The 60,948-nt window shown below is 43.3% G+C and overlaps 2 protein-coding genes across 2 annotated transcripts; both read right to left on the bottom strand.

Moving 5' to 3' along the window:
- Positions 1–26,961: 26,961 nt before the first annotated feature.
- LOC306920342 (ZP domain-containing protein-like) lies at positions 26,962–47,032 on the bottom strand. The gene is made up of 14 exons (XM_079497060.1): positions 46,984–47,032; positions 46,146–46,208; positions 39,098–39,235; positions 37,826–37,943; positions 35,615–35,819; positions 35,200–35,341; positions 34,019–34,174; positions 33,757–33,812; positions 32,866–33,041; positions 31,125–31,385; positions 30,886–31,025; positions 30,436–30,535; positions 28,558–28,813; positions 26,962–27,637 (listed from the first exon to the last, which is right to left on the bottom strand). The coding sequence occupies exons 7-14, from the start codon at positions 34,138–34,140 to the stop codon at positions 27,387–27,389; spliced, it is 1,362 nt and encodes a 453-aa protein (XP_079353186.1). The 5' UTR covers positions 34,141–34,174; positions 35,200–35,341; positions 35,615–35,819; positions 37,826–37,943; positions 39,098–39,235; positions 46,146–46,208; positions 46,984–47,032; the 3' UTR covers positions 26,962–27,386.
- Positions 47,033–56,802: 9,770 nt separating this feature from the next.
- Positions 56,803–59,667, bottom strand: LOC306919843 (leucine--tRNA ligase, mitochondrial-like; the record flags this gene model as incomplete). Its single annotated transcript, XM_079496393.1, has 1 exon — positions 56,803–59,667. The coding sequence occupies one exon, from the start codon at positions 59,665–59,667 to the stop codon at positions 56,803–56,805; it is 2,865 nt and encodes a 954-aa protein (XP_079352519.1).
- Positions 59,668–60,948: the final 1,281 nt, after the last annotated feature.

Raw genomic sequence — 60,948 nt, forward strand, 5'->3', positions numbered from 1 at the left:
CACTCCTCACCTCCAACTTCCTCGAAATCCCGTCTTGAATTGTACCCCGTTATAGTCGCGGCCTCTTTTGGGGTCACGATTGGACCAGCCGCCCAGTCCTCATCCACTCAGACAACCAAGCCACTGTCCAAATAATCAATAAAGGTCACTCCACCTCACTACCCCCCCATGGCTCTCCTCAGACGCCTCACACGGATTTCGGTCACCCATAACTTCATAATTCAAGCAGCTAGCCACTGCCATTCATCACGGGTCATGCTTCCATCCACCATCCGAGTCTACATAGCAGGCGCTCTTCCCGCGCCTCTCCTCTCGATCCTCCGTTTACTACAGATACCGGAACCTCAGCCACCAGACGCAGGTTCCTCTACCATCTCCGCCAGATCCCGACCAAGGCCGGATACTCAGCATCCGACTTCCCCGGCCACTCATTCCGGATCGGCGCCGCCTCCACGGCCTCCAGACAAGGTATCACTGACCACACCGCCCGACTCCTAGGGCGCTGGTCATCTCAAGCGTACCACGCTTACTTCCGAACGAGCGTTCAGGACCTCAGAGCCGCTCACGGATCTCGGGTCCAGTAAATGCTCCACGATCGATTCTCGATCTCATCTATCCTTTTGGGGTCTCGGATTGGGGGCGTGTCCTCGTACGATCAGGACGCCCGCTACTCAGACCCCATGCCAAACACCCAGGGTATCCTACCCCCCCTGGAACCCGGCCTTCGTCCACCACCTCCCCCCCCCACAGAGCTTCGCAACGAGCTGGCTCTTCCTTCACCTCCCCCAGGGGCTTAGTCTTCACAGAGCTTCGCAACGAGCTGGCTCTTCCTTCATCCCTCCCCCTCACCCCCTCCCCCCTCCTGTAACGCCAAATCATCCATGTCTTCCTCACCCCTCGAACCTCCCCCCCCCCCCTTTCACCTGTCACCCAGCCCCTCGGAAACTACCCTTCGTCCTCACTCCCCCCTTCCTCCCCTATTCCCAACCCCTCGTCCTCCTCCCTTCCCCCCTCATCCCCACGGACAGTCCAAGGCCATCCTACGCATATCAATATGCACGCATGTCATCATGCACCTCATTTCTATCATTCCTTTTCATGTTCCTCCTCTCTTCTAAATAAACGCTAAACTATGTCAAACGATGTTCGATTGAATGTGTGGTCTGTACTAGTGAAATGGAGTTGGTACAACGTAGGTTCAGGAGGAAGGCCATGCCTACAAGCTAAGATCGGTGACCTCCCCTGCCACCATGCCATGCTAATTCTATTCCTAGCCTCAGGTATCTAGCTACCTCCTTCCCCACAGCTACAATCAACTCCACCACTTACCTGCCATGACTACCGATGCCAGCTCCACCCTCGCCACTCACCGAGGCCCTGCTGCCATGGCAACTGTCTGGCGCTCTGCCCTATCACCACCCTCGCTCCATTAAAGGGAAGAGTATATATGCCAGCCTGTTCCACTTGTCACTCGTGCACCGTATCTCGTACCCCTCCCTCCCTCCCTCTTCTTTACTAACTCTCGTTCTCCAGTTTCAGGTTCCAGACGGGGGTCTCGGATTGGGGGCGTGTCCTCGTACGATCAGGACGCCCGCTACTCAGACCCCATGCCAAACACCCAGGGTATCCTACCCCCCCTGGAACCCGGCCTTCGTCCACCACCTCCCCCCCCCACAGAGCTTCGCAACGAGCTGGCTCTTCCTTCACCTCCCCCAGGGGCTTAGTCTTCACAGAGCTTCGCAACGAGCTGGCTCTTCCTTCATCCCTCCCCCTCACCCCCTCCCCCCTCCTGTAACGCCAAATCATCCATGTCTTCCTCACCCCTCGAACCTCCCCCCCCCCCCTTTCACCTGTCACCCAGCCCCTCGGAAACTACCCTTCGTCCTCACTCCCCCCTTCCTCCCCTATTCCCAACCCCTCGTCCTCCTCCCTTCCCCCCTCATCCCCACGGACAGTCCAAGGCCATCCTACGCATATCAATATGCACGCATGTCATCATGCACCTCATTTCTATCATTCCTTTTCATGTTCCTCCTCTCTTCTAAATAAACGCTAAACTATGTCAAACGATGTTCGATTGAATGTGTGGTCTGTACTAGTGAACCACTGTAATATACTGGTGACTCTCAATAACCTCTGTAATATACTGGTGACTCTCAATCACCACTGTAATATACTGGTGACTCTCAATAACCACTGTAATATACTGGTGACTCTCAATAACCACTGTAATATACTGGTGACTCTCAATCACCACTGTAATATACTGGTGACTCTCAATAACCACTGTAATATACTGGTGACTCTCATTAACCACACTTGGGTGAGCTTTCAAAACATAGGTAATTACTGGTAGACTTTTTCACATGTAGAACTGACACAGACAGCACCCTGCAGAGGCTAACAAGCTTCAGGGGATATTGGTAGTCAGCACAGGTGCAAATAATGTTCCTAATCACTACTCAACTGTAGCTGTTCTTTCACATAAAATTACAAATCTATTACAGTTATTATTGTGGCCTCCTGGTGGTGCTAAAATAGGCCAATGTGAAAAGGTTGCCAAATGGGATGCTGCATTCATGACATGAGGCATTTTGTTCCAAAAATGTGTTAGGTGCAATTATAGGTAAACATGTAAATTGGCCTCCATGCATTAGGCAGATTATATTTTATTTTTCCCTCTGTCTATAATGTGAATGTGCGTGCAGTATTGTACGAAATTGTACGCTGCGTTCATGATTCGAGGCATTTTGTTCCAATCGTAGCCAATCAGGATGGAATATGGATAATTGGACACATCCGTGTTGATCACATGAATATAGTGCTGTGTACCGATTTACGTGATTTTTGGACAAATCTGTAGGAGTAATATATAGCAAGAAGGAGTAAATGCACTCGCTCCTTCTGGAATGTGGCCTAATACAGGCCTTCATCTGTATTGTCGAAATGTTGTTTGGTTAATAAATTAAGAAAAGACGGGAGAGCAACATATTGTGTACATTAGTCTTTCTTCATTTGATCACTTTTGGATCCAGCACCGTATCTAAAGAAAATGTGGGGATGTGCATATCCTACTGCCTTTGTCCTGCTGTGAGCTCATAAGCAGAGGAGACATTGACAACACAATAGCATATTATTGTTATTCTGTTCACACACCGAAGCTGTGTGAGGAATAATGATCTACCTGCTCGCTCTCTCTCTCTCTCTCTCTCTCTCTTCTCGCTCTCTCTCTCTCTCTCTCTCATGTCATTCTCCTTCCCACACATACGAGGAGAGGAGAAAGGGAGAGAGTAGAGAATGGAGCCAATGGGGGGGGTCATATGCCAGGCAGACCTCACTGTAGAATGATACATGTCAACTCATTAGACATTGAACTTCACCTGTCAGCTCAACTCCCGTGTGTGTGTGTGTGTGTGTGTGTGTGTGTGTGTGTGTGTGTGTGTGTGTGTGTGTGTGTGTGTGTGTGTGTGTGTGTGTGTGTGTGTGTGTGTGTGTGTGTGTGTGTGTGTGTGTGTGTGTGTTGATAAAGTCTGTATAGTAAAACAGAATAGAGTCCTCAACAGAACAACATTCATCTATAAAGACTACTATAAACTATCTCTCTCTCTTTCTACATTTCAGACGCACTGCATAAACGTGCTGTTCCTATCGACTGATTGTTTTGCAATGACGTGGTCGTCTCCTGGTGCTATACTGGTCTCCTGGAGCTATACTGGTCTCCTGGTGCTATACTGGTCTCATCTGGTGCTATACTGGTCTCCTGGTGCTATACTGGTCTCCTCTGGTGCTATAGGTCTCCTCTGGTGCTATACTGGTCTCCTGGTGCTATACTGGTCTCCTGGTGCTATACTGGTCTCCTGGTGCTATACTGGTCTCCTGGTGCTATACTGGTCTCCTGGTGCTATACTGGTCTCCTGGTGCTATACTGGTCTCCTGGTGCTATACTGGTCTCCGCTGGTGCTATACTGGTCTCCTGGTGCTATACTGGTCTCCTCTGGTGCTATACTGGTCTCCTCTGGTGCTATACTGGTCTCCTGGTGCTATACTGGTCTCCTCTGGTGCTATACTGGTCTCCTCTGGTGCTATACTGGTCTCCTGGTACTATACTGGTCTCCTGGTGCTATACTGGTCTCCTGGTGCTATACTGGTCTCCTGGTGCTATACTGGTCTCCTGGTGCTATACTGGTCTCCTGGTGCTATACTGGTCTCCTCTGGTGCTATACTGGTCTCCTCTGGTGCTATACTGGTCTCCTGGTGCTATACTGGTCTCCTGGTGCTATACTGGTCTCCTCTGGTGCTATACTGGTCTCCTGGTGCTATACTGGTCTCCTCTGGTGCTATACTGGTCTCCTGGTGCTATACTGGTCTCCTGGTGCTATACTGGTCTCCTCTGGTGCTATACTGGTCTCCTCTGGTGCTATACTGGTCTCCTCTGGTGCTATACTGGTCTCCTCTGGTGCTATACTGGTCTCCTGGTGCTATACTGGTCTCCTCTGGTGCTATACTGGTCTCCTCTGGTGCTATACTGGTCTCCTGGTGCTATACTGGTCTCCTCTGGTGCTATACTGGTCTCCTGGTGCTATACTGGTCTCATCTGGTGCTATACTGGTCTCCTGGTGCTATACTGGTCTCCTCTGGTGCTATAGGTCTCCTCTGGTGCTATACTGGTCTCCTGGTGCTATACTGGTCTCCTGGTGCTATACTGGTCTCCTGGTGCTATACTGGTCTCCTGGTGCTATACTGGTCTCCTGGTGCTATACTGGTCTCCTGGTGCTATACTGGTCTCCTGGTGCTATACTGGTCTCCTGGTGCTATACTGGTCTCCTGGTGCTATACTGGTCTCCTCTGGTGCTATAGGTCTCCTCTGGTGCTATACTGGTCTCCTGGTTCTATACTGGTCTCCTGGTGCTATACTGGTCTCCTGGTGCTATACTGGTCTCCTCTGGTGCTATACTGGTCTCCTGGTGCTATACTGGTCTCCTGGTGCTATACTGGTCTCCTGGTGCTATACTGGTCTCCTGGTGCTATACTGGTCTCCTGGTGCTATACTGGTCTCCGCTGGTGCTATACTGGTCTCCTGGTGCTATACTGGTCTCCTCTGGTGCTATACTGGTCTCCTCTGGTGCTATACTGGTCTCCTGGTGCTATACTGGTCTCCTCTGGTGCTATACTGGTCTCCTCTGGTGCTATACTGGTCTCCTGGTACTATACTGGTCTCCTGGTGCTATACTGGTCTCCTGGTGCTATACTGGTCTCCTGGTGCTATACTGGTCTCCTGGTGCTATACTGGTCTCCTGGTGCTATACTGGTCTCCTCTGGTGCTATACTGGTCTCCTCTGGTGCTATACTGGTCTCCTGGTGCTATACTGGTCTCCTGGTGCTATACTGGTCTCCTCTGGTGCTATACTGGTCTCCTGGTGCTATACTGGTCTCCTCTGGTGCTATACTGGTCTCCTGGTGCTATACTGGTCTCCTGGTGCTATACTGGTCTCCTCTGGTGCTATACTGGTCTCCTCTGGTGCTATACTGGTCTCCTCTGGTGCTATACTGGTCTCCTCTGGTGCTATACTGGTCTCCTGGTGCTATACTGGTCTCCTCTGGTGCTATACTGGTCTCCTCTGGTGCTATACTGGTCTCCTGGTGCTATACTGGTCTCCTGGTGCTATACTGGTCTCCTCTGGTGCTATACTGGTCTCCTCTGGTGCTATACTGGTCTCCTGGTGCTATACTGGTCTCCTGGTGCTATACTGGTCTCCTCTGGTGCTATACTGGTCTCCTCTGGTGCTATACTGGTCTCCTGGTGCTATACTGGTCTCCTGGTGCTATACTGGTCTCCTCTGGTGCTATACTGTTCTCCTGGTGCTATACTGGTCTCCTGGTGCTATACTGGTATCCTGGTGCTATACTGGTCTCCTGGTGCTATACTGGTCTCCTCTGGTGCTATACTGGTCTCCTCTGGTGCTATACTGGTCTCCTCTGGTGCTATACTGGTCTCCTCTGGTGCTATACTGGTCTCCTGGTGCTATACTGGTCTCCTGGTGCTATACTGGTCTCCTCTGGTGCTATACTGGTCTCCTCTGGAGCTATACTGGTCTCCTGGTGCTATACTGGTCTCCTCTGGTGCTATACTGGTCTCCTCTGGTGCTATACTGGTCTCCTGGTGCTATACTGGTCTCCTGGTGCTATACTGGTCTCCTGGTGCTATACTGGTCTCCTGGTGCTATACTGGTCTCCTCTGGTGCTATACTGGTCTCCTGGTGCTATACTGGTCTCCTGGTGCTATACTGGTCTCCTCTGGTGCTATACTGGTCTCCTGGCGCTATACTGGTCTCCTGGTGCTATACTGGTCTCGTGGTGCTATACTGGTCTCCTCTGGTGCTATACTGGTCTCCTCTGGTGCTATACTGGTCTCCTGGTGCTATACTGGTCTCCTCTGGTGCTATACTGGTCTCCTGGTGCTATACTGGTCTCCTCTGGTGCTATACTGGTCTCCTAGTGCTATACTGGTCTCCTGGTTCTATACTGGTCTCCTCTGGTGCTATACTGGTCTCCTGGTTCTATACTGGTCTCCTCTGGTGCTGTACTGGTCTCCTGGTGCTATACTGGTCTCCTCTGGTGCTATACTGGTCTCCTGGTGCTATACTGGTCTCCTCTGGTGCTATACTGGTCTCCTCTGGTGCTATACTGGTCTCCTCTGGTGCTATACTGGTCTCCTGGTGCTATACTGGTCTCCTCTGGTGCTATACTGGTCTCCTGGTGCTATACTGGTCTCCTCTGGTGCTATACTGGTCTCCTGGTTCTATACTGGTCTCCTCTGGTGCTGTACTGGTCTCCTGGTGCTATACTGGTCTCCTCTGGTGCTATACTGGTCTCCTGGTGCTATACTGGTCTCCTCTGGTGCTATACTGGTCTCCTGGTTCTATACTGGTCTCCTCTGGTGCTGTACTGGTCTCCTGGTTCTATACTGGTCTCCTCTGGTGCTGTACTGGTCTCCTGGTTCTATACTGGTCTCCTCTGGTGCTATACTGGTCTCCTGGTTCTATACTGGTCTCCTCTGGTGCTGTACTGGTCTCCTGGTGCTATACTGGTCTCCTCTGGTGCTATACTGGTCTCCTGGTGCTATACTGGTCTCCTGGTGCTATACTGGTCTCCTGGTGCTATACTGGTCTCCTCTGGAGCTATACTGGTCTCCTGGTGCTATACTGGTCTCCTCTGGAGCTATACTGGTCTCCTCTGGTGCTATACTGGTCTCCTCTGGTGCTATACTGGTCTCCTCTGGTGCTATACTGGTCTCCTGGTGCTATACTGGTCTCCTCTGGTGCTATACTGGTCTCCTCTGGTGCTATACTGGTCTCCTGGTGCTATACTGGTCTCCTGGTGCTACAGTATACACACATACAGTATAATGTCTTGCTGGTCCTCTCTGCTGCTAGTCATACATATCATGTCTTACTCCATACAGTTGTGGCATCATCAATGAAGGTGATTGCTTGGATGGTTCTCAATATCACTCGCATGCACACACATTCACCCACACACGCACGCACACACGCACGCACGCACGCACGCACGCACGCACGCACGCACGCACGCACGCACGCACGCACGCACGCACGCACGCACGCACGCACGCACGCACGCACGCACGCACGCACGCACACACACACACACACACACACACACACACACAGGTGCTTGCCAGAGGTGATTCAGCTTGCTGGCAGACAGTACTCCCAACGTGCATGTAGCCAACTGGCATTTACATCCTCCACCCATGACTAACCCCATACAGAATGTGAAGGTAAAGGTATCCATGACTAACCCCATACAGGATGTGAAGGTAAAGATGTCTTTGGCCTGTATGTAGAATCTGACATTTATCGCATAATTAATATATGTATATTACTAGAATTTCGCGGGCCTTCAGCCCGCTCATCCTAGCGCCATGCGATACGCAAATGGGAAGAAGGCAATGGCAACCCATGATGTTTTCATTTATGCATTTGCTTGGAAAGCGCAAAGTTGCCAAGCTGGCTGAGTGACCTTGTTTGGTTTTGTGTATTTGTGTATGAAAGCGAGCATGGCAAGGCGCAGGAACAGTATACTGTACTGTACTGTACTGTGCTGTACTGTAAGTCTTTGTACTGTACTGTACTCATGTGTACTGTACTGTTCTCTGTACTGTTGTTATTAGTGTTGTGTTCTTATTTTTTATTATTATGATTATTATTATTACATGGATTAATATTCTGATGTACTGTACTGTACTCTGTACTGTTGATATTATAGTTGTTATTAGTGTTGTGTTCTTATTTTTTTATATTATTATTATTATTACATGGATTAATATTCTGATGTGAGCTTTCTTTCTGTACTGTACTGTTCTCTGTACTGTTGATATTATTGTTGTTATTAGTGTAGTGTTCTTATTTTGTATTATTATTATTAGCGTGTTGTGCCATTTGCGCTGCATCGCGAGGCGATCCAAAATCCCCCCCCCGCGCACGCACGCACGCACGCACACACACACACACACACACACACACTGTACGTAGCTGTTTTGTGTTGCAGCGCGTTGTTGCAGCGCGCGCGTGTGCGTGTAGTGTTGGTGTTGTTGTTCTTATCCATATATGCGCCTCGGTTCGTCCCGCGTGTACCACGCCAGGTGTCGACACGGTCGTGTTTGCATTATTTTAACTGTGTATGTATGTAATCGCAGCGCTCTCCATCCAAGTTAGAATCAGTGTGTGCGGTGTGTTGTTGTTCTTCTTCTTCTACTTTTGGTATGTGTGTGTGGGTCACGTGGTGGGCTTTGAGCAAATGGGAGAGGGAATGTAGTGTTGCCAGGTCCGCGTATTGTAAGCGAGTGGTAGTGTGTGTAAGTAGCGTGTTGAATGGCATTTTTTCTGTGCTTGTTTTCATAGACGTGGCAACAAATTAGGCGGGGGTGTCGGTGCTTGTGGCGTGTTTGTGTTTATTATTGATATTGATATTGTTTGAGTCTGGACGGGAGCCGGCTGTAGTGGCAGTGCAATGACAATTTTTACGCGGGTGGTGTTGAGTGTGGGCGTGCTGCGCGACATGAGGAGATAGCCGTGGATCGACGCGGAGGGTAAGTCTGTGACGTGTTAGTGTGTTTAGTGGGTTGTTGCAGTGTGTGTTGCAGTGTGTCAGTGACGTAGTAGCTGGTGCCTTTTTTTCCTGGGTTGCGTACAGCTTTTTGGGTACACCTTTTCAATTGTATAATAGATGATTGAGAAATCATATTCATATATTCATTATTGATAGACTGTTGATATACCATGGATTTAAAGGTCTCATTATTTCACATAGATACACACACACAGGCGCACATGCACGCACATACACAAGCCAGGTGTGGTTCAAAGAGCTCCCTCAACCTTACCTAAAACCAAATCACTACATACCGGTAAAGTGATGGAGCATATACTCAATGTGCAGTAACTAAGAAGAAAAACATTTGTCCGATATTAGTGCATCAAAGACAGCATATCACTTTGATAGCTGTCAGAGAGGAGAGGAGGAGTGACACAGATCTGCAGAATCTACCTAGTATGCCTTTGAAGTTCTAAGGGATCAATTAAGAGCCCCGGGCGAGCTCCCACACCACCGGCAGATCACATCATTTTGCCGGGAAAAGTGACCCATGTACAGTTCAATTGAAAACATATTTTAACATATTTAGAAAATAATTTTGGGGGTGAAATTCATGGAGTGGGTGTTGTGAAAATTGTGTCAGTCAATAATTATATCAAATTGAACTTTTGTTTTATTGAAAAACTCTACACAGTATAGCTTTAAAAGTGTTTCAATTCTTCAATCAATCTCGGATACAGAGGAGAAAGGAAGGGAGCTACTACTGGCAGTAGAAAAGGAGTGCAGGAAGTTCGGCCTCAAGCTCAATGCCAATAAAACAAAGGTAATGACAGTCAACACCGAGGACAAAACCATTTCCACTGCAGACGGGACGGTGCTCGAACCAGTCGAGGACTTCAAGTACCTCAGGGTCTGGACTGCCTCAACCGAACAGGATCTGAAGGTTCGGAGAGCACTTGCCTGGAAAACCTTGCACGGGATGAGGAGAGTGTGGAAATCAGATATGGGAGAAGACCTTAAGACTTCATAGCTACTGTGGAGTCAGTACTGCTGTATGGGGCCGAGACATGGACCCTAACAGTGGAGTCAGTACTGCTGTATGGGGCCGAGACATGGACCCTCACAGTGGAGTAAGTACTGCTGTATGGGGCCGAGACATGGACCCTCACAGTGGAGTCAGTACTGCTGTATGGGGCCGAGACATGGACCCTCACAGTGGAGTCAGTACTGCTGTATGAGGCCGAGACATGGACCCTCACAGTGGAGTCAGTACTGCTGTATGGGGCCAAGACATGGACCCTCACAGTGGAGTCAGTACTGCTGTATGGGGCCGAGACATGGACCCTCACAGTGGAGTCAGTACTGCTGTATGGGGCCAAGACATGGACCCTCACAGTGGAGTCAGTACTGCTGTATGGGGCCGAGACATGGACAGTACAACAGGAAAAAGCCCTGGATGGAGTCTACACAAGAATGCTACGAATGGCACTAGGTGTCACATGGACCGACCGCATCAGAAATGTGGACCTCTATGGGGACCTACCACGGGTCACAGACAGTCAGAGAGAGAAGGATGAGACTGGCAGGGCACTGCGTCAGGCACCCAGGACTTGAGGCAAGTAAATTGACCCTATGGGAGCCAACCCAGGGCAAAGCCAGGAGGGGAAAGAAGCGTACCACTTATGTACACGTGCTGCGGCACGACAGCTTGGCTGACAACACTGCAGAGCTCAAGAACCTGATGTTGGATATGAAATTGTGGAGGGCAGCGATCCAGGAATCCCCAGTTGGTGTTGGCTAGACCTCACTCTCGCAAAACTGTTTCAACTGCATGGTCAGCCAAATGAGATGTTGGCAAGTATTGAGCTGGACAGAATATATTTGTCATGCTCAAGCCGAGTGGCATAGAAGTATAGAAAATCATTGGTTGTGTCTTTATTTTGCAAATAATGTAACAATTTATTTCATGTTTTGACCTCTTTTGTCTCCCATTAAAATAGTTAATTAAAAAAGGATTGAGCTGGATGAAGATGTGAGTTGTAACCTGCACTTTAGTTTATCTCTACATAGGTTATATTGTCAGCATTTAATTAGTAAGTCCAAGACGGTGAATGAGTTTTATGATTACAATAAAAGTTCTGAAATGTAATTAAAAAAGAATCACACTTGTGTGAAGTGAGGGGTACTCTTATCATCATACATCATCATACATCACATTCCGTGCTCAGCCAATCAAATAATCACAAATGTCATCACCAATCACTTTTGGCGTCTTCACTTTTCTGCCCTCACTTTTATCCTCAATATGTACTTTGCTCAGCCAATCAAATCATCGCTATGGGGTGATCAGCCAATCATCAGCCAATGTTTGTGTCCACACAAACACAAAAATCACACTCATGTGAAGTGAGAGGCACATCATCCATCCATCTTCATCCGCTTATCTGTAGTCGGGTCGCGGGGGCAACAGCTCCACCAGAGTGCTCCAGACTCCTCCTGGGGGATCCCGAGACGTTCCAAGGCCAGTGAGTCAATGTGTTTCCTCCAACTGCGCCTTGGTCTGCCCCGGGGTCTCCTCCCAGTGCGACGAACCTCGAGGACAAACATTCCATAGACTTGGCTGCCACTCTGTTTGTTTAAAGTGCTCTAAACAAACATTAAATAAGTCCATAGACTTGGATGTACTCTGTTTGTTTAAAATGCTCTTAACAAACATTAAAAAGTCCATAGATTGGCTGCCATATGACGTACAGTAATTCCGAAAGCCAGATGTTGGAGGGGCTAGCGCCCCTCAAAAACATCAAACAGCCAACTCGTATCGGACCGACAGTGTATATAGAGGCAGGTCGGGGCTAAAGTCACAGCAACAGAAATTCAATGAGATGCTACATCTGATCTGCTGAAAAGTCTCATGTCTGCCTCTCTGGTGGTGATTCATGATGTGATTCCTCTACTGAGAACACAGGTTGGCACGAACACTGCACTGACAGCCAGTGGTGTTGGGTGAAATCAGCCCTCAGTTATTCTGTAGGAAATAGTGGGAGCCATAGCCCATAGTCAATAGTGGGTCCCCAGCCCTCCCCTTACTGGGCAGGGCATTTCTTGCCCCTCCCCTACTGGCTTGCTGCATGGCCCAACCCCTTAGCCAACGTGCGTGCGAGAGAGAGAGAGAGAGAGAGAGAGAGAGAGAATCCTAATGTGTTTCTGCAGAGAGGTACTTATATTTCAATTTTATGTCTTTGACTTTGCATAGTAATGTGTGCATCATGCTGCAGTGCACATACCCTCATACAAGAGTTTTTCCACATGAGTTCACAATTTATTATCGGACAGAAAGTGAAAAGAAAAGACTCCTCACTTCTGCTCTGTAACCAATAAATTAACTTGGTATGTTTTGTGCATACTGTACAGTCTCTATTGGTTCTGGATACAAGTGATTTAGGACATTTGGAATCAGTGAAACAGTTCCTTTGACAGTGAATGAGATACTCCAGGACCTTGGCTAAGATTATGTATGCACTTAATTTAGCGGAGAATATATCAACTGTTCTTGGCTAATGTGGCCGCTGCGAACAATAGGAACTGTGAAAAAATCTCTATCCAGGGCGAAATACCCAAAAATGACCACGCTCTATTTTAAATAACTTAAAACTTAAAACATGCCTCTATCTTCTAAACCGTTGGAGATACAGATGTTCTGAGGTGCTCAAAATGTTCAGAATACTCATGTTTGAATACTCAATAGACCATATGCACACGGCGGTCATCATGAAAAGGTGGCTAAAAACGATTCAAATCTGTAATCATGAGTAACTATCAGCACTATTTAGTATTTACAACCGGTGTCATTTCTCACTCCACTTTGCGGTTGTTCTGTCCCCTGTACCATGTTGATCTGTTCCTGTATTGTACTGTATTGTACTGTGTTTTTGTATGGACATGGTGTTGGGTGCTGGCACATGCACACATGGCACCAACGCATGGTGCTGTGTGCCGGCACACACACTCTGTCTTTCTTTTATCTGTTGTATTGTGTTTTTGTATGGACATAGTGTTGGGTGCTGGCACATATGCACACATGGCATCAACGCATGGTGTTGTGTGCTGGCACACTACACTATGTCTTTCTTTTATCTGTTTTGTATTGTGCTTTTGTATGGACATAGTGTTGGGTGCTGCTGGCACATATGCACACATGGCATCAACGCATGGTGTTGTGTGCTGGCACACTACACTATGTCTTTCTTTTTATCATTCATTTCTTAAGAGCCTGCCCAGGGACTACAGATGAAATTTAGCTTTGGCTAACTCTGGCCCATTTACATTGATGTGAAAACTGACATGTTGATTAATGAGCTTTGTCCCTGTCAAATAAATAAATAATACATGTTTGAATACTCAATAGACCATATGCACACGGCGGTCATCATGTTTGAATACTCAATAGACCATATATATTATATTATTTCTTTTTCATTTCTTTTTAGTGATTTATTTTTAGTGATTTTTAGTGATTTAGTGATTTTTTAGTGATTTTTGTGATTTTTGTGATTTTTGTGATTAGTGACTTTAGTGATTTAGTTAATCTGTGATTAGAGCTCCTCTACTGTTCTATGTACCATTTTCTGTCCTCTCTTTTTTACGTGGTTGCCTAAGTGGGGTTTCATATTATGTGTATTTAGTGATTAGTGATTTAGTGATTAGTGATTTTAGTGATTTAGTGATTTTTAGTGATTTAGTGATTTGTAGTGATTTTAGTGATTTAGTGATTAGTGATTTGGTTAATCTGTGATTAGCGCTCCTCTACTGTTCTATATGTACCATTTTCTGTCCTCTCTTTTTAAAGTGGTTTTACGTGGTTGCCTAAAGTGGGGTTTCATATTATGTGTTGTGGGGGTCGCTGTTCTACACACCAAAGTCACACAGGATTCAGTTGCATATTTGGCCACTCTGGCACGGTTTTTATTTCACAGAAAAGGTAGAGACAAGGTAAGTGCATCTAGACTAGGCAACAGTTCATTTCTTCCTTTTCAGCGAGGAGAAGCAGCAGCGGACCGTCGGACGCGGAGGACCAGCCGAGGACCGTATCAGGTAAGTGGGTTTCTTTTAGGGTTTTCCTTCCCTCTAGGACAGCCTTGCTATTCCAGCCAAGGCGGGGTTTGCATAATGTGCAGCCTTGCTATTCCAGCCAAGGCGGGTTTTTTTGTGATTTTAGTGATTTTAGTGATTTAGTGATTAGTGATTTTAGTGATTTAGTTAATCTGTGATTAGCGCTCCTCTACTGTTCTATGTACCATTTTCTGTCCTCTCTTTTTACGTGGTTGCCTAAGTGGGGTTTCATATTATGTGTATTCAGTGATTAGTGATTTTAGTGATTTTTAGTGATTTCTAGTGATTTTAGTGATTTTAGTGATTTTAGTGATTAGTGATTTTAGTGATTTAGTTAATCTGTGATTAGCGCTCCTCTACTGTTCTATATGTACCATTTTATGTCCTCTTTTTTACGTGTTTGCCTAAGTTGGGTTTCATATTATGTGTATTTACTAGTGATTAGTGATTAGTGATTTTAGTGATTTAGTGATTTTAGTGATATTTAGTGATTTTAGTGATATTTAGTGATTTTAATGATTTTTAGTGATTTAGTTAATCTGTGATTAGCGCTCCTCTACTGTTCTATATGTACCATTTTCTGTCCTCTCTTTTTCACGTGGTTGCCTAAGTGGGGTTAAATATTATGTGTATTTAGTGATTAGTGATTTAGTGATTTAGTGATTAGTGATTAGTGATTAGTGATTTAGTGATTTTTTGTGATTTTTAGTGATCTAGTGATTTGAGTGATTTTAGTGATTTAGTTAATCTGTGATTAGCGCTCCTCTTCTGTTCTATATGTACCATTTCATGTCCTCTTTTTTACGTGGTTGCCTAAGTGGGGTTTCATATTATGTGTATTTAGTTATTAGTGATTTAGTGATTATGCAAGTTAATGGCACGGTGGAAGCTAGCCACAATTTGCCAATGACCGCCCATACATCCAAACAGACAAAGTCCTATCTAATTGTATTAAATTATGTCAAACTCACCAACATTGCAGCTGTACGAAAAGCTTTAATTATCCTCTTTCTATCTGCAAAGTGTTTGTTTCATAAAAATAATGTTATGAGCTACTTTATGTCAAGAAATTCCTTGCAGGTGATTTCTTTCTAAGTATTGGAGTTTGGCTACAAGTATTTTCCAGTATCCACCTCGTGTTTGATGTGGTGATGTGGTCGCTCAAATATAGGAGGCATGTGTCAGTGGAGTGGGATGTTCTGAAGCCAGATTGGAATTTGTACATTAGTTTTTTAGTGGCAAGATACTTTTCAACCTGTTCATAGACTATGTCTTTCCATCACTTTCGAGATGGAGCTAAAAATAGAAATAGGGCGGTAGCTGCCGGGGTCTAATTTACTCCCTTTCTTGTGCAGGGGGGTTACTTTGGCAAGTTTGAAATCTTGAGGGACCTGTCCCTGTTTGATGGAGAGGTTAATTATGTGGGTGACTGATGATTGGAGCTATAGAGATGGCTGAGTCTCTGATAAATTTGGAGGAGATATTGTCATGGCCTTGCCTTGTGGGGTTGCAGGGCACTCAGTCAGTTATTTAAGTACCTCATCAGTTGTTACCATTACCAGTTTAAATTCGTCTTTACAAACACCTAGGTTTTTGTAGAAGGCTTTGATGTGCTCTACACCAAAGCGCCCAGAGTGGGAGTTAATGTACCAGTGTTGTTGCTATATGTTTGTAAAGAAGATGTTTAAGTAGTTGGCTACATCATGATGAGAGTGTCGTTCGATTTGATGTTCATGTTTGTAAACCTGGTTTTCAGTTTCTGACCGCAGCCTAGTTGGAGCCATGGATGAATTCAACTGCATTGAAAGCCAGAGACAAAAAATTAACGAACGAACGAGCTCTGGAAGCTACTCAACAATTGTTGAGTAGCTTCCAGAGCTCTCGAGGATTGTTTTTGTTTTCCTCGGCTTTGTCATTGATAAAGTTTATTTTTGCAGATTTGGTCATGGCAGTTACAATGTTTCTTTGCTTGTTTCGTTCGTTCATTTTTTGTCTCTGGCTTTCAATGCAGTTAGTATGTCTGAATTCATCCATGGCTCCAATAAGGTTTTGACCATGAGGGTTCTGTTGTTTTGGGTTTTGACCATGTTGTTCAGTACTGATGTCAATTTGGTTTTGAAGCCAAGCCATGCTTCTTCGACTAATGTGCTCTTGACTTGAGCTCATCGGACCAATCCAGACTCTCCAATTATAGGTGTGTGTGTGTGTGTGTGTGTGTGTGTGTGTGTGTGTGTGTGTGTGTGTGTGTGTGTGTGTGTGTGTGTGTGTGTGTGTGTGTGTGTGTGTGCGTGCGTGCGTGCGTGCGTGTGCGCACACAGATAATATTGCAATAAAACAACAATGTGATAAATCCTTAATGACAAATTAAATAGCTTTTCGCCCACCATAATCATGATATTTCCTATATACTGAAAAGGGTTTTTTGAGCTTCTTAGCCAAACACAGCAATGTGGGTGTTAGGGGGTCGTTCACTGAATATGCCGCTGTTTTGTGATTTTGCTAAATTGTAATTTGTCTTTACTACAGTCCATATTATTCTATCGACAAAATGCATTTATTGTGAATCAGTGAGTGGCTCATCCATCTAATCAGCTAAAAACCAACAGTGCTGGTGGTCCAGGGCAGAACACAATAAACCAACAGTGCTGGTGGTCGAGGGCAGAACACAATAAACAGGTGGTCTAGGGCAGAACACAATAAACAGGTGGTCTAGGGCAGAACACAATAAACAGGTGGTCCAGGGCAGAACACAATAAACAGGTGGTCTAGGGCAGAACACAATAAACAGGTGGTCCAGGGCAGAACACAATAAACAGGTGGTCTAGGGCAGAACACAATAAACAGGTGGTCCAGGGCAGAACACAATAAACAGGTGGTCCAGGGCAGAACACAATAAACAGGTGGTCTAGGGCAGAACACAATAAACAGGTGGTCTAGGGCAGAACACAATAAACAGGTGGTCTAGGGCAGAACACAATAAACAGGTGGTCTAGGGCAGAACACAATAAACAGGTGGTCTAGGGCAGAACACAATAAACCAACAGTGCTGGTGGTCCAGGGCAGAACACAATAAACAGGTGGTCCAGGGCAGAACACAATAAACAGGTGGTCCAGGGCAGAACACAATAAACAGGTGGTCCAGGGCAGAACACAATAAACAGGTGGTCTAGGGCAGAACACAATAAACAATGTGAATCATAAATAACCTTGAAGTATTTGGAACAAACACATCATTACATTCATCAGAGGTCAGAGGTCACCTGCAGTTTCACATCTTCTCATTCTTTGGACCAAACTCATTTACACAATGACTGTGTGTCCTACTTTCCCCCAGTTCATTATAAGAACTTTACACGGTTTCAAGTTTGAAGAGAAGAATGAGATTATTGATTAAAGTATAGGGGCGAACCGTGTGCTGCTGCTGAGATACAAAGAAGGTGAGGTTATTGAATATTGAAAGTAGCTTTGGGGTTTGTAAATATGCATGCAATATGAAATGTACTAGGCTATATTTGCATTGAACATAACAGTGTAGAAAGCTTTGAGGCTTTGCTGCATGTGGTTTTAGGTGTCAGCGCGGCAGCAGGGTGTCAGTGTCTCTTTGAACAGCAGTGGGTTGGACAGGCAATTGGCATTACCCATCATGCACTGGGACACTCCAGGGACATGTTTGGGCTGAATGAAAAGCTTTACTTTCCACTGGGTCACACCTCAAACCCCCAACATTCAGACAGGAGAGATTGAAAGAGAGAGAGAGAGTGTGTGAGAGAGAGTGTGTGTGTGTGTGTGTGTGTGTGTGTGTGTGTGAGAGAGAGAGAGAGAGAGAGAGAGAGAGAGAGAGAGAGAGAGAGAGAGAGAGAGACTATTGTAGTGTAGGATGGCAGCTCCACACTAGACAACACTAGACAGTTATTGAGAGAGAGAGAGAGAGAGGGGGGGGGGGGGGGGGGTTATTCAACCAATTAGATTTAGCAATATGGTATATTTCACTTGAGAGCTGTAGGTTCTGGGGAAAAATGTTGTGGAGAGTTTCAAATACAGGAATAAAGGTAACCAGAGAACAGAGAAAGAGAGAATGAGTGAAGAAGTGACAGACACATGTGGGTGACTGATGATTGGAGCTATAGAGATGGCTGAGTCTCTGATAAATTTGGAGGAGATATTGTCATGGCCTTGCCTTGTGGGGTTGCAGGGCACTCAGTCAGTTATTTAAGTACCTCATCAGTTGTTACCATTACCAGTTTAAATTCGTCTTTACAAACACCTAGGTTTTTGTAGAAGGCTTTGATGTGCTCTACACCAAAGCGCCCAGAGTGGGAGTTAATGTACCAGTGTTGTTGCTATATGTTTGTAAAGAAGATGTTTAAGTAGTTGGCTACATCATGATGAGAGTGTCGTTCGATTTGATGTTCATGTTTGTAAACCTGGTTTTCAGTTTCTGACCGCAGCCTAGTTGGAGCCATGGATGAATTCAACTGCATTGAAAGCCAGAGACAAAAAATTAACGAACGAACGAGCTCTGGAAGCTACTCAACAATTGTTGAGTAGCTTCCAGAGCTCTCGAGGATTGTTTTTGTTTTCCTCGGCTTTGTCATTGATAAAGTTTATTTTTGCAGATTTGGTCATGGCAGTTACAATGTTTCTTTGCTTGTTTCGTTCGTTCATTTTTTGTCTCTGGCTTTCAATGCAGTTAGTATGTCTGAATTCATCCATGGCTCCAATAAGGTTTTGACCATGAGGGTTCTGTTGTTTTGGGTTTTGACCATGTTGTTCAGTACTGATGTCAATTTGGTTTTGAAGCCAAGCCATGCTTCTTCGACTAATGTGCTCTTGACTTGAGCTCATCGGACCAATCCAGACTCTCCAATTATAGGTGTGTGTGTGTGTGTGTGTGTGTGTGTGTGTGTGTGTGTGTGTGTGTGTGTGTGTGTGTGTGTGTGTGTGTGTGTGCGTGCGTGCGTGCGTGCGTGCGTGTGCGCACACAGATAATATTGCAATAAAACAACAATGTGATAAATCCTTAATGACAAATTAAATAGCTTTTCGCCCACCATAATCATGATATTTCCTATATACTGAAAAGGGTTTTTTGAGCTTCTTAGCCAAACACAGCAATGTGGGTGTTAGGGGGTCGTTCACTGAATATGCCGCTGTTTTGTGATTTTGCTAAATTGTAATTTGTCTTTACTACAGTCCATATTATTCTATCGACAAAATGCATTTATTGTGAATCAGTGAGTGGCTCATCCATCTAATCAGCTAAAAACCAACAGTGCTGGTGGTCCAGGGCAGAACACAATAAACCAACAGTGCTGGTGGTCGAGGGCAGAACACAATAAACAGGTGGTCTAGGGCAGAACACAATAAACAGGTGGTCTAGGGCAGAACACAATAAACAGGTGGTCCAGGGCAGAACACAATAAACAGGTGGTCTAGGGCAGAACACAATAAACAGGTGGTCCAGGGCAGAACACAATAAACAGGTGGTCTAGGGCAGAACACAATAAACAGGTGGTCCAGGGCAGAACACAATAAACAGGTGGTCCAGGGCAGAACACAATAAACAGGTGGTCTAGGGCAGAACACAATAAACAGGTGGTCTAGGGCAGAACACAATAAACAGGTGGTCTAGGGCAGAACACAATAAACAGGTGGTCTAGGGCAGAACACAATAAACAGGTGGTCTAGGGCAGAACACAATAAACCAACAGTGCTGGTGGTCCAGGGCAGAACACAATAAACAGGTGGTCCAGGGCAGAACACAATAAACAGGTGGTCCAGGGCAGAACACAATAAACAGGTGGTCCAGGGCAGAACACAATAAACAGGTGGTCTAGGGCAGAACACAATAAACAATGTGAATCATAAATAACCTTGAAGTATTTGGAACAAACACATCATTACATTCATCAGAGGTCAGAGGTCACCTGCAGTTTCACATCTTCTCATTCTTTGGACCAAACTCATTTACACAATGACTGTGTGTCCTACTTTCCCCCAGTTCATTATAAGAACTTTACACGGTTTCAAGTTTGAAGAGAAGAATGAGATTATTGATTAAAGTATAGGGGCGAACCGTGTGCTGCTGCTGAGATACAAAGAAGGTGAGGTTATTGAATATTGAAAGTAGCTTTGGGGTTTGTAAATATGCATGCAATATGAAATGTACTAGGCTATATTTGCATTGAACATAACAGTGTAGAAAGCTTTGAGGCTTTGCTGCATGTGGTTTTAGGTGTCAGCGCGGCAGCAGGGTGTCAGTGTCTCTTTGAACAGCAGTGGGTTGGACAGGCAATTGGCATTACCCATCATGCACTGGGACACTCCAGGGACATGTTTGGGCTGAATGAAAAGCTTTACTTTCCACTGGGTCACACCTCAAACCCCCAACATTCAGACAGGAGAGATTGAAAGAGAGAGAGAGAGTGTGTGAGAGAGAGTGTGTGTGTGTGTGTGTGTGTGAGAGAGAGAGAGAGAGAGAGAGAGAGAGAGAGAGAGAGAGAGAGAGAGAGAGAGAGAGAGAGAGAGAGAGAGAGAGAGAGAGAGACTATTGTAGTGTAGGATGGCAGCTCCACACTAGACAACACTAGACAGTTATTGAGAGAGAGAGAGAGAGGGGGGGGGGGGGGGGGGGGTTATTCAACCAATTAGATTTAGCAATATGGTATATTTCACTTGAGAGCTGTAGGTTCTGGGGAAAAATGTTGTGGAGAGTTTCAAATACAGGAATAAAGGTAACCAGAGAACAGAGAAAGAGAGAATGAGTGAAGAAGTGACAGACAGAAAGAAAGAAAGAAAGAAAGAAAGAAAGAAAGAAAGAAAGGGGAATAATAAATGATTAAGGGAGTACAGACAGAGCTAAAAGGAGAGCAGAGAACATCAAAGAAGAACAGAATAAGAGCAGCGATGTAGAGAGCATAATGTAGACCTCGATGACTTCACGTCACTCAGACTTCCACTGGAGACACTCAGCTCTCATTATGGCTTCCATTGAGCTCCTGTTTGCGCACGTAATGCTCACTTGCTTTGCTGAAATGTAAGCATAGTAAGCACCTAAATTAATAGTTGAAGTTATTTTTAAAGGATGTTGTGTGTCCTATTTTCCCTCTACATACACTGAACTGAATACCAGTCTCACAGACCATGGACAGAGACTGCAGGCTGCAAGACACAGTCAGGACCATGGACAGTGTCACTTTATTATAAGACACAGTCAGGACCATGGGCAGAGACTGCAGGCTGAACTATAAGACACAGTCAGGACCATGGACAGTCACTTTACTATAAGACACAGTCAGGCCCATGGACAGTGTCACTTTACTATAAGACACAGTCAGGACCATGAACAGTCACTTTACTATAAGACACAGTCAGGCCCATGGACAGTGTCACTTTACTATAAGACACAGTCAGGACCATGGACAGTGTCACTTTACTATAAGACACAGTCAGGCCCATGGACAGTGTCACTTTACTATAAGACACAGTCAGGTCCATGAACAGTCACTTTACTATAAGACACAGTCAGGCCCATGGACAGTGTCACTTTACTATAAGACACAGTCAGGACCATGGACAGTCACTTTACTATAAGACACAGTCAGGACCATGAACAGTCACTTTACTATAAGACACAGTCAGGCCCATGGACAGTGTCACTTTACTATAAGACACAGTCAGGACCATGGACAGTGTCGCTTTACTATAAGACACAGTCAGGACCATGGACAGTCACTTTACTATAAGACACAGTCAGGACCATGGACAGTCACTTTACTATAAGACACAGTCAGGCCCATGGACAGTGTCACTTTACTATAAGACACAGTCAGGACCATGGACAGTCACTTTACTATAAGACACAGTCAATGACAGCCCGGTGACAGCTCATGCAGCTCATGAACAAACACTATTTCTGAATGACTGAGACGGTGAGACCTCGGTTTATGTGTTTGTTCACTCACTGAAACGCACCCAGCCACGCAGCCACGCACGCAGCCACGCACACACACACACACACACACACACACACACACACACACACACACACACACACACACACACACACACACACACACACACACACACACACACACACACACACACACACACAGAGTGAGAGAGAGAGAGAGAGAGAGAGAGAGAGAGAGAGAGAGAGAGAGAGAGAGAGAGAGAATCAAATGAAAGTTTGTAAGGCCCCAGTATGTGTTTGTGGTATACTTTGTGGAAGAAAGTGCATTTGGTAATGTAATTTTCACACACAGTGTGATATTCTCTCATCTTTGCTTTCCAGATTGTGGTGTTTGTGGCTCTCTGCTGAGTCAGCTACATGGGTGAATAAATACTGCAGGTGATGTTATTGGCATAAAGTGACTTATTTCACAGGTTTTGTATAAGAGCTGACTGGCTGCTAGGAGAACGTGAAACTGGCTATCTGGAATTCTTTTGCTGCGTTTTGACAAAGCTAGAGCATGAAATGTTCGATTTGCTGAGTCAGAAATACCATACATCAAATTCAAACCATTGCTGCAGTAGCCTATACATCACTTGTTGATTGATTTAATCTTTTGCTTTCTCAGATAAGACTGAGCAATAAGAATGAAAATGATTAGCGCTGTCACCTCACAGCTAGAAAGTCCTGGGTTCGATTCCCGCTGGGGACGCTGTGGGCGCTGAGGGCGTGTTCTCTCCTCTGCGTCATCAGTGCCCATACCCTGGGTGGGGTTGGCAAAAGGGCCTTTATGTGTGGAGTTTGCATGTTCTGCCAGTGTTCTGTACCCTCACAAAAAAACATGCAGTGTATAGATATAATTGTCTCTATACTGCCTCACCCTGGCCAACTGGGGTGCCTGATGGAGGGAAAAGGAACTGGATGGAATAACGTGTTCCTTCACATGCTACGTCCAACCAGGGAAACTCCCCCCTGTCAGGTGAAAAAAGCGTCTTGGACTCCTCATGCATAGAAGGAGGCATGAGGTCAGTCTGTTGCTCTCCCCAGCTTGATCACATTTACACTGGGTGGAAAAAATGGGTTGCAAAATTGTGGGATAAAGCAAAATATCATGAAATTACTCTAGGCCTGTAAAGGGACTATTTTATGAATATCAAAGGTTGTACACTGTATAGAGCTACTGCATTTCAACGTCTGAGCTGAGCTGCTATATCCAAACTAGAACTAAATGTAGTACTCGTAAGTGTTCCTTGCTTGTTAGTGCCAGTCATGTGAGTCAAGTGGTTTTGGAGAGCACTCGTTTGAAATCACTCAATGTCCTGCATAAATGCAATTCCTAAACAGTTGGCAGGCAGGACGCTGAGTGGGAGTGAAAACCACTTCACTCGCACGCCTGGTGATAATGCACCCACTCAGACGATACGGTGCAAACACGCTTAGCAGAATCATGCCTTCACACAGTTTACAGTATATTATATCCTATAGCTTATAGAAAGCTGCTCATTACATCATAACAATGGTAGATGTATGTGAAACTGAACAAAGAGGAGAACCCAAGCTGTCCATAGAGGTGTAATATCGGTGAGTTATTGGTGTCTAATGCAACCAGGACGTTTCTGTCTCACATGTTGTCAATGGAGGGAATTGCAACTAAGGCCCAAACCACACAAATTGCAAATAGTCACAACTCCTTGCAACTCCTGGCGACAAAACTGTATTAAGGACATGTCACACCAATGCAACTCCTTGCAACTGACATTGGGGATAATGGTTGCATGCAACTGTAACCGGTGTAGTCTGTCTCTCTCTGCGTTGTGTTGAAGGGACTAGACGGACCCAGAACTCTAGAGACAACCTCCGTTTATTCTGACAAAGAATAACAACAGGCACGTCTCCACGTTAGTTCTTAGTAGTGCAAGGACTCCTCTCTCGTTCCATGCGGAAATACAGAAGCCAGCGCGACAGTAACACAACAAATAATAAAACGTAACATACCTGACAAAGAATAACAACAGACACGTCTCCACGTTAGTTCTTAGTAGTGCAAGGACTCCTCTCTAAACAGAGTTGAACAAACACTGTGTAAATCATTGTGCAACAAGTACAATGCTTATTTTGTTATACAGAGAACAACAAAGACACCCACCTCGTTCCATGCGGAAATACAGAAGGAAGAGGTGGAGGTGTGGCAGAGCATTTATACAGGGGGCAAGGAGGAGACTTAAAGGAGCTGTGACCTCTAATGCATTCTTATACACATGAACCATGGAGAATTAAGTCAGGTAGAAGCACTTATTTGTATCATATTTTGTGTAATTATATAACACTGTTACACAACTACAAGGAGTAGTGCAAGGAGTTGCATGGAAAATCATTGGTTTGGTTCGGGCCTTTAAAAGTTGGGATAGCCTCTACTCTAGGTTGCTTGCAGCTAACAGTACACTACCATCCTGACATGTAGTTAGAGAAAGGTTGTTACTTTAAGATATCATTTAAAACACACACTCACTCTTTCTGTAGCTGTTATATGTTACCATGCAGGGAGTCACTCCATGAAACCAGACCGCCCACTTCTTATTTGCTTGTATATTATGGGCTCAATATATGGACTCTCTCAGCTGTCCCCTGGTGTGTGTGTGTGTGTGTGTGTGTGTGTGTGTGTGTGTGTGTGTGTGTGTGTGTGTGTGTGTGTGTGTGTGTGTGTGTGTGTGTGTGTGTGTGTGTGTGTGTGCGTGCGTGTGCGTGTGTGCCTCTCTTAATAGCTGTTTAACCACTCAAACCCTCTAAACTGGAAAGGTGCCTTTCTAATTAGTATTCTAAGCTCTATACCAAATACCAAATCCCTTTGCTAAAAATTGTCAATCTAAAAGCCAACATTTTGCTATTTATGTAAATGTGGTATTTCTTTTCCTTTTTGCAAATGTTCCCCCCAGAATTGGTTAATTCCCATTTCCCCCTGGCTCTCCATAAAACCAGCCAGCCACCTCCATCCATCCCCTACAGCAGCCTGAGAAACAAGGCTCTCTGTCAGCAGTGTCAAAGTGAACCCAGTGAGCTTTGACAGGAGGTTGACTATTCTAGCAAAACAAAGTCCTGTGGGAGACAAAGTCAGACAGTTTTCAGCTCTCTGAGAAGTGACACCGTGGCACTTTCAGTAGAGTCATGGACTGACTGTATAGGGCGGCATAACATTTGACAGGAAAAGTCATTGTAACCAAATAACACTCTTTGAAGATTAGTCTGGTTAATGACTGGTCAATAATTAGTTAGACCATTAGTTGGTCATAGCATGTCTACTGTCACAGTCTGTCATGAAAGTTGGCCAAAGTGTAATGGAATACACATTGATATGCTGACATGTGTCAAGATGAGACCATCACAGCTTTTTGAAGTTGTTTCATATATAGCCATCCATCCAGCCATCCCTCTCTCTCTCTCTCTCTAGCTCTCTCTCTCTCTCTCTCTCTCTCTCTCTCTCTCTCTCTCTCTCTCTCTCTCTCTGTAGTGTACAATAACTTATTCTTCCACGTCCACGTTGACACATGGATGTAGAACTCTTTCACCAGAAGCTCCATGGAACAGTAAACACACTATAATGAAACAATGTCTTACCTTGAAATCCAAAGAGGAACATGAATCCGGGGATCCAAACGGCATGTGTCCAGAAATAATCCATATTGGTGTCCTTTAATGAATCAGATCCAAATGGAGACTGACAGGTCTTCTTTCTGAAGGTGGGTTTCTTGATGCGAGCCTGTAGAGATGCAGCTGGAAGAGTGAAGACCTCACAGACTGGCGTGGGACTATGCAGCGAGTGATGCTGATGCTGCATGAGCACACAGTGAGTAAAGCAGCTCTCTCTCTCTCTCTCTCTCTCTCTCTCTCTCTCTCTCTCTCTCTCTCTCTCTCTCTCTCTCTCTCTCTATACGGACATAACACTGAATGGTATGACTGCCATCATGTGGTAGTTTGATGAAAAGTGAAAAGTGTGCATGCGTCCCATGGGATGAACGAGTGACGTTGGAGTCTCTGGAAAGTGCGTTTTGATAATCCACTCTAAATCTACCCCAACATATATATGTTTTAATTTTGAACTACACTGTTTGAAGATTAGGCAACCGCCCACAGCAGGAGTGTATTAGATACATAGGCCTATAGGCTGGTTGACCATATCAACTTCTTCAGGCATCAGAGCCTGAAGGTCTTTGACCGAAACGTTGCCTAATGAAAGTATTCATATTGTAAGTGCAGAATAGGCTACTTTGAGCATCTGTTTCTGAGCCTATTAGGTGTACATAGGCCTACTTTATAGCCTGAAGTTTGAAATTGTTATATAAAACACTAATAGCCTATAGTGCCTGATACTGAGTCTAGAGATATTATAATTCTCCAATTAGGAAAAAGAAGCAATATAGCACAGTATAGAAATACTCTAATACAAGTATGAAAATAGGTTGAAAATGAGAAGTGGCTCTTTAAGTATAGGCCTAATATAAAAATAAATAAATAAAATGTACTTGCGGTTTCATAATTCCAAATAACATACAGGATATAATATGTTAGCCATTTTGTAATGGTCTCATTGCTAAAGTTCATCTGCTGTAACTTAATAAAATGTATTCACATTCATTCACATTTAATGTGCATGCATGTGTACGTGTGTGGGTGCATGTGTACGTGTGTGGGTGCGTGCACGCGCTATAATTAAGGCTGTCAAGGCAAGCATTACTTTATATGAGGTTAAACAACGAATGAATCACATCAAAGCATATGAAGCACATTAGACCACTTTATACGTTTATTATGGCATCAACACAAATCTTGAGAAAACATGTAGCAAATATCATATCCTCTAACACTTACAAAAATAAAGGAATTGTGTTGAGTCTTTTGATAGGATGATATAACTACAGTTATAGTTTAATCACTTAAACCCCCGGCCCCGATGGCTCTAAACTACTGCATGTCAGCTCCTTGTTTCCCCTCTACACCAAACCACTTCATGGTGAATATAGCCAACAATAACGTTAATATTCAGCACATTATTCAAATGCCCCCATGGTCTATATGCCACCTGACGTGTTTCTCTCACCTCTGCCTTTAAGAATTTGATTACATGATGGATGAAACTAAGAAAATACATTGAGGAGATACAGATTTACATGAGATTCCATCGTATGACCATTTTAACATAGGACAGGATTGTTTTCTATATCTCCTCGTCTGAGTCCAGCAGAGGAGGATCGCCTTTTTTGTTCTTCTTGCTAAAGTAGCCGATGACAAAGGCCAGCGCCGCTACTGCTGCGGCGAAAGCACTGGCAAAGAACACAGTGCCCACTTTACTGTTGAGAACGACCAGGACGGCTTCATCTGCTACTGGTGCCCTGGGCTCTGCATCTGCTACTGGTGCCCTGGGCTCTGGTGCCCTGGGCTCTGGTGCCCTGGGCTCTGGAGAATCCACTGGAAATAGAGAACAAAAGAGACACATTAGAATTACATTATTATACCGTAGATGAGGCCGGTTTGACAAAATGGGTGCCATGATGGCACCATATCTGGGTGCTATGATGCAAGTCATGCAGGGGTGCCGCAGAATACTGTGAAGATAATTTGGAATGTATCTATATCACTTACGTTTAACCAGTTAAGCCCAAACAGACCACTAAACCTCCTTATCAAAAATATCAGATTTACATGCTCAAGTTGTGACGCGTTGTGAGCTTGTAGATTGGCTATTTTTGGTGAATGTTCCCACCAGAACAGGATCTAGGGAATAGGGTAGTTAATGGGCATACCACTCATTTTCAACATTTTACTATGTCATTAATATACCTTAGAGTTGCTGTGTGGAAATAATAAAAACAAGTCCCCCCATTCTGTGTTGCCTAGAACTGGAGGTCTGAAAAAAATCAGTAACATTATGAAGTTCATCTTTGTGATGTACTGCATAATGTTACTGATTTATTTTTTTGTATTATTAGAAAAACATATCACAGTTTCTTATTTACGTATCAGTCAGCAGAAGCAGGGACATGTTTTTTTTTTCCTCCACCGAGTCTAGCAGAGAGGGGTGGGGGGTTATCAAATAAATACCAAATATCTAGAGGGGGAACGCCTACTGAGTGGCAAAAAACTACTTTCTGGCAGCCCATGCATCCAAACAGAAAAGTCCTACAGTATCTTATTGCATTAAATGTTAAACTACGCTAAACTCACTTTGCCACTAATTTTTCCTCTCCATTTGCCACTAACTTTATGCATGCGCATACCCCTTGAATGAATTAACTTAAAAATAAAAAATAAAAACGGTCTGGGGGTAAAGAATGACCCCAGAACTGTTTCAAAGAGGAATACCACTATTAATCCTCCATGTTTATTACCTGCAGTGAGAGTCTGGCCATCATTAAACTGATCTCCAGGCATCATGACCTCATCAGCTGGATCGACACCTCCATCCACCACGCCATCAGTGGGTCTGACCACCTGGAAAGGACCCTGGGTAATGTAGTGAGCTCCTGTCTCCATGGTCTTCAGGGAGCGTCTGCGTCTGCGTGTGGGGTCGCTCATGCAGCCCTGAGCACATCTGGACACGGGGTTCCCCGTCTCACACAGGATGACGGAGCAGGTAATGAACACCTGGAGACACACATACAGTATGAGTTATTAATAGGCCTATCTCACAGCATTTACCCGCCCCCTTTCCACGCCCCCCTTTTGGAGCTAATGGTGTTATCTTTTCTGCGGTCCATAGACTTCCATGTTAAAAGAGGTATTTTCACAAGCCACAAACTACCGTTTTGTAAAGGTAAGGTTTATTCTACTTATTTGAGTTGTTATACCATTGTGTTTTCTTCATATTATTATCGGTCTTTGACATTTTAACATTAGGAAATGTACTTAGATTCTCCAGAGAAAAAAAGTGTAAATGCCTAATGTTAAATGACACCACTAGCTACCGGAAGGGGGCGTGGAAAGGGGGCTGTGAGATAGGCCTATAACTAATGTAATGTACACCTGGAGACACACATACAGTATGAGTTATTAATAACTAATGTAATGTACACCTGGAGACACACATACAGTATGAGTTACTATTAACTAATGTACACCTGGAGAAATAAGCCAAACATACACCCGGGAATCGAACCCAGGAGTCCCGTGTGGAAAGCCAACATCTTAACCACTAAGCCAAAGGCTATTGCCTAAGGCTCAGGGGAGATATTAGCCATCAAGCTGAGGCTTTGAGCCATTCTGCTACACACACATACAGTATGAATTACCGTAATAACTAATGTAGTACACCTGGAGACATAACGCAAACATACACAGATACAGATTTCCAAACCCTCTCACCACTTCCAGTATTCCCCTCACACTCCCCACAGACCTCCCCATACGTAACATCTTCCAGTATTCCCCTCACACTCCCCACAGACCTCCCCATACGTAACATCTTCCAGTATTCTCCTCACACTCCCCCCACAGACCTCCCCATACGTAACATCTTCCAGTATTCCCCTCACACTCCCCCCACAGACCTCCCCATACGTAACATCTTCCAGTATTCCCCTCACACTCCCCACAGACCTCCCCATACGTAACATCTTCCAGTATTCCCCTCACACTCCCCCCACAGACCTCCCCATACGTAACATCTTCCAGTATTCCCCTCACACTCCCCCCACAGACCTCCCCATACGTAACATCTTCCAGTATTCCCCTCACACTCCCCCCACAGACCTCCCCATACGTAACATCTTCCAGTATTCCCCTCACACTCCCCACACAGACCTCCCCATACGTAACATCTTCCAGTATTCCCCTCACACTCCCCCCACAGACCTCCCCATACGTAACATCTTCCAGTATTCCCCTCACACTCCCCACAGACCTCCCCATACGTAACATCTTCTGAATGAATTCCCTTTGTTTGCCCATACTCCTGTCACATGTGTTTTTGCCTTTGGAGTCCCCGACACATTTGGCTACACGCCACCGGTCGAGCGTAATGGAACGTTATCTAGTTCTAGAGATCTAGTTTTTATTTAGTTTTCATCAGTGAAAAAAGGCAGTCGACGAACATTTTACGTCATAGTTGTAGTCGACGAAATCAACACTGCTGCCATGTTGAATATGGCAACGACCAAAAAGCTGGGTGGTTATTAATAGCAGTGTTCACCTGGTCGGCTATCAAAAAAATAACAGCATTCAATCAGACTATGAAATAGTATGTATAAATAACATTCTAATTGTCTTACCTCATCATAGTTGCCAGTGAACTTGAAGGCCTGGATCTCAAAGTTGAATGATTTAAGGTCAGATGAAAGGTTTCTCTGCAATGTCTCATCCATCACACACCTTTGATTAAAAAATAATAATCATAAAAAAATAATAATGTATGTGTGTGTGTGTGCGTGCGTGCGTGCGTGCGTGCGTGTGTGCGCTGGCTAAACAGACATAGGGACATACATAGACATGGGATTAATGGGATTAACATGCAAAATGTCAGTGCGTGTCAACTGCATAATTAATTAGACTGACACTGGTATAATCAGCAAAGAAAAAGGTCAAGTCCCTGGTAAAAATCTGAAGGTAGGTTCAAGGAGGAAAGAGCTAAGTCCAAGTCACTTGTCGCTGCTATAATCCACAGGTAGGTTTCTTATGGTCGATGAGAGAATAAGAGAGGCTGGTGAGTTTCTAATTCTTACCCATTGTTTATGAGAGGATAGATGATGCCGGTCCTTTGGGTTTCTTCAGGAGTGGCTGAGCAGGACTCAACAAACAAGGTGACATCGGGCAGGTCGGATTGAGCCTGAATGCCCATGTAGATCATGTCCATCAACTTCACCTAGAAAAAAAAATATTAGGATTTAAAAGTCTTCATTTTGTAGAATCAGCCCCACAAAGTAATGGGTTAACTTAAATGTTTAACTGTAATAACCCTGACCTGCACGGGGTATTGAGACGGCTCCACTCTGGTTGAATAGTTTCCATCTGTGAATATTTCAAAAGTATAACCAAAGCTGCCGAAGGCTGACTCGGTGAACAAGTAGTCAATCTGGTGCAGCTGATAGTGACTGGACAGGCTGATGGATTTGGGAAACTGGCAGAAGAAGCCGATCTTCACACTCCTCTTTCTGGTTATGATGGAGGTCGGCAGCTCAAAGGAGTCGATCTCATTCTTGAAGATAAGGAAGTCTCCTGTATCCTAAACACAACAACAACACCGTTCAGTTAGAACAACAAGGGTGAATTCACAAACTGTTCAAGCCGCGACCCCCACCCTGACAAGCACTTGGAATTTTAGGCATAGGCTATACATTTATTTTGATTCCTGAACACGATAGGACTTTTTACTTGACTTTATTTGTTTATTTCGACGGGACAAAGCATATAGCCATTACAAATAAATGCAATGTAAATACACCAGATTTAGCAAAGATGCTAATTCTCATCTGCAGACCCCACACGAACAGGTAGGCAGTGAAACACATTACACTACGAGACGAAGCATAAAAACATACCACAATGGAAACAAGTCCCCAGGACAAATTGTGTTATCCTTTTAATGTCTGACTGTACCACGTGCTGTTTACTGTACATGTCTGACTGAAGTGTTCAATCCATCAATAAACAAGACACAGAGGCAGCTCATTAAAAAGAGAAAAATAACTCTTGCTACAACCTTTGAATCTTTGGTATCGCATATAGGCCTGCTGTTTGGTTCTTCCTAATTGCATACTGATGTACAATCAACCTTAGAATTACTTTTCAGGGGCATTAACATTAATGATGTAGCATATATATGCAGTGGTGTAAAGTAACTAAGTACTGTACTTGCATGCTGAGATATGGTTTGACATTTATCAATACTTTTACTTCTACTTCACTACATCTCAGTGGAAAATATTGTAGTTTTTAGTTTTGACTCCACTACAATTATTTGAAAACATACTACTTTGAAGATTTGAATAATTATTACAAAACATACATTAACCACTTCAGCCCTGTTTAAACCTTGGCTATTTGTGTAATGATAGCTTGTGAAATGTGACATTCTGCTTACTGAATAGGCTACTTTGACTTTATACCTTAAGTATATTTTGATGCCAATAGGCCTACTTACTTTTACTCAAGTAACTTTTGAACACTACTACTTGTACTTCACACGTAACAGTGTTTCTACATTGCAGTATTGATACTTTAACTTAAAGGACCACTTTTCAACTTCTCTTCCTATAATTGGTCCTAACTAATGTTCATGATAAAACACCACCATTTTTTCCTACTTAGTCTGTGTCTCATAGGAAGGCTGTGGGCAGTTCAGAAACCCGTCCACCAGTGACATCATCGATGGTGAATCCAAGCTAATAGAAACGGCAGGCTTTTTTATTATTTTTTTTTCCTGAAAAGTTGCAATGCAAAAGTTGAAGCCATCGTTCTCACGATAATAAAAATCTAAATATATTTAAAAAAAAATCTGCCTAATCTTGATGTCACTGGTGGACGGGTGTCCGAACTGCCCAAAGCCCTCCTATGAGACACAGACTGAGTAGGAAAAAATGGTGGTGTTTTATCATGAACATTAGTGAGGACCAATTATATGAAGAGATGTTGAAAAGTGGTGAAGTGGTCCTTTAAGTAAAAGATGTGAGTAGGCTGCATACGGTATGACTGGGTCGTCCTACCTCCAATGTAGTGCCACAGGTGGTGAGTGACATGCTGCCCATGATGTGAGTGGCATTGGAGGTGAGGGAGCAGGATGGATCTAACAGCTTCAGCCAGTCCCTGTCGATGCCTGGCATGGAGGCCTTGTCCAGCTCCACGGTCATCTTGTTGGCCGCACACGACACGTGGGCTATGCCTGAACACATGCATGCACACACACACACACACACACACACACATGCGCACACGCACGCAAGCACACATACACACGCGCACACACACACACACACACACACACACACACACACACACACACACACACACACACACACACACACACACACACACACACACACACACACACACACACACACACACACACACGTGAACAAATTGGGTCAGGGGTTCATCCTTGATCTCCATGCCTTCGGACTCACGGAGACAAAATAGCCTGCTCACTATGTAACTTTTAGTTTTTTTTACCAATTGCTCGAATGCCCTGGCAGAATTAGAAAGCAATACAAACACTGGAATGCCTGATTTATATTCAGCTCACATCAGCTTGTAAACCGGCATTTTTCGTTGAGCGACCTCTGCACACAACCAAACATAAAATGACTTGTCTTAGTTCTACTGGATCTCTTCTTCCACTAGTCCCTCCCTAAATTTTTTGACGAAATTGACAATAGATTTGGTCTTAGTCTTAGTCATCATAGCTTATTTTTTATTTTGTTTTTTCAGTGAAAACAGATCCATGAGTTTGGTACGGATCAGTGCAAGGTGCATCTTGCAAGTCCGGATGTTACGTTTCTGACGTCTAGTCTACCATCGGTCCACCCACCAATGTTAATATAGCGGTACAAAAATGATACACAAATGAAAATGGGGAGGCCATGAAGCGTTGATCTGACCTTTTTCAGCAGCTGATCTGGTCACCATTAAAATGACACACCTCATCTCTGATTGGCTAAAAGACACAGGAAGAGGAGGAGCATCATGGAACAGTTTGATGTTACTGACAATGTTGACGTGTAGATACATTATGCTACATTACCCCCATGTATCCATTCATATTTATAGATGTACATTATGCTACATTAACCCCATGTATCCATTCATATTTATATTTACTTTAGTTACATATAGAATGTATAGATAGATAATACAACGCACCTTTCGGCGGTCTCTGCGGTGTAGCAGAGCGGCACGGAGCGGAACACGTCGCTGTCTTGAGGAGTCCAGCTGATGCGGAGCGACACTCTGCCCAGCGTCTCATCCTGCAACACCTTGCTCATGTTGACTGGACCGCTCAGCTGGAAGTCTGTGACACTGGAAACAGCAACAATGGAGAGTATGCACATGCATCACTTTCCCACCGGGACACGCCACCACATTGAGTGGCCAACATGACCAATGACAAAAAACTCCCATATCTGCTGGGCGAAGTACAACAATGTGCAAACACAGCAGCAAGATTTGTGAGTTGCTGTGATAGACAATTTACAATTTACAATTTAGGCATTTAGCAGACGCTCTTAATCCAGAGCGACTTACATTAAGCAAGAACAAAAAGCATGGGAATACATCACATATGTAAAATGCATTTATCGCGAAACATGCGTAAGCTAAGAACGTGACTAGAATATATCTATATAATGACACTATACATATAAACTATAACTAGAACATATCTATATAATGACACTATACATATAAACTATACATATATGCTATACTATGCTGTACATATATACTATACTATGAAGTGCTATGACTACATACAATGCACTTATTGTGCTGTCTACATGACATTCTATAAGTCTGTTTCAAATGCTATATAAGTCTAAGAAGTGCTGTCTAAGGGGGTAGGGTAAGTGCTATGGGCCATGATGGAGTCTGAAAAGGTGGGTTTTCAGACTACGGCGGAAGATCGGGAGTGATGCTGTAGTTCTGATTGCAACGGGAAGTGCATTCCACAGTTTTGGGGCCAGAAGGGAGAAGAGTTTGGGACGTGTGGAGCGTAGGAGAAGGATATCAAACGGAACACAACCACCCTAAAGACTAATCATTGTGTACATTCCTGCACTATACCCATGCATCCAATGATCTTGGTACATAGAAATTGATCTATTGAAGACTCTGACTTTCAAATGTACATCATTTTTGTTTTGATTGTATTGCTGTATTGTTGTATTGTGCTTTCTGCTTTGGTAAACATATGTTTTCTCATGCCAATAAAGCCCTTTGAATTGAATTGAGTGGCTGATTTGTAACCCCCCCCCCCCCCCTATTAGAGTGAAGTCAGTACTTATAGATAACATGTCATGAACATAATTAGTGTGAAGTTTAAGTACTTCGCATGTTTGGCATCAGCTCGGAGATGCAGTTGGAAGGCGTCACCGACTGACGCCTGAAGGACGCTCCCATGTGAGGGGGACGGAGACACGAACCGAGGCACCACGTGACCCGGGAAACAGTTTGGCAACGGAGAAAGAACTGTAACACACATACACGCACGGACGCACGCACGCACGCACGCACGCACACACACACACACACAGACACACAGACACACAAACACCAACAGTTTAATTGGTGTTTCAACATTATGTACGCAGAAAAGCACGCATATATCTACAATTAATAGTCAAACATAGTTCAATACTGCCTATCACACAAAGATTTGGCGGCCCCCCTGTAGTAATGGGTCCCGGACCCCCTGTTGAAGACCCCTGGTGTTAGGCTATATGTGACAATAAAGCCTCTCACCCTCCAGGGTGAAGAGCAAGGTGACCGTGCTGAGAGGAGGTGACAGCAGGCTGCCAGGCGAGGTGACATTGAAGGCCCTCCTGGTGGCTGTGCTTCCGTCTGCGTACGACAGGTTGACGTCTCTGGCCGGATGGTCTTCCAGGACCACCTCCAACACGTGCAGGCCCAGAGCCAGAGGACCCACGCTGCCCAGCTCACAGTTCCCCTGGGATGAAAAGTTATACATTGACCCATTAAGACAAAGGACAAAGGACCACTTCACCACTTTTCAACATCTCTTCATATAATTGGTCCTCACTAATGTTCATGATAAAACACCACCATTGTTTCCTACTCAGTCTGTGTCTCATAGGAGGGCTTTGGGCAGTTCGGACACCCGTCCACCAGTGACATCATCATTAGGCAGATTTGTTTTAAAATATATTTAGATTTTTATTATCGTGAGAACGATGGCTTCAACTTTTGCATTGCAACTTTTCAGAAAAAGAAAGCCTGCCGTTTCTATTAGCTTGGATTCACCATCGATGATGTCACTGGTGGACGGGTTTCTGAACTGCCCACAGTAGGAAAAAATTGTGGTATTTTATCATGAACATTAGTTAGGACCAATTATAGGAAGAGCAGTTGAAAAGTGGTGAAGTGGTCCTTTAAACATTGACCCATAAAGACTAGATTAATGTGGTAAATTACATTTGAGAAAACAATAATAATACCAGAAACACATAAAGCGATCCCTGAATGACCATAGCAGGTCTGTAACTCTGAATGACCATAGCAGGTCTGTAACTCTGAATGACCAGCAGGTCTGTAACTCTGAATGACCAGCAGGTCTGTAACTCTATGGCGATCCTTGCAAATAAAACGTTTGAGTTTAGTACTAGTTGGACTCCTAATATGCCATAGCTACATATGACAGTGCTGACATAATGAAGTTACATTATTCCGGTAGAGAGTGTCAGCCCTTCGGTCGCCCGTCGCCTTAAGGCGTCTTACTGGTAAATAAGTGTTGTACATCTTCTGGAGAAAACCTGGAAACTTGGCATTCAGTAAGTGGGTCTCATGATCAAAATAAGAACATTATGATGGTGTGTAAAAAAGAAAATCTAAAATTTGCCAGAGACACATTTGTCTGTGTACGGACTCGGAGATATATTGATGACGCCTGCCTGAGGCCAATTCTAAATTGTCTTCTAATCCTAAAACCTTTTTGCTATATTTCGGTGGTTCTCAAACATTTTCATATCAAGGACCACCCAAAATTATATGTATTTGGCCACCGACCTGCATCGCATAATAATGTTGTTCCCCCCATAACAAAGATTTGAATTAAGAAAATGTTCAAATTAAAAAAATTATAAATAAGTAAATCAGTTATGATAATCCAAATGTACTAATGGGACATTCTGCATACTGAGTACCTTTACTTTTGGTACTATATTTTAATGCAAATACCTTTCTACTAAAATAAAGTAAAATCTTAAACACAGGACTTATAACAGAGTATTTCTACATTGTGGAATTGGTACTGTAAGAGCCATTTGAGCCTCCTTATTGTCTCAATGACGTCACATGGCATTGTCAATTTGTCAATCAAGGCCTAGGTTGCCCTGGTTACGGGAGAGTATTTAAACCTTGCCCTAATCAGGTGCAGGTGTTGCTGACAGTCAGGGCAACCCGTTTTTAGACTGTGTGGGGGTGGGGGCTCGTTGTCTACCGGTATATTCTTTTGACTTCTGTTTATTTATATGTATGTAAAAGTACAGGGCTCCTCATGGCTCGGCAAGGCTTACTTACTTACACAAAAACACACACTCAAAGACATCAATTCAAAACAAACAATCCCCAGTGGCATTTCAGTGAATCTCCTGCCAGTACACACCTAAAAGCATGGGGAATATAACTTGTCAAACTACCCACAAGAGGGCAGTATCACCTCATGAAACTCATCCAGAGAGACACTTTTGGGATTTTTAAACTTGACTTGAATGAAGAAATCAATTACAAAACATTTCTATAATCACTGTTCCACAGCTACATTCCCTCCCTCCCCAATTAATCTACATTTATGTTTTATATTTTTGGTTTATTTTATTACCATTAAACAGATTAGTGCAAACAGATGAAATTAATCTAAACAAACAGAGTCGGACAGACAGACAAAAAAATAGATCTTCTGCATTCATAGATAGACACACTGTAGGAATACATTACCTCATCTATAGTGACGTTAGAGTCTACAGTGGCATTGGAAGCAAAGCGGCATCTCACAATGTCTCCATCTGGGTCGTAGGCCAACAGAGGAAGCTTTGAAAAACAGTTCTGAGGAACCCTGTAAACAACAAACCCCACAATGCAACATGCTTAATGATAGATGTAAACATCAAACCCCACAATGCAACAACTGAACCCACAATGCAACATGCTTAATGATAGATGTAAACAATGACCCCACAATACAACATGCACCCATTGTGGTTAGAGTGTCCGCCCTGAGATTGAGAGGTCAGGGTTCAACCCCCCTGGCCAGGTTCATACCAAATACTAGCCTATGGGAATGGGACCCAATGCCTCTCTGCTTGCATGGCTGAGGAAAGTAGGGGTGCTGGGGGGGGATTTTAATCAAAACTGATTTCTGTTACTAGGCCTAATAAATAAGCTGTATCACAGTATCGGCGCCTTATCCTGGTTAATTGCCTGTGTCCGTTTGCTCATGCGTGCTCATGCTTTTCAGTGTGAAAATGCATGAAAATGTGCACGCACATTTTGACCATTTGACACACCCTACTGACCATTCAGCACCTCCTACTGTAAATATCTTCCCGCGGCTATGTCTGCTTGTGACAAGAACCTTGTTGAGGGTGTCCCCAGCATTGTTGGAAAGTAACTTTAATATTACTTTAAGTAATATTATTACCTTTTTCCAGTAACTAGTAATATAATTAATTACTTTCAAATTTTAAAGTAGGCTTCCCAAAAGTAACTATAGTTACCATTTTTAGGAGCTTTGGTGGTACTGTACGTGGGCTTAAAGTGTTAATTTATAAAGGTAGACTGGGTTGGGATGGAGTTGCTGATCCGGTCTAGATCTAGACTATAGAGTGGATACGGAAACGATGCACACTTGTTTGTACATTATCGGATGTGGAAGAGCAGGCCTAAACCGTCAGGAACAAACTGGGTAGTCAGTGTGTGACACTTTGGGGGACAAACAAACTGGGTATTCAGTGACACTTTGGGGGACAAACTGGGTAGTCAGTGTGACACTTTGGGGGACAAACTGGGTAGTCAGTGTGACACTTTGGGGGACAAACGATGCAATTACTAAGTAATAAGTAACTGCCAAATTACTTTTGGCAGATATGTAAAGTCATAATATTACTATTGTTTTTTAAAGTAACTAGTAATAGGTATATATTTTTAGTAACTCTTCCAACACTGGTCCCACCCAGGTCCATTTCTATATACTAGAGTAAAGGTTTGTACCTTAAAGCTGCTACGGTGGCCGTGACAGGAGCTTTGTTGAGGGTGTGTGTGTCAGAGCGTGTTCCCAGGTCCAGCTGTGTGTGAAACGTTGATGTCTGCTTACTGTGGACGTTAGAGGCCCAGCAGCACTGCGACTCACTGAAACACACACACACGCACACGCGCACGCGCGCACACACACACACACACACACACACACACACACACACACACACACACACACACACACACACACACACACACACACACACACACACACACACACAAAATGCTTTCATTATAATGTATGTTGAGGGATCATCGCCATGTAACTTGTGGTGGATCATTATGGGTCCATTTGTACACTGTCAGAGTTAATTAAGGTCCATTTGTACACTGTCAGAGTTAATTAAGGTCCATTTGTACACTGTCAGAGTTAATTAAGGTCCATTTGTACACTGTCAGAGTTAATTAAGGTCCATTTGTAAACTCTCAGAGTTAGGGTTTAGGGTCCATTTGTACACTGTCAGAGTTAAGGGCGTCTTTGAAAATAAAACATTTGAGACACTAGTACTAGTGGACTCCTATGCCATAGGTGTCGTAGTAAATATGTGTCATACATATTCTGAAGAAAATCTGGAGATTTGAAATTAAGTCTTGGGATCAAAATAAGAACATTAAATTATGTTATAAAAACATTTGCCACGGACAAGACCAAAACTGCCACGGACACATTTGTCCGTGTACGGCCATATTGACCCCTGTGTACAGTATCTTAATGTATCACTGTAATAGCTGTACAGTATGTATGTCTCAAACATACTGTACTTCTTCACGTGGACTAACCTCCTGCATTTACCTCCTGTGCATTCCATTATGTCACCCGTACCTGACACAATTCTGACGGTGTCCCACATCTGTCACTGTTCTAGGGCTGCACCTTGTGACCTCATGTAGGCCTACTGCACTTGCCTGCTTATTATACTCAGTGTTAATTTTTATTATTATTATTATTTGTCACGCCTCATTCCAGATATGGCCATATCCAGTGTAATAGTCACACCTGTCCTCAGATGATCATTATTCCCATTATGCCTCACTCTTTTGCCATCAGCCAATGAGAACCAGTCAGTCCACATTCCTCCCAAATGTCCCAAATTAGCTCACTTTGTAGTCAGCAGTGGTGGAAGGAATACTGAAGTACTGAAGTAAAAGTAGCAATATCACAATATAATAATAATAATAATAATAATATGCTATACAAGTGAAGTGTAGATGTTATTTTAGAATAGCCAAAGAATAAAGTATAACTTTAGTGGTTAATATATGTTTTGCAATAATCAAAATATGCAAAGTACACTAACTACTGTAGTAGCCTAACTAAAGCTGCCAAATAATTGCAGTAGGCCTAGAGTTAAAAAAGTACAATTGCCTCTGAGATGTAAAAGCACCAAAACGGATATTGTCTGATTTTGAACTTCTGTATAGCTTTACACATACAACCAGTAAGACGCTCTGAGGGCATCCACCTGGGTGACAGCAGACTGCTGGGCGAGCACTGGCACTTTGGGATGGGGGGTCAGATCAACATATCCACCTGGGTGACGGCAGACTGCTGGGTGAGCACTGGCGCTTTGGCATGGGGGGTCAGTTCAACATATGGAATTAATTCTGTACTGGCCGTATATGGAGCGTGTCTTGAGTGTACAGGGTTTGATGAGGTCAGATCAACATAATGGAATGTCAGAACAGGTCAGCTCCATATATGGAGATCTAAGGGCGGTAGCAGGGAGGTCTCGCCATATATGGAACGTGTCTTGAGTGTACAGGGTTTGATGAGGTCAGATCAACATATGGAATCATTGGAATGTCAGAACAGGTCAGCTCCATATATGTAGATCTTAAGGGTGGCAGTGGCCCGCGGGGGCAGTGTCTTGAATGTACAGGGTTTGATGAGGTCAGTGTCATGATCTTCATATATGGTGGCGTGACATGTCACAAGGAGTGACCATATATGGAGGCGTGAATAATTATAATAACAATAATAAGCACATGTGATGTGGCAATAAAGTTGACTGTTTCTTGTCACGTGTCACCAACACCCACCCAGGGACCAAGACATGGAAAGGTTATTGTATGTAGTGCAATGGTGCACTGTATTCATGTGCACTGTCCCTGCCAAATAGAGACAATAACAACAGAGATTAAAATAGGATGCATTTTGCATCCCAAAACGCAGTTTATAGTTAAGGGACACAATAAAACAACGACCTCTGCATCCACGGGATGCACTACTGTACTCAGCATGTACAGTAAAAATAATACACGTAAAAAAAAGATGCAATATTTTGCTATAGCTTTAGTTATAATAATCATTTCTTCTTCTGTTTTCTACATGAATATATTATAACCATATAAAATGAAATGGGAGTTAAATGCTGCAATTTGTAAAAATGGCAAAATATGACTCCTAACGTCGTTGAAGTGGGACTCATACAATGTCCCTGGGACTCATCCAAAAGACCATCCCTGCATCCTCATTACATTGAAAACCTATTTACATCACTGTAACAATACAACATTTTGTTGTACTTAATTAATTGGCTCCCCCATGGTATCAATACTAGGTCTGCCACCGAATCGTCTATTTTCTGCTAACGTTTTCCCCAGAATAGGAACACTAGGGGGTTCACGTAGTTCAGCAGGCCGATGGAGAAATACAAGATATGTAGCCACTGTGCAGCATATTTGCTTTGTTTTCTTAACATCAGTCAGAGGTCGGTCTTATCCACAGGCAAAGGAATGTCAAAACCAACACACCTAATGTGTAATTCCAAAGGGCTGTAACACGCTTACGGCAAGAAGTTAGCATGAAGTGCATTCAACAATACGATGGGTGGAGCAGCTATTAACTTTAACTTTGAACTGGCATTGGTATTGTCCAGATAAGAGGGTGGAGTGGCTGTGGTGAACCGGTATATTGTTTGTGTCATTATGACATAATGATAGCAATTATTTGAGATAATTGCGACAATATCCAAAATGTGCATCTGATATAGATTGCCTTTTTATAGTGCTTTTCTATGCACAAAGTGCTTACTCAAATCGTTGTACAGGTCCATTCATTCACACCGCGCGACATAAAATAGTTACAGACTTACAGTATCATTGAGAATAATTAGCTCATATGCTATATAGCGATGCTAAATATTGAAATTTAAGCCTGCACCAATCACTCCCACTTTTCACACAGGCATTGACCATAATAATATGGAGGTCTTAACGAAGCCCTTTTTTCAATTTAATAAATTATAGATTAATAATGAATTTATTGGTGAATTAAAACGTACCCAGGGTGCAGTACCCCCCACGGCCACAAGGGGGGGGGTGCAATATCTCACAACGGGTAAGGGCTAGTACTTTTAACTAGAGATGTCCCGATACTGTATCGGTATCGGAAAAGTATCGGTATATCGGCCCTTTTTGGTCATATCGGGTCATATCGGTATTGGCGAATATGCCAGTCTAACCACCGATCCGACACAGGGGTAAGGAAGGGGTTGACATTATGGCAGGTAAATAAAATGTTGGGGCATGTGGCGTTTGCTTTGGAGTTGCCCAAAGTGCAGGTGAGGAGTCTGCTATTAACAACACGAGATAAAATAAGTTTTCTTTTTTTTATTATTATAAATATTATTCTCTGGTATCGTGAATGGGACTTTTAACCACTTTATCCATTTACTGTATATGTGAAGACTAAGAGAGACAGAGAGAGAGAGAGAGAGAGAGAGAGAGAGAGAGAGAGAGAGAGAGAGAGAGAGAGAGAGAGAGAGAGAGAGAGAGAGAGAGATAATTGTGTTAATTAGTTAAACTCTCAGGAATCCAGAGCTACCTGTTATTTGTCCTTTAAGTAGGAGGTATTTACAGTCTAAATACTGAGTCATTATGATATTATGTGTAATTATCTCAATATTGACAAAAGACTGTCCTGCTCTCAAACATGTGTGGATTGTGGATTATGTGCACTGTAAAATCCTTCACTTCAATCTTTTAATTTAAAGGCATGGCAATATAGATCTTTTAAAATGCTGGATATGTTCAAATAATGTGGAATAAATAACACTTTACTTATGTCATAATTCATAAAAAAGCACGCAGCACAGCCCTCTCACGCACAGTGGGGAGAGACAGGAAATACAGAGAGAGAGTATGATGATAGTGACAGTAAATGACCCGCCCAACCTGGCAATTGAACCGTGAACATGTCTCAGTGCATTAGATCCTGATGTGGTAATATGTGCCCTAACCAGTGCTGGGCAAGTCTTGATAATATCATTATAGGGTATAAGGGATCATGTTATGTCATTATTTTTGTTCTCTTTGGTTAAATATAGGTAAAAGCACTATATTCTGATAGTAATCATTGCTATCGTGTTTGTTCAGTTCAGTAACAGGGGTCTCTGTAGCTCCTCAGCTCTTTCATAAACAGAAAATACATTTTCATGTGGGCAAACACATTTCAGCCAATCAGGAGAGAGTATCAGCTTAACTTTTATAGTGTTAGGCCTACTGTAACATTTTCATCATTCGTGTATTTATGTATTTATGACAAAAGTAACACTGTAACATTTAAGCTGATAAATGGATGCTCTCTCCTGATTGGATGAAATTTGGTTTACATTTTTGATATAAAGAGCTGAGGAGACACAGAGACCACTGTTACTGAACAAACACGCTATAGCAATGTTTACTATCTGCAGAATATAGTGCTTTACCTTTTTAACCAAAGAGAACAATGTTTACTATCTGCAGAATATAGTGCTTTACCTTTTTAACCAAAGAGAACAATGTTTACTATCTGCAGAATATAGTGCTTTACCTTTTTAACCAAAGAGAACAATGTTTACTATCTGCAGAATATAGTGCTTTATATAGTATATATAGTGTAGAATATACAGAATATAGTGCTTTACCTTTTTAACCAAAGAGAACAAAAATAATGACATAACATGATCCGTTTACCCAACCTTTATATAATGATATTATCAAACATAAACGTGCCCAGCACTGGTTAGGTGATGATTATTTCCGGTTAGCTCACCGTTGAGCTAATTAACCGTCCGGGCCCAAATTTCCCACTTTGAACAAAAAAAGCCTGTTGTCTGTCGTGTCTATATGTGTCTAAGTGCAGAGACGTGACCTTTGACACAACGTAAATGTCTAAAATCTAAATATTAGAGCAGGGAGACAAAATACAACCACCCCAATTGTACAGTTGGGTGCCACCGATATTGTCCCTTATCATTTGACCCATTTAGGCCTGACCTCAACATTTTTAAAAATCCTTCTAAATCCTCCAGTTTTCTGAAATAAATATTTTCACGATTTTTCAAAAATAGCAGACCTACAAGCTCGTAGCGCGCCACTCGGTGGCGCGCTATGAGCTTGTAGATCTGCTATTTTTCAATAGCTAAATTATAACATAATGTTTAAAACACCCAAAATGGGTTAACTGTCCTTTTGCGCAGATCACGCAAACCTCAGCAAAAAGAAAAGGACAATATCGATGGCCTCCAACTGTATAAATTATATTGTATTAATACTCTACCATATAGAATAGATTGTATTATGTTATATTGTAGTGTATTGTACTGTCTAGTCCTATGAGCTCTCTACCATACAGATTGTATCCGTTGTAGTAACATAGCCTACTCTACAGATGGTTTAAGTTATATCACTTATACCATCTGTAGAGTATGTTACTACATACTCACTCATACAGATTATACAAGTTAGATTGTAGTAACATACTCTACCATACAGATTGTATAAGTTATATTGTGTTAACATATACTCTACAGATTGGACAAAATTACATGCTAATCACTAAAGAAGGTTACATATAGTGCCAGACATGGGGGACTTTACCACCATGCATGCCCCCCAGCATATCCAACCCTGTCTAGCATGTTTTCAGACAGGGAGGGGCAGGTTTGTAAATGGGTCATAAAGTAGAACTAATAATGGGCCATATATTAGTAGTACTAATATATAGTACTATTTGAATGACCAAAGGACACACCACTTAGTTGTAGAATAGAACACTGCCTTGTGTGTGTGTGTGTGTGTGTGTGTGTGTGTGTGTGTATGTGTGTGTGTGTGTGTGTGTGTGTGTGTGTGTGTGTGTGTGTGTGTGTGTGTGTGTGTGTGTGTGTGTGTGTGTGTGTGTGTGTGTGTGTGTGTGTGTGTGTGTGTGTGTGTGTGTGTGTGCGCGCGTGCGTGCGTGCGTGTTTGTGTGTCGCCCTTTACAGCAATATGCTGCACGACCCAGTCACGACCCCTGCATCACGACCCAGTCACGACCCTAATGACTCCACTGTCACTTGACTGAAAATGACTTGACTTTTAAAAAGTAAAAAGTGCTGACGTAAGTCATGACCTGGACACGTACGCACACACGCACACACACACACACACACACACACACACACACACACACACACTTTTTTCACACACAAGTGGAGGCTCATGGGAAAATACCTCTCATTGGTGAATGACTGTCACTCAAGAATGGATGAAGGGAGTGGACAAAAAAGCAGGATTCCTCTTGTCTGTTTCGTTTTACTTGAATAATGGCCTAATTTGCTTCAACATACTATGGCCTCTCGGACCTATTTATCTTTTATTTTCTGGCCCGCATGACTTCTGTCAAAAATGCCAAGATGCATCCATTCAATCCAGACAAAACAGACCAACAGAAAGGTGAATGTGGTACCTGAGAGTGAAGGATGTAAAACAGACCAACAGAAAGGTGAATGTGGTACCTGAGAGTGAAGGATGTGAAACAGACCAACAGAAAGGTGAATGTGGTACCTGAGAGTGAAGGATGTACAACAGACCAACAGAAAGGTGAATGTGGTACCTGAGAGTGAAGGATTTAAAACAGACCAACAGAAAGGTGAATGTGGTACCTGAGAGTGAAGGATTTAAAACAGACCAACAGAAAGGTGAATGTGGTACCTGAGAGTGAAGGATGTACAACAGACCAACAGAAAGGTGAATGTGGTACCTGAGAGTGAAGGATGCATTGTTTTGGATGGTGACTGAAGAAAGACCTTCTGACTGGCACCACCTGTGGAGAACAGAACCGCACGTTTATTATTATAGAGCAGTGGTTTTCAACCCTTTTCATTTCAAGATCCATTCTTTATTCTGCATTTGAGCCACGGACTACCATTTTGATGAGATATAGGGCTCCATTTTCGTCAGCGCTAAACCCCTTATCCCTAAACTTTTTACTATTTTGCAAAACATTTTTGAATAGTTCAACTAGCCAATCTACATTGACACGTTGTGAGCTTGTCGACTGGCCATTTTAACTATTCAAAAATGTTTAGCAAAATAGTAAAAAAAAGGCAAAGAAGTTTAGGGATAAGGGGTTTAGCCCCGTTAGCGGTGACGAAAATGGAGCCCTTAGCCTCTCAGATCCTAAGGGCTCAATTTTCGTCAGCGCTAAACCCCTAATCCCTAAACTTCTTTGCCTTTTTTTTACTATTTTGCAAAACATTTTTGAATAGTTCAACTAACCAATCTACATTGACATGTTGTGAGCTTGTCGACTGGCCATTTTAACTATTCAAAAATGTTTAGCAAAATAGTAAAAAAAAAAAAAGGCAAAGAAGTTTAGGGATAAGGGGTTTAGCGGTGACGAAAATGGAGCCCTATATCTTTGAATATTTCGAACAGACAGTATAGGGTACAGTAGGGTACAGTAGGCTACAGTAGAGTTCACCGTTTCCCAGCCCTTCTGGAGGCCTAGTTTGTTATAGTTTACCTAAAACAGTGTTTTCAACACAGTGGGTCGGGACATTGACAATTAAAATGAAAACATAATAAATTGTAATAACCTGCTCGGAGAAGAGCTGTCCTGGTCTGTTTGCACAGCTGCAGGGTTGCTATGGTTACTGCAGCTTCCTCTGCCATTCTGCCTCTGATGCACAATCACCTGACACATACATGGAAAGTACATTTTATTATTGTCGGGCAGAAACCGCTTATATTCATTTAATTTAATTTAATTTCGTTTCGTTTCGTTTCGTTTCGTTTCGTTTCGTTTCGTTTCGTTTCGTTTCGTTTCGTTTCGTTTCATTTCATTTTATTTTATTTTATTTTATTTTATTTTATTTTATTTTATTTTATTTTATTTTATTTTATTTTATTTTATTTTATTTTATTTTATTTTATTTTATTTTATTTTATTTTATTTTATTTTATTTTATTTTATTTTATTTTATTTTATTTTATTTTATTTTATTTTATTTTATTTTATTTTATTTTATTTTATTTTATTTTATTTTATTTTATTTTATTTTATTTTATTTTTTTGATCATAGTACAGCCTACATCATCGCACAAAAGCATCAAAACTATCAGATCAAAAAGGTTTCCATCACGACAGAGACAATTTATTTTCCAATATCTACTGTAAGTACATTTTGAGTATCTGTGCCTTACTAAAGTATGTGTTTTTGGTACAAATATTGTACTTAAATAAGTAGCATACATATTGGAATATGACTCCACTACATTTCTAGGAAGGGAAACAAAAAAGCACATTATGAATTAATCACTTAAGCCCTGTTTCAAACAGTGAAAACAGCAGTTCCAACGACGTGTTGAGGGCTTTCATAGATCAGTGTGCTTCACATTGCTGTAATTCTTCCTAGAGAATGCCACTTCTCAAGCCCATGGAGGCTCTCTTTGTTGTATCTTTATAATTATTGTGGTTGCTGTAGGCGTTCTAGGCAACACACCTATTGTTCTAGGTCTGAGAACCTTTATTTGTCAGATAAAGTAAACCTGCTTTTTTTAAACCGTTTTTGTTCATTGAGTTCAATGGACTTTTTTGTAACCTTTTCTGTAACCCCAAAAGTCAAATTTCTGTTCCTTTTCTGATTGGACAATATGATGTCCAATCAAACACAGGAGTGTCATCACAATATGTACAGAATTAATTAAGAACAGAACGTTTTAGTATAAATCAGAGTAATCTAGTAAGAGAGTGGTGACACGCTTTGATCTCGCCGCAAAGCGGCTACATTCACAAAACAAGCCTACTTTGACTTATAAATGTATACATTTAATTTGCCTAAATCAATAATCTGTTGGAATGAAAACCTTCTTCAACATTCAAACTGTGTTAATATGAAAAAAACGAAAATCACAACAAAAAAAAAATCTAGTTTATTTTAGATTTTCTGCCTTTTCATTATAGGCGAGATGAGGACCATTTTGCTAGACCTGGTCACATATGGGCGATAGTTCCAAACATTGCTCCTATGGCTGGAACTATTCCATTGAGATAGAATGAGCACTTCCGCATTCCATTGTTACAATGAGAGTCAACGGGAGTGTCATTAATCTCTTATTAGATTACTCTGGTATAAACCCATGATGTGTGATCCAAAATTGCATACCACACTTGTACCCTGACCTTAGATATTACAGTGTGGAGGGCAGCGATTCAGGAGTCCCGAGTTGGTGTTGACTTCTAGAACGCACTCTCATATCACATCACATTAAATTGATTTATGTTAAATTAATTATTAAGTGTGTCAAGACATATTGCTTAAATTGGAGGCACATGAGGCCCCCGGGCACGTTGAAGACCCCAGTAGTACTGTTTACAGTAGTGTTTACAGTAGTACTGTTTACAGTAGCCTATTTTAGCCAATATGAATCACAACATACTCACAAGCTGCCATAAGCCCTTTTGGTTTAAATTCACGTTTAAACTCACGTCACAAGTGATTAAATTTACTGTTCTTTTTTTTATCAAAATACAATGATAAAGTTGAAACCATTCAACCATTCCAAAACATATTAACATAAATAAACCCTATTTTGTATTGTCTCTTTTTTGTACTTTGTTGCCTTCGAAATAGCTGATTTACTTCTTTCTTACTTTGACATTCTGGACAATGAGTGTATTTCACTTTTTCGGGACTTTTTTCCCCTATCAATTTCACAGTCCAAGCCTTGAATTCATGGACTATGTTGTTGTTTTTGGCACATTCCTGATCAAAAATACGGCTAAACTATATACTGTAAAGAGAAAATGTGGATAAGATTATATATCGTTGCTGTCGGGCAAAAACCTCTTACTCTATCTTTATTGTAACTTTTTCTGTTTTGTCTTAAATTAATACTCTACTCTCTACTCTATACTTCATCATACTACAGTGTCACACAACAGTATCAACAGTAACAGATCTGCAAGCTCCAAACGCGGCACAAAGCGACTTGCTTTGAGCTTGATCTGCTACTTTTGCTATGTTTTAATTTAAAGTAGCTGCAGTAGTAGGCCTATAGCTTTTTGTAGTTTGTAGTTTTTATTATAAAATCTACAAAACAACTCTCACAGTACGTGTAATCAAGGAAATACTATACTGTCCAGGCTATAACTGAATGTTTTAAATATAGTATTATTTACTTAAATTAATCAAATGTTGGAATATCGGAACAGGAATGCAACAAAAACAAAAAAAACTCCATGAATTCAAGGCTATACATGTGGTGAGTAATCAATAGGAAAATTACAAATTTTGGGGGGTGAAGTTGGTTACATACAAAAACCTTACCTCAAATTCTCCCTGCTTTGCCAGAACCGAATATGTGGCGCTTTGACCGTAAAAGGCATCCTGGCACAACGTGGTCCCCAGCAGGGCAGAGAAGATGCAGAGAACAGCTCCGGCTTCCATGGTGGACTGGTTTGTTTATGTGTGTCACTGTCAGCTCTGTCGTTTGTTTATTTCTGTCACTGTCAGCTCTGTGGTTTAAGGGTTAAGTACTGTAGCAAGCCTAAGTCTGACTTCACTGAACAGGTAGAACCAGATCTCTACAACCATAAAGAATTTGGTAGCTAGTCTGCATAATTGGCCTGCATTAGTGGCCATGCGTGCAGGCAGGCGGGACACTGAATAGTTTTTGGAGCATGAACAGGAAGACTAGATTAACAAAAAACATTTAACCCACAGAGTAGCCTTCAGTAGTTCCCAAACTTTTCTCAGGATTTTTCTAAAATATTCAAAAATAGCACATATGCTATAATGCCAGTGGTGGTAACATTATAAATCATATCATTCGGATAGTACATAGGCATATTGCAGAACGAGAGCTTCCCCTTATGACTTACTGTCCATGCATTTCTTTCGAACAAACAGCAACATATTGTACTGGCCATATATGGAGCGTGTCTTGAGTGAACAGGGTTTGATGAGGTCAGATCAACATTATGGAATGTCAGAACAGATCAGCTTCATATATGGAGATAAGGGTGGCAGCAGGGGCATAGTGTCTTGAGTGTAAAGGGTTTGATGAAGGCCCAGGTGGGCCGGGCCTTAATTTTCAGGCCTGTTGAATGGACAGGTATAGTCAAAAGGGAGACATCGAAGAGGAAGGACGGGTGGGTAAGGATCAACATATGGAATGTCAGAACAGGTCAGGTCCATATATGGAGATCTAAGGGTTTGAGGTTTGAGGTCAGATGTAGAGTTGCTGGCCAGCTCCATATATGCAGATCTAGGTGATGATCCAGTTTTCTCCATGTAGCCAGGATTTGATGAGGTCAGTGTCGTGATCTTCATATAAGGAGACGGCCATATATGGAGACGTGATGTCACGAGGTGTGTTTGCAAATAATGTACTTTTGACATACTATGGCTACTGTACTGGACTACACTGTACTGGAGTGTACTTTACTTTGTAATCTCAAAAGCAATAAATACATAATATTAAACGTCTGTATTCCACAAATGGGATTCTGTCCCATTTATTGGGACAGAAAAAAATATAATATTATGTTTGTGATTTTTCGTAAATTAATTAGCCCGACAGAACAACAGTGCAGCAAACACAAGACAATTGACTAATATGATATAATAATAAAGTTAAAACAATTAACACAAACAAACAATCACACTTTCTCTAATAATTACGCTTGATGCATATTTTAAGCAAAACACATATTACATGTACAGTACACAATCCTTTGCATTTCATATCTATTTTCTGTATTATGTCATTCTAATAATGCTAATATACTGTACTGTGTCCAGTTAGTGTATTAGACAGAAATGTAAAACAGCAGTACAGTCAAACACTAAAAGGGATAGCACACAAACAAATCCTTGCGGGCTTGTTTGCATTTAGGCCCTACGCAATCAATTCATAGTCATGACATGAAAAATAACAACAATATTCAATATCATCACAGAATTTATAATAAAACACTACAGAAGGGAGAAGTGATCATTTCCTCTCCCTGCTGAAAGGTGGATATTCAGGCCTGTTTATGATCAACTGGTATGTGTTAAAAAAGCACTCTTAAGGTTGAGACTGACACCCAGTGAAGTCACATTCCCTGGCCATAAATATTTGGAAAGCAGCGGGATATGTCATGCATCTTATGCCATTATCTTATAACTTAGTTAACTTGAGGAGGTAAGCGGAGGGCTCGCCTTAAAGGGACACTTCACCCTTTTTGCAAAAAAATACATGTTAATGACATTTAGAAGATTTAGAACACTTTCCTGGGGGTCTTTATGTGTGTAATATGTGGTTTTAGATATGTTTGATTTTAGCAGTGAGCCCAGTGTCTCTGATGTCATGGACACTGGGCTCACTTACTTCCCGTACTACATGTTGTCTCAGTAAGACATAACTCCCCCTATCCACAAGGAGGAGCAGTGCACCAAAGCATTATGGGAATTGTTGTCCAGGAAGTAAGTGAGCCCAGTGTCCATGACATCAGAGACACTGGGCTCACTGCTAGAATCTAATATATCTAAAACCACAGATTACACACATAGGTCCTCATTCACAAAGGAGAAATACGCCAGAGTGTATCGGAAGCGTAACGGAAGCGTAAACAGATGCGGGAAATTCCGTCCGATCACGCAACGTTGTTTTGCCGTGCAATTCAAAGAGCGGTGTGTACCACAGGTACGCAGGTGTATGTTGTGAGGTACGCAGGTGAATGCGAGCGGGTGCCAAATGATCGGAAAATCAGCGGATAACTTCATTTGCATTGATCCACGCCCCATTTCACACCATAAAAGGCGTCAAGCATGACTCAGCAGACAGCAGTAAAAAAACAAAAAAGAACTATAGGCCTTACAGCTCAAACGAAATAGAGGTCCTCCTGACGGAATGCAACAAAATAATGATATTTTCCAGTATAGTGGCTTCACAAATTAAAATAAAAATGATTGCTGGAAAGAAATTAGGCTATATTAGGAAATTAAAAGAAAATGATCTGACCATGTCAAGCGCCGGAGCGACGACCACCACCTGCAGTCTCTTTTTTTACATCCATATACCATTACATTTGTGCGTGATTCTTTATATTGTCTATAGCCTACCATTAAACTATATAAATCATTTTCCCAAGCTTACAAAACGGTGAACGCTGCTCCGCACCGCTGCAGCAATGTCAAGCTGACTTACGGTATACAATGCAGCTTGGCCATTTATTTATTTAAGTTCGGGACCAAGGCAGCAAGCTAGCGTATACTTGGCAATTATATTATAAAGCCTTTTCTTTTCTATTAAACAATTGCTCACTCACACCTTTGCAGAGGTAAAACATATATCCGATATTTTTATCAGAGCTGCATTGATTCATGCGGGGAATAGATTAATATCATCTCACTGTCATCCGTCTGAATGCCATGTGGAGAATGGATTTGTTCTGATCATGGACACGTAGGCATAGGCCTATAGCTATTTAAAATTTCAACCATATACGGCGGGTATAGCCTCCTCTTTGTCAGATCTAAGTGCAGGTTCATTTATGATGATGTCATATTAAAATGATTCGCGAATTTCGCGGGACATTTGGCACCAAACTTGATTGATCTCATCAATGTAGTAGCCTACAGCCCAGCTATAAGTTCCCCATATTATAATTAATTAAGGTGCACTGGCTTAAAACTATGACTGGCCGAATTGCACGCGCTGATGCAATAATGTGGACTTCTATTTTTTTATAGGGCTAATTCATTTTCCAATGAATTCGTACAGTGCAGAATGCAGATAAGTGTATGTTCTTATTATAATTGTGAGTTTGTTTTTTAACATGCAGCGCGAGTCCGCGAGAGCCGATCTACAAGCTCACAACGCGTTGCACTGCGAGTAGAAAGCTGTCAAGTGCAGCGCAATCGCGCATGCTAGAAATATCCTAATAAATAAATAAAAAGGTGTCGGGTTTGCAGGGGCAGTTTCTGTATGGGACTCTAGGCTAACCTGCCTCTAGAATGCATGCATTTAGGCATCCAAGTGATACTTGGCTTTTATATAAGCTATCATTTTTGTATGTGCTGACCAATGTTTTGGACACATTCCTACATATTTTATCTGAGATTTGGGGACTTTTAATTGATTCAGAATGAAGACTAAAGCCTTCTGAATAAATCTACGCAAGCAGTACACGACCCTCTGAGCTGGCGCAGCTTTTAGCGGAGATTCCGACCATCCGACGTCACCGTCAAGTTCACGTTCAAGTTCATGAATTCCCACGTAATGTGGGAATCCACGTAAATGCCTGTCCGCTCACGCTCCGCTCACGTTACGTAACGGTATGAGCGTAAACGCCGTTGTGAATGAGGACCATAGAGACCCCCAGGAAAGTGTAAATCTTCTAAACATTATTAACATATTTTTTTTTTGCAAAAAGGGTGAAGTATCCCTTTAAAACAGAAACCGTGGTTTAGTTAAATTATAATGTAAATAGTGAATTTGACATTTTGTGTAAACATTACACCATGATAAAATTGACACAGTGAGCAGGGTACAGCACCGCAGGGCAAAATGTACAAATTCCATTATGAATGTGTTTTATCTGGCTTGACCTGATACTGACTGAATGTCCTTTATCAGAGGAGCAAATAAAACATTGGAAAATATTTTTGATTAAACAGTTGTGAGCTGGTAATCTGCTATTTCTGGCAAGAGCTTATAGTGACAGCCTACAATCCTACATGTAACCTGATTGATTGATTGATTGATTGATTGATTGATTGATTGATTGATTGATTGATTGATTGATTGATTGATTGATTGATTGATTGAAATATTTATTAACAGTTTGCAGAATTACAGTACATTTCAAGCACAAACTCAATACAAAGACTGTTAACTGTGAGTAGACGACCCAATTAAGCATTACACTTGTTTACAAGAGGGTCCACGAGGGTCCACCATGTTCAATTCACAAAATAATTAATGTTCAAAACGGCTTAAAGGGCTATTTCACTTTCAAAAAACCTTTTGGTCATTTCATCATCTACTCAGTCTTATGTGAACACCACAGACAGTTTTTAAGTTGCTTTTTAAGTATTTAGATATTTGATATTCATTTTAGCTGCCCCGTCCCCTTCCTATACAAACCCATTATAACTTAAAACTCCATTTTAACCATGATAGATTCATCAAAAACACCCAACCTATTTACTGTTGACTGATAATGTCCTTCTAATACGTGAGGGGGCCGTGGTTTGTCATTTACTGTTTTCATTTATTTGTAATAATTATTTTAGATTTTGTGAGGAGGAGCTGCAGCATTGTCATTTACTGAAAACAGTAAATGACAAACCACGGCCCCTCATGTATTAGAGGGACAATATCAGTCGACAGAAAAAAGTTTAGGTATTTTTGATGAATCTATCATGGTTAAAATTTAAGTTATAATGGGTTTGTATAGGAAGGGGGCGGGGAGTTAAAATGAATATCAAATATCTAAATACTGACTGAAGCAACTTAAGAACTGCCCGGGGTGTTCAAATAACTTAACTGTTAGGTCTCAGTGCGTGAGGGTAAATGAGGTCCTGTCTTCTCTGTTGCTCTCCTCCACTGGTTCTCCCCAAGGCTGTTGTCTCTCCTCACTACTGTATATTCTGTATACCAACGACTGTTGTAGCAATCACCCTAACAGGTATATTGTCAAATTTGCTGATGACTCTGTGATTGTTAGCCTTCTTGAAGACAATGAGGTACAGCATGGGCCAGTTGTCAATGACTTCATATTGTGGTGTGACAAGTCATTCTTACAGTTAAATGTGACCAAAACAAAAGACATGATCATCAGCTTTAGAAGGACTCCTCCCAGTCCTGCTCCTACACTCATTAAGGGCACAGAAATTGAAATTGTAGAGAACTATAAATACTTGGGTGTCGTTCTTGACAACAAACTCTCCTTTGACTCTCATGTTGCTCTTTGACACTCATCAAAAAAAGTCCAGCAGCGTCTTTTTTTTCTGAGGAAAATGTGTTCTTTTAATGTCTCGTCTGTGATGATGACTCTTTTCTATAGAAGTTTTATTGAATCTGTTCTCATGTTTTGTATGGTTGCCTGGTACGGTAATCTGACCCTGGCAAACAAGAACAGGCTCAGCAGCCTCGTCAAAGTGGCCAGTAAGATTTCTGGGAGAACCCAAGCCCAACTCATAGAACTGTACAAGAGGGAGAACCCAAGCCCAACTCATAGAACTGTACAAGAGGGAGAACCCAAAGCCCAACTCATAGAACTGTACAAGAGGGAGAACCCAAAGCCCAACTCATAGAACTGTACAAGAGGCAGATGCTTAAGAGAGCCTCCTCCCTCCTGGAGGTATCGGATCACCCACTTCGGTCTGAGTTTGACCTGTTGCCCTCAGGTCGTCGGCTGAGGGTGCTCCACTACAAAGACTAATCGGTTCAAACTATCCTTTGTCCCGGCTGCTATTCAACTGCTGAACAGCAGATAGCACTTTATTCTTGCCTCTTTGTACATACTGCCCACTAATGCACTTTTGCTGACTTTGCTACTTGGAATGTCATGAATTCTCTGTCTCTAGTGCCCTGTTCTTAGATCTCAGTCTTGTATTGAATGTTGTTTTGTGTCTATTTTTTACTATGATCTGGCTGCAAAGCAATTTCCCGCAAAGAGACAATAAAGCTAACCTTGAACCTTGATAAGCCTGGGCAGACGTTAAAATGGTTTTTTTTAAAGTGAAATATCCCTTTAATATGTTGATAAAAAAATACATGTCAACTCATCTTTACACTGTATGGGTCTTTGGGACACCCGTACCCGTACAGTACTATACTGGACTATTTGTACTGTACTGTACTACCGGTACTGTGTTGCACAGTACTGTACTATACTACTCATACTGTACTGTACTACTGGTACTGTGTTGTACAGTACTGTACTATACTACTCATACTGTACTGTACTACCGGTACTGTGTTGCACAGTACTGTACTATACTACTCATACTGTACTGTACTACTGGTACTGTGTTGTACAGTACTGTACTATACTCATACTGTACTGTACTGTACTGTACTACCGGTACTGTGTTGTACAGTACTGTACTATACTACTCATACTGTACTGTACTACTGGTACTGTGTTGTACAGTACTGTACTATACTACTCATACTGTACTACCGGTACTGTGTTGTACAGTACTGTACTATACTACTCATACTGTACTACCGGTACTGTGTTGTACAGTACTGTACTATACTACTCATAATGTACTGTAGCCTACTACTGGTACTGTGCTGTATACATTTATTGCAATATCATTGCAATTAATGTTACATGGTCAATCCTGAGCTGAAGTGTTGTTAATGAGCTTCAGTTGTTTTCGACAACAGGACTTTTTGTCATTCTGCAGACGTCACTTGTCGACGAGGAAGTTGACGAGTGCGGTCCTCGGAGACAGGACTGCCCTCTTGACGTTGCGCTCCCCGAGGACACTCCGTCCCAGAGCGCTCTCCACCACCAGCTGCCGCACCCGCTCGGCATCCTGGGACATCTGCGCGGGCACCGTCACCGTTCCACAGAAGCGGTTGTTCACCCGTACACTGAGCTCCACCGTGTCTGGGACCTCCAGGTACTCGGGGTCCACAGTGGGCCAGGGCTGCTGCAGTACATCTCCCCCCCGCCTGAGGAGGGGGCTGAGGGGGTTGTTTACCTGACACAGACCCGTCCAGAGTTCAGAGGTCAGGTGGGGGGCCATGGGTGCCGTCATCACACACAGCACAGCCAGAGCCTCCTCGAACTCCACGCTGTTCTGCACCACTCTGACTGTTGCATTAGCCAGTGTGTTGGTCAGACCCATCAGGCGGGAGATGGCTGCGTTGAACAGGAAGTCCTCTGCAAAGTGGGCGGTTACCTGTTGAATAGCGTGGTTCTTGTTGTTCCAGATGCGGCATACCTCCCCCTGGTCTTTGACCAGCCTGGAGGGACAGGGGAAGTCCCCCGGCTGACGGGCTCCTCGCAGCCTGGACACCAGCTGCCACAGACGAGACTGCCAGCGCAGAACGCCTGCCAGGGCGTCCGTCTTGGCGTCCCAGAGGATGTCCTGTTGGGGCGGCCCGGTGTACAGTATATGGAGCCGCACCGTGTCGATGCCGTACTGCGCGACCACGTCCTGCGGGTCCACGCCGTTGCACTTGGACTTGCTCATCTTCTCCCATGTCACCTGGAGGCGCTGCCGGCCGGCCCGCGACACCGCCTCCTCACCTGTGAAGTCCACGTCTTCTCTGCGGAGGTACCGGCCGCTGTCGGCCAGCCTGAACGTCTGGCCCTTGACCAGACCCTGCACCAGCAGCTTCCTGAAGGGTTCCCTGTGTGTCACCAGGCCCTGGGCACAGCAGAAGTGGCTGAAGAACCGTGCGTAGTACAGGTGCATGACGGCGTGCTCCTTCCCTCCGATGTACACGTCCACAGGCAGCCAGTGGTCCACCAGGGTGCGCTCAAAGGGCCTGTCCCGGTTGTGGGGGTCCGTGTATCTGAAATAATACCAGGCTGAGTCCACAAACGTGTCCATTGTGTCTGTCTCCCTCCTGGCCGGCCCTTTACACAGGGGACAGGTACAGTTGACCCAGTCGTGTGCCACCTCCAGAGGCGAGGCTCCTTTCCCCCTCAGAGAGGCCAGCTTCGGCAGGGTGACGGGGAGCTCCTCTTCGGGGACGGGCACAGGACCGCAAGACGCACAATGCACCACAGGGATGGGTGTGCCCCAGTACCTCTGCCTGGAAATCAACCAATCCCTGAGCTTGTTGCTGGTGAGGTGGCCGCCCGCCTCCCTGTCTCTCGCCCTCTGGGTAATGGAGTCAAATGCCTGCTCTTTGCTCAGCCCGGTGAATTCCTCCGAGTTGACCAGGGTGTAGGTTTGGTCCTCGTGATGCTTCAGTACGGGGGTCCAGCTCAGACCCAGCCTGCTGGCCACACCCATGTCCTCATCGCTGCTGTCTGGGATACCAATTACAGCGTCAAGGTGACCATCGAACGCCTCCTTGTGTGAGATGACCACGGGAACCTCGCGGCCGGTGAACAGGTTGCGTGCGGTGACCTCCGTCAGCGTGTCTGTTCCTGGTCGCAGGGCTTCCTCCAGGGCAGAGCGTGCAGCGCTGCTGCCACGGAGCAGCCGGTGGGAGGGCAGGATGGCCAGGTACGCCGCTCCATAAACGGCTTCCGGGGAGGAGGTGTAGGCAGCCAGCTTCTCCCCGGTCTCCTCTCCCTTCACCTGGAGCTGGAAGTCAAAGAAGCAGCCACTGCAGTCTCCGATCCAGTTGGCCTGCATGGCCTTGACCCCGCACCACTCTGGGAGCTCTGCCAGGGCGTCCAGCAGAGGCTTGGCATAATGGGTGGTCCTGATGAACCACTGTTTAAGCAGCCTGTGTTCCACCAGAGCCCCAGACCTCCAGGAGCGCCCGCTCTCATCCACCTGCTCATCGGCCAACACCGTGTGATCCGCCGGGTCCCAGTTCACCAGAGCCTCTTTCTGATAGGCCAGTCCTGCTTTAAAGAGCTTGACGAACAGATACTGGGTCCAGCGGTAGTAGTCTGCGGAGCAGGTGGTAACCTCCCGGTCCCAGTTAAAGCAAAGCCCCAGGCCGTCAAGCTGCTCCCGCATGGAGGCGATGTTACTCTTGGTCCACTCCTCGGGATCGAGGCCTCTCTCGATGGCGGCGTTCTCCGCCGGGAGGCCGAAAGCATCCCAGCCCATTGGGTTTAACACCTGATGTCCTCTCATCCTCTGGAAGTGTCCGATGGTGTCACCGATGGTATAGACACGCACATGTCCCATGTGCAGACGGCCAGACGGGTACGGAAACATGGAGAGGACATAAAATGTCTTCCTGCCAGAGTCCTCCTCCTTTGCGTCCCTGCTCCACTGCTGCATGATGCGCGGGTGCCACCACTGTTCCACCTTGCGCCGGGTCTCTGCTCGGTAGTCCTTCTCCCAGAGCCCCGTCTCGCTGAACAGGGTGCGCCGGGTCTCTGCTCGGTAGTCCTTCTCCCAGAGCCCCGTCTCGCTGAACAGGGTGCGCCGGGTCTCTGCTCGGTAGTCCTTCTCCCAGAGCCCCGTCTCGCTGAACAGGGTGCGCCGGGTCTCTGCTCGGTAGTCCTTCTCCCAGAGCCCCGTCTCGCTGAACAGGGTGCGCAGAGTGCAGGAGACGGGGAGAGGGTGGTACCGGAGGAGGAGACGAGGACCCAAACAGGCCAGCGGGCCGCACAGGGATGATGCCGGCATGGTTCCGTCGTCACCCAATTAAGGATGACGTATTATTTTCCAGGACCCTTTTATTTAGTGATATGTGCTCTATTGATACAATGCTAGTGTCCCCCATATATGGAGTATGGTATCATTAACATAATGTCATAGTACTGACATCACAAACTGGCCTGGATACCATCTTTTTTTTGGACATGCCTCACACAGAACTCCATATTTGGGCATAAAGGGGACACAGAGAGGGAGAGGAGTGTTAGAGATACAGTAAAGGGACCTCTGAGTGAGAAGTCCGTCCGATCAGCAGATCTCCCAAAATATATGGACTGGAGTACCCTGATTCCATCAACATTATGTCATAGTCATGGACTCCCTATTTGGGCATGCCTGACATGGAACTCCATATATGGGCATTAAAAGAGACACAACTTTACTTACTATAGTAGTTAAAACCACTTCAGCTCTACATTTCGGCAAAATGTTCAACACACAGCTCTGGTTGAAACGGGAACAATGAAACAGAGAAAGACAGATGTGTGAATAGATTATGATCATTATGGTCACAGAAAAGGAGAAGGTTTTACTTCACGGAAACAAAATAACATCCTGTCTCACTAGAGCCACAAAAACCTTCAACATTTAGACGGACATAACCTTACAGACATACCAGTAATAGTACAGTATGTACATAATTATAATGAATTAGGCTACTAATTCTAAATGTATTAAACCATTAACCCAATTAGACCTGGTGTAACCTCTGTGTCTCATAATAGCAACTTAATTTATTTTTTATATTTTTTTAATAAGAATTTAATGTTTTCAGAAAACCTTAGAAATGAGTTAGATTTTAGAATGTGTTTTTTGAATCGGCCTCAGATCTAAATGGGTAGTTAAAACCACTTCAGCTCTACATTTCGGCAATTTGAAAATAGCCGATCTAGGCCTACAAGCTCACATGCGTCACATTACAATCTTGTGAAATGGGTGTAGGTCTATTTCATTCCTTATGTTTGTTTGAACCTCTCTCTCTCCTACACGTTCTTGAATTGGGATTGTAAACCTTTTACCTCAATATCCTTCCACTTCCGCTACTGTATGAACTGTATGCTAAACTACACCAATTAAGGAGTGGTCTCAGTTGTGCTGCATGGAAGTACTATTTTAAATTTGGAAGTGCCATTCCCCCTGTATTCTTTGGGAATTGTCGAGTATATCTTATCCTAGGTCGTTTTCCATCCCATATAAATCTCGATATGAGTTTATCCCATTTTGTGAAATGAGAATTTTTGAGTCGGTGGC

Source organism: Electrona antarctica (assembly GCF_951216825.1).
Source record: "Electrona antarctica genome assembly, chromosome: 3".
NCBI lineage: Eukaryota > Metazoa > Chordata > Actinopteri > Myctophiformes > Myctophidae > Electrona > Electrona antarctica.

Excerpts from the sequence above, each read along its gene's own strand:
- LOC306920342 (XM_079497060.1), bottom strand. The coding sequence starts at position 34,140 with ATGAGCAAGGTGTTGCAGGATGAGACGCTGGGCAGAGTGTCGCTCCGC. Across the intron at positions 33,042-33,756 it reads CAGATCAGCTGCTGAAAAAG|GCATAGCCCACGTGTCGTGT; the intron begins GTCAGATCAACG and ends GCATGTGTTCAG. Across the intron at positions 30,536-30,885 it reads TATCCTCTCATAAACAATGG|GTGTGTGATGGATGAGACAT; the intron begins GTAAGAATTAGA and ends TTTTAATCAAAG.